We start from the raw sequence: 72,089 nt of genomic DNA, 5'->3' as shown, positions 1-72,089 counted from the left end.
CCGTATCTCTGTCGTCGGGCTTGTGCACAGAAATACTCGGCTGCGTCGCAGTTCAGAGCCTCAGCTCCGTTATCTTGGTATATCTGTTAAATGTAGAAGAGAATTGACCAACGATGTCTGTCTTCTTGTTTTCATTCTCACCGATCAGATTATTCTGGAGCTGTGGATGTTGCCCGGGCTGCTGACTATACCAGAACAAATGGTTATGGAGCAAAATTAAAAATAGCTGGAAAAACTCAGCAGGTCTGACAGCATCTGCGGAGAGGAATACAGTTAACGTTTCGAGTCCGTATGACTCTTTGTATGGTTATGGAGATTTGTTTTGAAGGTGCAGATCACGTGGTGTTAATGCCGTCTTCGGCATCATTTCAGCTTCGGCATCATTTCAGCAACCGACCCGATCACTGTGTCTGGATGGCTCCATCCTAACATAAAGTAGTTGGGTAGATGTCATCATTATCAGGAGCATCATCACCATTATTTCAAGTAGCTTCATCATCAGCAGCATCACCTTACAAATAATAACATGTGGGTTACAGCAGTCAGGGGGAGAACGGGTTTTTTCTGGGATGGAAATACTTACTAAGAAGTGATATAATGACGAGGACTGGGTGTGATGTAATTCCCCATGATACTCCCTGAGTCTGTAACTCTACAGTCCGCCAAATCCTCTGTCAGGGCAGAAGTGCAGATCCCCGACGCACTGTACTGTTGATCCAACCAACGTCAAACCAGGAACAGTGGAAAACAACTTTCCAAATCACAGGAAAGGCAAGGAAGGTCAGAACGAGAGAAACAAACATAACTACGGGGGAGGCGGCCGCAGGCACTGTTGTCATTCGTAAAATCTATCTATAATGAGCTGAATTCAAGACTAATGCGCTCAACAGAAATTATATAATTCTGCCGGTCTGTAAGGACTGCGTTACGTTCATAGTCATTTCAAATCTGGGGAAAACAGTCTGACGACAGGGATTAGGGAATTGTTGTATTATTCTGTAATTACAGATACCTTCATAGTTGAAATCAGTTAAAACAAGGGGCCGAATCTGTCGTGGCGAACAGAATAACTGGGCATCCCATCCCAATGTACTGGAGCTGGGCTGTTGATTAACATTGAACTAAAACTTCCCAATTATGGGTCTCTAAGGAAACGTCACACTAATGGGCATAAATACGAGATCAAACGCCATTTCTCCTCAAGTATTTTTAAGAAAGTATCTGTCAGGAGGTGGGAATCCACGGCCTGATGCGCCACCTGGTTGCCGAACTTAATTAATCTTATTTTCACTGATCTCACAAAACACGGGAACGGTGCGAGTTGCCCCGAGGCCTTTCTCACTGAGGGTCTCAGCACACAGTAATACACGGGGTTGTCAGCGACCTGAAGCGCAAACAAGGTGAAAGCAGCTATATTCTTGGGTATTTTTCGAATGACTGAAAAGCGACCATTAATGTTCTTTCCATGAGATTGTGCCCGAATTACGAAAGCTGGAGCCGGGTTCTGGTTTTGACGATGAAGCGGCAAAAAAATAATTCAAATCGGAAGTTGAATAGATGCAATTTATGCTCATCGAGATTCCTTCCAGTTATTGGGCTTCTGTTGACCACTGTCCGACTGAACCTCCAGAACTCACTCCTGCAGTAATTATTTCATGGTTAACCATGGAAACATAATGAACAACAGATAACGAATAGATGAATTAATAGATAGATAGATAGATAGATAGATAGATAGATAGATAGATAGATAGATAGATAGATAGATAGATAGATAGATAGATAGATAGATAGATAGATAGATAGATAGATAGATAGATAGATAGATAGATAGATAGATAGATAGATAGATAGATAGATAGATAGATAGATAGATAGATAGATAGATAGATAGATAGATAGATAGATAGATAGATAGATAGATAGATAGATAGATAGATAGATAGATAGATAGATAGATAGATAGATAGATAGATAGATAGATAGATAGATAGATAGATAGATAGATAGATAGATAGATAGATAGATAGATAGATAGATAGATAGATAGATAGATAGATAAACGGATGGAGGGATGGACAGGTGGAGTGATGGAAAGATGGGCAGATCGGGGGTTGGAAAGATGGATGGATGGGCGGATGTAAAAACAGAAAATGCTGGAAAAGCTCATCAGGTCTGACAGCATTTGTGGAGAGAGAACCAGTGTTAACGGTTTAGAGTCCGTATGACTCTTCTTCATTTGGATGGATGGATCGGTGGAGTGTGGGTGGATGTGCCTGAAAAATGCTGTTCCACATTTTAATCTTTACGATTGACTGCTCCATAACTTACAGCAGGCCCTTTATTCCATTTGTGTCTGTCTGGTGCTTTCAGTCCTTCCCGATTTTCTGGATCATTCCAATTCTTTGGCTGTTGACAACTGACGAGCTGAACGTCACCAAGTGCAACCTGGAGATATCCCTGCGGTGCTGATGATCCTATCCTGGTGATGCTGAATCTTCATCTCAAAGTTAGAAAGCGGTTTCATGACTGTGATGAGAAACGGGGATTATAACATATGGAACATGCGGCCTTTTCACGTACAACAAAGCACTCAGCATATCCTCAACCAAATTACTTCAATCGCAGCAGAAACATAGCAGATGGTTGAATACATACATTTTTTCACATTTCCCTGGTAATTTCTTGCTGCTCTGTGATTCTGGTGCAGTCACAACATTCTGAACACCACGGGAAAAACGTGCATGAACTATGACTTTCTTTATGGCAAAATATTGATTGAAAACCTATTGTCACAATGAAATATATCCGATGGGTATTACAGATTGTTGTCGCAAATTCAAAAGCCCTTAGCCCTTTAACCACACTCCCGAGAGGCTTTCCATTCAGTACATTCGTGCAGAGAATCAATTCTTCACGAGTTGGATGGGTGAGGTCATTACTCCAATGAGATGTGCTCAGGATCGCCGCGATGGAGATTCTGGTTAGATCGGACATGGTGCATGAACTGGACAGAACTGAGTCGGTGAAGTGGCTGAAGTGATTTGAATCACATTTTTGAACATGAATATAGGGTCAGTGCTCTATGGGACGATATGAATCCAAGCTCATGTTTTTCATACGGTTGCAGTTGCATTGTGAGACATTTTAGGATCGGAGGGAAATGGTATTGTGATATGAAGCCTCCAACGAGGAATCAATGTGGGAATATTCAGTAATTACCAGTCCACACAAATTTCTGCTCTGAATTTATACCTTTAAACCCCTTGCGAATGTTAAAAACTACGGCAAAATGAATTATTAACATTGTTATTAATATAGTCATTAATATTATGTTGGGGAAATATTTTTTAGGTAAATAGCACAGAGTTCCTTAATACACAATTGATTCTCCCTCATTGCAGAAGAGGATCTCTACCTTTAACGAGGATAACTACCTGCTCTGTGCACATTGCCATTCATGTTCAATGTCCCACTATCAGGAGTAACTGTCGCTGTGCCAACTAACAGAAACAGTGACAGGCGAATGGAGAGATAGTTCCAGATCCATGTGTTATGGCGTAGCAGATGATATGTGGCCAGGCGGACCAAATCCACAAGGGAAACATGGTCACGCCATCACAAAGGTTTTCAATTTGTAATTATTAAGAGAAGATGAGTGAACTGGCTTCAGAGGTGAAGAGTCCACTAAGGCTTTTAGAGATTTTAAAAATTAAATTATAATATATCTATTGACAAAATAAAAGATTTCAAAAACATACATAACACTGCTATTACACGATGCTGTAGCAAATCCTAAAATTCTGAATTAACCTGGCTCTCAGTTACACACCCCCTTTAAGGCAGTAGTCCAAAATCAGAGAATCACAGAATCTCAGAATCACACAGTGCAGAAGAGGCCCTTGGGTTTCAAAGAAAACCAGCAAGTTAACCCAGTACTCACTTGGCAGTGGAATTGCAAATGGTTTGCTCCAAATTCAGTTACTGGACAGAGCCGGCTTATGCACAAAAGGCTGGAGGCTTCTTGAAGGCTGTTTCACACACTGCTGTTAGATCTTACATGGCCCTCGCTTCACATAGCCTTTCATTCTCCTTTATATAATTTTATCTCTCCTTAATTTGTAAATTCTATTGTTCCATATGACTTTGGAGCGGTACCTTTCCCATAATAAAGAAAAAGTCATGTTCCAATATTATCAGTAACCTTCGGGAAAAATAAACACATTCCTTAGCCTTGCTTAGCTGGCTACTTGTGAACTTAAAATCCATACAATCCTTTCATTTATCTAAAAAGGCAAACTCCCATCCCACCTTGCATGCTAAGCCAACACCCATGTTTATCCATTAGCATTTCAAACACATTTCTACACCTAGCTTCTTTTGATGATTCCAAGCTTGCAGTCTATCTGACTCCAAATGTATTTTAATCTCACAGACAGAACCAACTATACTCACTCCCATAAACCTACTTTACTATAATCCAAAAAAATATTATGAAATTATTATACTTTCGTAACAATAGGTGTTCCCAGGCTGTCATATTGCAAAACAATTTATATTTCTTAGTATTTTTGCCATTGATCGTGTTTAATAAACATCAGCTGTGCCTCAATCTATTAATGGTTTGATCTATTGATAGTTCCAAACCTTCAACTTTCCCATACAATCGATGGCTTGCAACTGAATGATGTTTCTTGCTGTATCAATAATCCTCAACCATTTCAGCACTCCTAATCGATTGGTGTTTCACAATCTATTAATGATCTCCAAACCTGTAACGATTCATGACCCAATGAATATTATTTTGTTTAAGGAAATGAGCCAGTTGGTCCACAAATTATTTGAATTACCGTGAAGTTCTAGCTAACCTACAAACTGGTTGGATCTTAGAGCACAACTCACACAGTGAAGGAGCTATTCTGTTGTCAGGTTCAAGATCACACCTACAGTCAGTGCCTGTTCTACCAGCGGAACTCCACGATAGGGTTTGTGGTACCGTTGGGGCCAGGTTCAGTCTGATTTAACTATGTACCTATGTGTATAGTTGAGCCATTGGATGCCTGGATTTATATTTATTTATGTCATATTCATTCACAAGGGACTTTGGTTGTCAGCTGTGGCTCAGTTGGCAGCACTTTCCCCTCTGACATTAAACTGGGGGCTATCTGCCCCCTCAGGTCGATGTGAAAGAGCCCATGGTACTATTCCATCTGGAAGTGCAGGGGAGTTATCCCCGGTGCCTTAGCATTTATCAGTCAATAAACATTTTAAAATACGCAAAGGGGCAGATTACTTGGTCATTATCATATTGCGGTTTGTGGGAGCTTGATGTGCTCAAACAGGCTGCGGTGTTTCCTACATTACAACTGTGAATACACATCATAAGTGCATTTTTGGTTGTAAAACACTCGGAGACTTCCGGTGATCGTGAAAAGCGCTGTTATATATATATATATATATATATATATTCTTTATTTTCCTTTTCCTTTTTATGAAGTATAGGTGCAAAATGAAAAGTGTTGGATTGAGCCAATAAGTCATAGACTTCTAGAATGAACCCGTGCTCCCGGCTGGGAAGGAGGTCATTCAGTTCCTCAGGATTGTACCAGCATTTAAAAAAAAACTATCGAATTTATCTCATGCACTCGCACCAGCCCCACCACACATCCCGCAGCCCCACCCCCCCCACCCCGCCCTCGGAGGCTCTGTAGCACCTGAAGAATCGGAGAAAATCACCGCCACCACATTTCAGGTGGTTCCATGAAGAAAAAATCTCTCCCCATTTCACACCGGTTGAGTTGGTCATTAAAGTTCCCATCATTCCCACAATGCGCGCCTTGGTCAGCTGTGGCTCAGTTCATAGCACCCTCGCCTTTGAATCAGAGGGTTGTGGGTTCATGTCTCACTCCCGGAAACCAAGAACTGTGATTGTACTCGAAAAGAGTTGCAATCTGTGACTATTGATAACTCGAAAGAGTTTCATGTATGGAGGTGTCAGCTGTGGCTCAGTTCATAGCACCCTCGCCTTTGAATCAGAGGGTTGTGGGTTCATGTCCCACTCCCGGAAACTACGAACTGTGATTGTACTTGAAAGAGTTGCAATCTGTGACTGTTGATAACTCGAAAGAGTTTCTTCGGTTGAAACAAGATCGTCAAGAATTAATCAATATGAATTGAGACACTTTGCTCTTCTCGTGACCTTTAAATGCGCAAATCAGCCACGTTATTCTGCCACAGTTGCACCATAAGTATTAGGAGTTCGCACAGGAGGTCATGAGCCGATACATCAGTAGAAGTGGTTTCTTGATACATTAAGCCAGCGTGGATCTGTTAAGGGAAAATCATATTTAACAACTTGCTTGAGTTTTTTGATGACAGAGCAGCGATGGTTGATGAGGGTAATTTTTTTGGTTTACATGGTCTCCGAAAGACATTTGATGAAATGTCGCACAACAGACTTGTGAGCAAAGTTGGAGCTCACTGGAATAAAATGGACGGAAACATCATGGATTGGGAACTGGCTGAGTGCCAGGAAACAAAGAGTAGTTTTGAACGTTTGTTTTTCGGACTCGGGGAAGGGTTATAATGAAGTTCCCCAACGGTCAGTGCTACAACGCCTACTTTTCATAATATTTATTCATAAACTGGGCCTTGGTGGACAGGGCACAATGTCAAAATATACGGACGATGCGAAATGTGGAAGCATTGCGGGCCATGAGGAGCATAGTTTAGAACTTCAAACAGACATCGAGAGGTTGGTGGAAAGGGCGGACAAGTCACAGATGAAATTTAACGCAGAAAAGGCGAGAAGTGGTTCAGTTTGGTCGGAAGAACGCAGAGAGACAATATAAAAGAAAGGGTACGATTCCAAAGGGGCTGCAGGAGCCGAGTGACCTGGATGTTTATGTGTATAAATTATTGAAGGTGTTAGGACAAGTCGAAGGAGCGCGGTGAATAAAGCATGCAACATCCTGAGCTTTATTAATAGAGGAAAAGCGTATAAAAGCAAAGAGGTTATGTTAAACGTGTGTGACACACTGGTTAGGCCTCAACTGGAGAATTGCATCCAATTGCGGGCACCACACTTTAGGAAGAATTTGAAGGCATGAGAGAGAGGACACAGGAAAGATTCATGGAAATTCTTCCAGGGATGACGAACTCCAGTTATAAATAAAGAGTGGAGCAGTTGGCTTTAATCTAGTTTGAGGAGAAAAAGTTTAGAGGAGATTTGATCGGGATATTAAAAACCATGAAGGGTCTGGGCAGAGTAGATAGGGAGAAATTGTTCTCATTGGTGGAAGGATTGAGAACCAGGCAGCTCATGTTTAAAGTAACCTGGAGAAGAAGCAATGGAGATAAGAGGAAAAACTTTACACGAATTGAGTGGTTAGCATCTGGAATGCACTGCCTGACAGTGTGGTGGATTGAGAGACAATTGATGCTTTCAAAACGAAATTGGACCCTTATCTGAAAAGAAAAAAAATGCTGGACTACGGAGGAAGCAGTGGCACTAGGTCAATTACTCCTTCAGAGGGTTAGCACGGACAGGACTGGCTGAATGGCATCCTCCTGAGCTGTAAGAATTCGATGATTCTATCGTTAATGTCGGAAGCAGCAACAAAAAGCGACATTTTCACAACATCTGCATTAGTAGAGTCCGTCCAGTAGATGGCAGTGAATCAGTGAATACTGACACAAGCACTGTCTCAATCATTTCGACACTGAACCCTTTCCCTGTTCATATTAAACTTGACCTTTGTCTGTATATATTACGCTAAGTGATGTCTCTGATCATATTACAACAGGTTGTGTCTCAGTTGTTTCTATAATAGCTCAATCTCAGTCAATGTACTGACAAAGGCCATATTACACTATACATTCTCTCAGCTATCACTAAACTAAACCATGTCTTGGCTAATATGATAATAGTCCATGTCTCAGTTGTTACTGCACTAGTGCTTGTCTCTGCTTATACGAAACCAGAATACGTTCCTGTTTACATGACACGAGGCTCTCATATTGCACGACTAGACTTTGTCACGTTTATACTAAACTAGGGGATGCCTTGGCTAATGTTGCACCAGTCTATGTCTCTGTTTATATCACACGATGCCCTGTCACTGTTATTATTGTATAATACCGTGCCTCTATCTTATTGCTGCACTTGCCCACATCTCTGTTTATATTAATCCAGTCCCTGTGTTGTAATTATTGCTCTGGCTCTTTCTCAGTTTATTTTAGACAAGGCCCTGTGTCAGGTGAAACTGCAGTAGACCCCGTGTCAGTTTCCTTTCACTAGATTCTGCCTCAGTTATTACTGAACTAGACCATGTCGGTGTTCATATTACACAAGACACTGTCTCAATCATTATTGCACTCGGCACTGCCTCACTTTTTACTCCACGACATCATGCCCCTGTTTATCTTACACTTGATCACGTTTTTGCTTATATTCTGTTAGATCCTATCTCAGTTTATACAAAACTACGCCCTGTCTCAGTTTATATTACATTAGACCCCGTCTCGGGTAATATTACACTGGAGCCCGTCTCAATTTATATTGCACGAGAACACGTCTATGTTTACATTACAATCGACCCTGTTTCAGTTTATACTAAATTAGATCCCGTCTCAGTTTATATCACACTAGACCCTGTCTCAGTTTATATTAAACTAGACTCTGTCTCAGTTTATATTACACTAGGCTCCGCCTCCGTTTATATTTCATTAGACTTTGCCTTTGTTTATATTAATATTGGCCCTGTCATTGTTATTTCTGTGTAGACCATGTCTCTGTTTATACTACACAAGGCCAAGTCTGTTATTACTGCACTAAATCCTGCCCAATAATTGCTGATACTAGGCACAGCCTTCGTTTGTATTACTGTAGATGCTGTATCAATAATTGGTGCCCTCGGCCCTGTCTCAGCATTCCTGCACCAGAGCCTGACTTTATTTATATTGAAATGGAGTATGTCTATGATAATATTACACCAGTTCCTGCCTCAGTTATTTCAGTGCTCGGCCTCGTCTCAGCTGTTCCTGAATTCGGCTGTGGCTCTGGTTGTATTACATGCCGAAATGTTTCAGTTATTACTGCTCTGGACCCAGTGTCTGTATATACAACGCTAAACCCTGTCTTAGTTGCTGATGCACGAGTCCATACATCTCCTTCTATTACACTCGCCCTGTCCCTGTCTTTATTCCAATAGATCATGTTTCTGTTTATCTTACATTGTAGGCAATCTGAGTTATTTCTGCACCAGGCCCTGTCTAGGATGTTATTAATCCATGTGCCGGATCAATCATTACTGTTCTAGCCCCGAGAGAGGATTAATATCAATTGACCCAGTGCTTAGTGCGCTAACCCTGCCTCAGTTATTTCTACGCTAGGCCATGTCTCTGTGATTCCTGCAGTGGTCTTTGTCTCCAACTGTCAGTTGGAGAGATACTATTTACCGCAAAGATGTTGAGGTGGGAATTGTTCCCTGGCGTTGGCCTAAAACGGGCGGTATTGAATGGCCCGTTCTTTGCAGTACCTGATAGTTATTTTCATTTAGCTTTAGTCAAAGAAATTATAGATCAGATATGGTCAGTTATTTGTGCCGTACAGAAAAAAAATCATGCCTCTTGCTTATACCGCCGTTTCTCAAAGATAAATGATGATCTTTACCACAATGTTTCAGTATTTAATTTTCTTTTACTCAACCTGTCACTGCGGACGATGTAACATTGTAAGCATTTATTGTTAACATGTTTCGTTCTGTACTTTTGCTTAGAAAGTGATGTCATACTGACCATTTAGTTACTAAGGCGAGCATGTCTATCACCAAATTCACTGAATATCTCTTCTCTCTCTGTCTGAGGCAGCATCTAACTCACTGAACCTCTTGTCTCTTTCTCTCCTCTCTCTCTCTCTCTCACCCTTTCTTTCTCTCTCTTTCTCTCTCTCGCTCTCTCTCCATCCACCATCTAACTCCCGCCCCCCACCACCCCCGCTCTCTCTCTCTGAGACAGTCCCCTTATTCATTTTGAATCTCCCATTATCTAATAACACTCTTTGGAGAATTTTTTGCTCGTAATTTCCCTTCATTCCTCCCAGTGACAACTTTCAGTCCACTCCTGCCTTCAGTGATTATGTTCAAATCCAAAACTATGCATTTATTTAAGTTGTAGATTGTTTAATACTGTAAGTATTTATTGATAACCAGTCTGTTGTGTGCATTTGTTTATAAAGTGATGTCAGACTGACGATTTCGTTTCTAAGGTGCTTTATCTGTCTCCGGTGATCAGTTGGAAAGCGGAGCAAATCACATCCAGAATAACCTGCAGTTTATTAACAATGATCACCTCAATATCTCACAGAAGCTCCTGATAATCTCGAATGTATGATGATTTGTGCAAGTGATGGCAAAAATCAAACTTTACCTACACCTGACATGAGACTAATACACCTGTAATTCCCCGATGTATTATTCCGGTTGATGGGAAGGATTGAAACTCCTGTTGCTCTCCAGAGACTTTCACTATTTCTATTTCCACTTTTTTAACTGTTATCTTCACAAATGCCACCACAACCACTCGAATAATGTTTGGACGGATTGGTTTAACTGCAGGTTGTATATACAATGTAATCTTAACGAAAATAAACTAGGGCCTATTCGAGCATAAACAGAGACCGAACTTGATGTATCATAAGCAGAGATATGGGTTACTGCATTAATAACAGAGACAGTATCTGGTTTAATATAAAAGGAGATATCGACTAATGAAATAATAACAGAGACAAGACCTGGTGTTATATAACCAAGGATATGGGCTCGTGCAGTAATATCAGACACCGGACCTGGTGTAACATAAGCAGAGATATGGACTACTGCATTAATAACAGAGACAGTATCTGGCTTAATATAAGAGGAGATATCGGCTAATGATGTAATAACAGAGACAAGACCTGGTGTTATATAACCAGGGATATGGGCTTGTGCAGTAATATCAGAGACAGGACCTGGTGTAATGTAAACATAGGTATCATCTAGTGTAAGTAATAACAGGCACAATACCTAGTATAATACAGACAGAGGCATGTGCTAGTGCGGTGATAACACAAATTGGCCCAAGGAGTCATATAAACAGGGAAATTGGCTAGTTCAGGAATAAGAGAGAGGGAGGACTTGGTATAACATTGAATGAACCGATATTTGTGTGATCATAATAACAAAAACACTTTGTATAAAACAACAACTGAAAGAGGTCATGGCGAAACACTAACAGAAACTGGGTCAACGTTAACAATATCAGAATCAGGTTACTATTGAAAACTGATCGGCACAAGGTTTTCAGAAATAATGAGGGAGGTTTGCATTAGAATTTGAATGACATGTAGGCTCTTCGTGCAACAATTACAGAGACAGCGTTTTATACAATGAGATTGGACATAGGGAACAGATTAAAAACGGTAAAGCTCTGTGTAGTTAGTGCAATGTTTGATGATAACAGAAGATAGCGGGTTGCAGTGAATCACTGAATACATCACTGGATCCAGTGTGATAACAACACAGTCAGCACCTGATCCACCCAAATCGAAGTTGGGTCTGATATAATGGTGTGTGTGAGACAGCGCCAATTGATACAATAGCAAATCTTTTGTCTAATGCCCAATAACAGAGTCAATCACCACTGCAATATGAATGGGATGGAGTTGGTGCAATAACACTGACACGGTCTAGTGTAATAGAAAATACAACATAACATTCTGGAATGACTCTGCAGGTCAGGCAGAATCTGTGGCGATAACCATAGTGAATGTTTCATGGCGATGACCCTTTGCAGAGCCGGGGTCATCGATTAGAAACATTGACGCTACTTCTCTCCACAGCCACTGCACTCCCGAGTGGTACAGTTGGTAGTCCTTCTGCTTTTGAGCTGTAAGATCTGTGTTCAAATCCCACTCCCGGCTCCGTTGACCACGGGAAGTGTGTTAGTGTGACAGACGCCGGTTTTTAATTAGCCTCCAAAATCCTCCCGCCTCTCCACACTTTCCCCAAGGCTGCAAAGAATATGACGATCCGGAAAACAAACAGGCTCGACACCTGCTGTCTGACCTGTTGAGGATTTCCAGCACATTCGGTTTTTATTTTAGATTTCTAGCATCTGTCATGTGTTGTCGTTGCACGAATGCAATGGGAACTGGGGATACATCATGTCAGCATTGACGAATTAGCATCACTCTTAACCCTGGGTCAAACGGTTGTGGGTTGAAGCCTCGATCCAGAGAGCTGACCATTTAATAACGCCCAGTGCTCACGGTGAGAGTTTATATGTTAGTCTTTCTGTTCTTTTATCCATTATTTTCTTACACTCAGGAGGAGGAATTAAAGACAGAGAAACTCAGGACAGTTTCTCCATCCAGAAAAGGACTGGTTCCTGGGATATTGTGGCTGCTTTGACCTTCCCGCCCTCTCCAAAAATACAAACAACATCTCCCTCCTTGGATTCGCAAAGGGAGTTCTGACTGCCGGGCCCGGGCCAGACTGGGGCCTGGTCCAATAATAATCACAGAGGCCGGCTCCAGTGTGTCAATAACAGAGGCTGCTGGTAATCTTACATAAAGAGAGGCAGGCGTTCTAATAAACATCTGACTGTAATAGGGTGTGAAAGTGTGAGGAAACAATGATGTTTAGGGCCTTAGCGCAGGCTTCGGTGTTATGGTGAGTGACCCAGGGATTTGTGTGGTAAAAACGGAGCGGAAACATCATGACAGAGGCCCGTGTGACTGACTCCACCTGACTGAGAGATGTTATACCCAAGGGGAGGACAATCATGGCGGACTCCACAGATTTCTGATATCTGCAGGGTCAATGCTGCATCTGTCAGAGGAACAGAAAATAATCTGCTCCCTCTCATTCTTACCGACAGTTCTCCATTTACACAGACACGCAAGGACCGGACCCGGCAGCTTGTCGAAACCAATGTTTAAATCTTCAGCTTGAGGCACATGGTGACTGAAAGGATTAAACACCAAAATCTCACCAGAGGAAAAATCAGAGCCGTAAATGTTAAAGATAATCGTGCTTTCTACTAAACAAACTCTATTCAGTGTTATTATTTTGTTCAAAGTAGTGGTTTGTAAACACTAGTGAACTTCTGAATGATTCCTGGCAATTATCGACACACACACACTCAAGCGCTGTCAAAAGACAGGATTAGCAGAAGACGAAAGCTGTATAATTATTGCATTTTATTTGGGCTCAATGAGGGACAGAGGTAGATTTAGGGAAGGTGCTGGGACAATGATATAGATGAGCCGTTCAGTTGGCCCCATTCCCTGTAATCCTTCAAATTTTAACCCCTTTAAGTATTTATCGAATTCATTTTACAAAGTTACTATTGATCTGATTCCATCAGCCTTTCAAGCTGTGCATTCCAGTTCAGAACAACTCGCCGTGTTAAAAAAATAAACAAATATCCTCCTGCCTTCCTGTTCAAAAATGTAAAATTGCGTCTGCTGGTTACCGACCCTCCTATCAGTTAAAATAGTCTCTCTTTATTCACACTATCCAAATTTTCATGATTTTGAACGCTTCTATTTAATAGGCACACCGAGAGGTTGAGAGATATATACTAGAGAGATAAACAGAGATAAAACTAGGAAAGGAGACTTCAAATGAAAAAGGGGGACGGAATGTTTCAGAGAAACAGAGGAAACAAGTTTCGAGGGAAAGTGTATGTGCAGGGAGTGTGTGCGCGTGGCGGGTGGCGGAGGGTGGTGGTGGGATGCGGTGTTGGTGGGGTGTGGAGGGGGAGTTAGAGTGGGGGCGGGCGTTGGAGCATGACAACGTCAAATGAAAGATAGCAAGATCTCATTTTCCCGTTTCAGGGACTTGAGAGCACAGTGACTGACCATTCGGTTAAATCCTGGAAATGGAAGCTCAAAACGGATCACACAGGCTCATTTGTAAATGTCACCGCAATGTGATCTGTGTGACTCTGCCCTGACTCTGTGGCCAGATATAGGCCGCCTTGACAGATGTTCTCACCAGATTGTGGCCCCTGGATTTATTTTCTGCTCAGAAGTGAGATGTGCGGTTTGGAACCGGCAGCAGAAAAACAGGAAGTTGTGTTACCTGAGAATGAAACAGCAGGCGTCAGTTTCATGTTATCACCGTGAACAGTCTTCCTGCCTGTGAGGGTGAACTCACTCTGACAGCATCAAGAACAACCACACAGATTGCTGCCGGTCTCAGTATTGCATTCACCTCCATTCCCAATTTAAACAATTAAATAAATGAGGTTATTTTGGTTATAACATATTAACCGAAGACGAGATGGACTGAAGGTTATCACTGGGAGAAAAGAGGGGAAATTAAAACAATAATACCGCTCACAGGGGATTATTCTGAAATGGAAAGTTTTAAGAGGGTTTGGTGCCACCTGAGAGAAAAAGAGGAGAGAGGTTAAGTGAGTGAGCTGGTGCCTTTATGGCACTGAATTTTCCTCTGATGAGGCTTTGGCGCTTAATCTTTTCAGTGATAATGTGCCTTCAGCAAAAGATTCAAACATTGGTTGCTCGTAGCTGCCAGATCCGGCCATTGTGAGTCTGTGTAAGTGAGTTAAGTGAAGTCTGAGAGAGGGAATAGAGGATAACTGATTTAGGTGTAGTCTGAGACAGAGGAAGAGAGGGAAGAAGTTCAGTGAGTCATTTGAAAGATGTATTTTCCTTGACAACGGAATGGCCAGCTTGGCATTACTTTCCAGAGCACGCAAGACAATGCATTACCGATAAATATTAATGACAGCATAGGCAGCATATAGATATATGCTCAATAAACTATCGTAACGTGCTAAAAAAAAAATTATGTCTTTTGCAAGCAATGAAGCATGATATGTTCTAGACGTAGCCGCATCCACAACCACAAATACAGCTGCACACATTCACACACAGCCACACACACAGACAAATGCACACACACAGACACGCAGACACACAAACAGTGACACAGACACACACACACAGACACACAGTGACACACACATATGCACACACACACCTTTCACACACAAGAACATTGGTTATTCGGAGCCTGCGGCCGCCCATTCGCCGGAGGTTGCGGCTTCAGACCCTATCTCTGACAATCAGTGTCCACGCCAAAAGCAAACAGCAATTCCTATTGGAAAAGTGAAAAGTATCTGGAAATTAACGAAAACTGTGAGCAATTGCCACTGATCAACTCAAGTATGAATTAGTCATCTCCAACACAATGCAGTTTGTGACTAAGTTGTGCAATGTGCAGTGCAACGTGGTTCACCTTTATTTCTATTCCTCAATCTCATTGATGAAGGGAATGTTACAAGATTCACCCCAACCTTTCAACACAAACATTACACACATCACACTAGAGAATTAGAAATTGCACATAACATCTCATAGTTAGTAACAAGACTAAATGTATTCTTCCAAAACCTTTTTACCGACAGGATGTTATTATTAATGTTACATTTTAAAAAGCAATATCCACCTATCCATCTGGCTCTCTCTCCAGCTCTATCCAGTTAGCAGAGACCTGTTATAGTGCAGTAATAACTGAGACTTGGTGTAGTGTATTAATAAATGGTATAGGATCTTTGCAATATAAGGTGAGACATAGAAGAGTGTAGTAATGAATAAAGCAGCCTAGTACAGTAATATCACAGGATCATAGAATCACAGAACTTTAACGGCACAGAAAGAGGCCATTCGACCCATCTTGTCTGCATCGGTTCTCCAAATGAGCATTCTGACCTAGTGCCATTGCCCTGGCTTTTCCCCGCACCCTTGCACTTTGTTTCTGTTCAAATAATCATTTAATGCCCTCTTGAATGCCTCAATTAAACCTGTCTCCCTCACACTTCCAAGCAGTGTATTCCAGACCTGAACCACTCGTTGTGTGAAAAAGTTTTTTTCTCACATCACATTTGCTTCTTTTGCAAATCACTTTAAACCTGTGCCCTCTCGTTCTTTATTCTTTTACGAGTGGGAACAGTTTCTTCCTCTCTACTCTGTCCAGCCCACTCACGATTTTGAAAGCTTCAATCAAATCTCCTCTCAGCCTTCTCGTCTCCATGGAACACAGTCCCAACTTCTCCAATCTATCCTCATAACTGAAGTTTCTCATCCCTGGGAACATTCTTGTAAACCTCTTCAGCACTCTCTCCAATATCTTCACATCCTTCCTATAATACGGTACCAAGGACGGTACACAATATTCCAGCTGAGGTCTAACGAGGGCCTTATATAAATTCCGCATAACCTCCCTGCTCTTGTACTCTATGCCCCTATTAATAGAGCCCAGGATATTATATGCTTTATTAACTGCTCTCTCCACCTGTCCAGCCACTTCGATGATCTATGCATATATACACCCAAGTCTTTCTGCTCCTGCACTCCTTTCAAAACTCCACCCCTTATTTTATATTGTCTGTCCATGTTCCTCCTCCCAAAATGCATCACCTCACACTTCCCCACATTGAACTTTATCTGCCACCTATCTGCCCACTCCACCAACTTGTCTGTGTCCTCTTGAAGTTCCACTCCGTTCTCCTAGCAGTTTACAACACTCCCAACCTTCGTATCATCCGCAAACTTTCAAATTGTCCCCTGCAGACCAAGGCTTAGATCGTTAATATATATCAGGAAAAGCAAGGGTCCAAATACCGACCCATGGGAAACTCCACAACAAACCTTCCTCCAGCCTGAAAAACATCCATTGACCGTTACTCCCTGCTTCCTTTTTTTTCAGCTAATTTTGTATCCACATTGCTTCTGTCCCTTTAATTCCATGAGCAATAACTTTTCTCACAAGTTAGTTGTCAGGTAAATCCTAATATAATACAAACGGAGACTTTGTGCAATGCAACAGCAGCTCAGAAATTGTCACTTGCAGTATATATAGGGGCACGGCTATGTGCATTAATAAATGAAGCATCATATAATGTAATAGAAGTAGAGACATAGTCTAGTGCAGTAATAACTGAGAAAGGGTCAATTGTAGTGTATATAGAGGCATGGTCCAGTGCATTAATAAGTTAAACTGCAGATAGCGTTATATACACAGATACAGTGCTGAGAGAAAGATAAAAGGAGAAATAGTAAGTAATTGGGAAAACTAAGAGAATTTTATCATTTATTACGAGGGGAATAGAATACAAATGTACGGAAGTTATGCTTCAGTTATACAGGGCACCAATGAGATCATGTTTGGTGTACTGTGTACAGTATTGTTCACCTTATTTAAGGAAGGATGTAAATGTGTTGTAAGAGGTTCAGAGAAGGTTTATTAGACTAATACTTGGAATGGGTGGGTTGTCTATTGAGGAATGGTTGGACAGGCTAGGTTTATATCTTCTGGGGTTTAGAATTGTAAGCGGCGACTTGACTGAAACATATAAGATCCTGAGGGGTGTTGATAGGGTGGATGTGGAGAGGATGTTTCCTCTTGTGGTAGAATCTAGAACTAGGGGTCACTGTTTAAAATAAGGGGTCGCCCATGTAAAACGGAGATGAGGCGAATTTTTTTTTCATTCTCAGGGTCGTGATTCTTTGGGATTCTCTTCCTAAAAAGACAGTGGAAGCAGAGCCTTTGAATATTATTAAGGCAGATGTGGATAGATTCTTGCTAAGCAAGGGGGCGATAGGTTATCAGGGGTCGGTGGGATGCAGATTTCATGTTACTATCAGATCAGCCATGATCTTATTAAATGGCAGAGCAGGCTCGAGGGCCTGAATGGCTTACTCCTGTTCCTTGTTCGTATGCTCGTATGTTCGTATGGCCCAGTACAGTCATCACTGAGACAAGGTCAACAGGTCACGGACAGTGATCACTGAAGCATAGTTCAGTGTAATATAACGAAACACAAGGTGCAGTGAAATATAAATTAAAACATGGTTGTACTACAGTGCAAACTGGAAAAGGGTTAATTGGAGTGTCCACAGAAGCATGGCCTAATGTAGTAGTAACTGGCGCAAGACCTAATGATATAAACAGGAGCAGGGTTAGGTGCAGTGATAACTGGGAAAGGACCAATTGCACCACATGTAGAGATATGGACGGCTGCAGTAATAAACAAGATAGGGCCCATTGTACTATTAACAGTGACGTTCACCCAGACAACAATAACTAAAGCAAAGTGTAATCTAGCATTTACAGTTACAAATGAGGGCGTGAAACAAATTGAACAGGGAATGTATAGGAATTATTAAAACAGGGCCTTGATTGACATAAACTGAGGCAGGGTCTACCGCAGTGATTCCTGATGCAGGGCCTGGATTATTATATGCTGAGACAGGACCTAGTGCAGTGATTATTGATACAGGGTTTAGATTGATATAAACTGAGACAGGGTCTCGTGAAGTGATTACTTATGCAGGGCCGAGATTAATGTCAATGGAGGCAGGGTCCAATGCAATAATTACTGATACAGGGTCTAGGCTGATATAGAAACAGAAAATGCTGGAAAGATGCCATCCCATCCTCTCAGTCCCCTCACCTCCTTCACATCTGTTCTGATGATGCCACTATCCAAAACGATGCGTCTGACATGCCTTCCTTCTTCCTTAACCAAGGTTTCCCACCCACTGTGGTTGACAGGGCCCTCAACCGTGTCCGACCCATCTCCCATGTCTCTGCTTTCACACATTCCTCTCCCTCCCAGAATCATGATAGGGTCCCTCTTCTGATCACATTTCACCCCGCCATCCCCGCATCCAAAGGATCATCCTCCGCCATTTCCGCTAACTCCAACATGATGCCACAACCAAACACATCTTCCCTTCAACACCCCACCCCCATCCACCCACCCCTGTCAGCATTCCACAGGGACCGTTCCCTCCGAGACACCCGAGTCCACTCCTCCATCACCCCCAACACCTCATCCCTTCCCATGCCACCTTCCCAAGCAATCAGAGAAGATGCCACTCCTGTCCCTTTCCCTCCTCCCTCCTCACCATCCAAGGGCCCAAATACTCCTTTCAGGTGAAGTACCGCTTCATTGCACCTCCTTCAATTTGGTCTACTGCATTCGCTGCTCCCAATGCAGTGTCCTCTAGATTGGGGACACCAAACACAGACTGGCAGACGGCTTTGTGGGACACCTTCAGTCTGTCTGCAAACATGACCTAGGCCTTCCTGTCCCTTACAATTTCAACACACCATCCTGCTCTGATACCCACATACCCCTCTTTGACCTGTTGCATTGTCCCAGTGAAGTCCAACGCAAACTGGAGGAACAGAAACTCATCTTCCGATTATGCACTTTTTCGCCTTAATCATTTATTCATTGTTTTATCCTCTTTTTTATCCCCTTTTTTATTCCCTTTTATATTGTTTTTCCCAAAACACTGCCCCTCCCCCTACCACACCCCCAAAAGAGCCATCAGTTACTTGTTCCATGTTGTTCTTTCACAGTGTGCTGATTCTGGCTCTACTGTTAACACATTCTGCTTTCTTACCTTTATGACTCTATTAGCACCTACTTTAGCTTTACCACTGCCATTGACACTCACTTTTTCCTTTTACCTATGATATGTTTGGCAGTGTCACCTTACCCCCACCTATTGCTTGCCTTCTATCCAGCCTGACCTGCTCCATCCTGCTTAAACAGCAAATGTCATCACATTTTGAATTCTCTTTAGCTCTGAGGAAGGTCATACGGTCTCAGAAAGTTAGTTCTGCTTCTCTCACCACAGGTGCTGTCAGACCTGCTGTGATTTTCCAGGATTTTATGCTTTTCTTTCAGATTTCCAGCATCCGCACTATTTCGCTTTTATCCAGATTGATATAAACTGAGACAGTGTCTAGTGCAGTGCTTACTAATGGAGGGTCTAGATTATCATGAACTGAGACAGGGCCTAGTGCAGTGCTTACTGATACAGGGTCTAGATTAATGTAAACTGAGACAGGCTCACGTGCAGTGATGACTGATACAGGATCTAGATTAATATGAACCGAGACAAGCTCGAGTGCGGTGATTACAGACACAGGATCTAGATTAATATAAACTAAGACAGGGTCTAGTCCAGTGTTTACTGATACAGGGTCTCGATCAATATAAATTCAGACAATGTCCAGTGCAGTGATTACTGATACAGGATCTAGGTTGATATACACTGAGGCAGGCCATAGTGCAGTGATTACTCATACAGGGCTGAGATAAAAATAAACTAGGACAGGGGCTAGTGCAATGATTACTGATACAGGGTGTAGATCAATATAAACAGAGGCAGTGTCCTTTGCACTGATTATGATATAGGGTCTAGATCAATATAAACTGAAGCAGTGTGCAGTGCAGTAATTACTGATACAGGGTCTAGATTAATAAAACTTGAGATGGGGCCAAGTGCAGTGATTACTGTTACCGGGTCTAGGTTGATATAAACTGATGCAGGGGCTAGTGCAGTGGTTACTCATCAAGGATCTAGACTAATATAAACTGAGACAGGACCAAGTGCAGCGATTAATGATACATGGTCTAGATCAATATAAACTGAGGCAGTGTCCAGTTGAGTGATTACTGATACAGGGTCTTGATTAATATGAACTGAGACAGGGTATAGTACTGTGATTACTGATACAGGCTCTAGCTTGATATAAACTGAGACAGGGTGTTGTGCAGTGATTATTGATACAGGGTCTAGATAAACATAAACTGGGACAGGGGCTAGTGCAATGATTACTGTTACAGTGTCTGGACTAAAATAAACTGAGTCATTCCCTAGTTCTGTCATTACTGATACAAGTTCTGGACCAATATAAATTGAGTTAAGGCCTAGTGCCTTACTGATACAGGATATAGATTGAGATAAACTGAGGCATGGCATAGTGCAGTGATTACTCATACAGGGCCTAGATCAATATAAACTGAGTTAGGGTCTAGTGCAGTGATTACTGATACAGGGTCTAGATTAATAGAACTTGAGACAGGCCAAGTACAGTGATTACTGCTATAGGGTTTAGATTGATATAAACTGATGCTGGGTCTAGTGCAGTGATTACTGACACAGGGTCTAGATCAATATAAACAGAGACAGGGGCGAGTGCAGTGATTACTGATCCAGGGTCTATATAAATATATACTGGGATGGGGGCCAGTTCAGTGATTACTGATACAGGGTCTGGACTCTTATAAACTGAGGCATTTTCTAGCTCTGTCATTATTCATACAGGGTGTGGACTAATATAAACTGAGACAGGGTCGAGCGAAGTGATTACTGATACAGGATCTGGATTGATATAAGCAGAGGCAGGCCATAGTGCAGTGATTACTGATATAGGGTCTAGATCAATATAAACTGAAACAGAACATAGTGCAACGATGACTGATACAAGGTCTAGATGATAAAGACTGAGGCAGGGCATAGTGCAGAGATTACTGATACAGGGTCTAGATTAATGTAGACTGAGACAGAGTCTAGTGCAGTGATTACTGCTACAGGGCCGAAGTGAATATAAAGTAGGACAGAGGATAGTGCAGTGGTTAATGATACAGGATCAGGATCAATTTAAACTGAGGCAGTGCCCATTGCAATGATTACTGAAACAGGGTCTAAATTAATATGAACTGAGGCAGGGCCTAGTGCAGTGATTACTGATTTAGGGACCAGATTAATAGGAACTGAGGCAGGCCATAGTGCAGTGATTACTGATACAGGGTGTAGATCAATATAAACTGAGACAGGGCCCAGTGCAGTGATTACTGATAGACAGTCTAGGTTGATATAAAGTGAGGCAGGGCCTATTGCAGTGATTACCGACACAGGGACTAGAGTAATATAAACTAGGTCAGGGGCTAGTGCAGTGATTAATGATACAGGATGAGGATCAATATAAACTGAGACAGTGTCCATTGAAGTGATTACGGTTACAGGGTGTACATCAGTATAAACTGGGATAAGGTCCAGTGCAGTGATTAACGATGCAGGGTCTGGATTAATATAACATGAGACAGTGTCTTGTGCAGTGATTACTGATCCAATGTCTTGAAACTTATAAAACTGTGATAGTGTCTAGTGCAGTGATTACTGATACATGGTCTAGATTAATATGAACTGAGGCATGGCCTAGTGCAGCGATTACTGATTTAGGGTCTAGATTGATATAAACTAAGACAGGGCATATCAATTGATTGCTGATACAGGGTCTAAATTAATATAGGCGGGGGCAGGGCATATTGAAGTGATTACTGATACAGGGTCTAGGTTAATAGAAACTGAGAGAGGGCAAAGTGCAGTGATTATAGATTCAGGGTGCAGATTATTATAACCAGAACAGGGACGAGTGCAGAGATTAATGAAACAGAGCCTTGATAAATATAAATTGAGACAGGCTCTTGTACAGAAATTACTGATACAGGGTCTGAACTAACATAAACTGAGACAGGGGCTAGTGCAGTGTTCATTGATATAGGGCCTAGATGCATATAACTGGGATAGGGGCTCGGGCAGTGATTACTGATACAGGGTCTAGGTTAATATATATTGAGACAGACCTAGTGCAGTGATAACTGAAACAGGGTCTAGATTCATAAAAAAAGCTGAGGCAGGGCATAGTGCAGGGATTACTGATACCGGGCCGAGATTAATATAAACTCAGAGAGGCTCAAGTGCTGTTATTACTGATATAGGGTCCAAATTGATATAAAATGGCATAGGGTCTAGTGCAGTGATTACTGATACAGTGCCTAGATTGATATAAACTGAGACAAGGCCCAGTGCCGTGGTTTGTGTTACAGGGTTGGATGCATATAAAATGGGACAGGGTCTAGTGCAGTGATTACAGATACAGGGTCCAGGTTAATTGAAACTGAGAAACAGTCCAGTGCAGTGCTTTTAGGTTCAGGGTGAAAATTATAATCACCAGAACAGGGTCAAGTGCAGTGATTACTGAAACAGGGTCTTGATTAATATAAACTGAGACAGGCTCTTGTGCAGTAATTACTGATACAGGGTCTGAACCAACATAAAATGTGACAGGCCCTGGTGAAGTGTTCACTGATACAGGGCCTAGATAAATATAACTGGGACAGGAGCTCTTGCAGTGATGACTGCTGCAGGGACTAAATTAATATAAACTGAGACTGGATCTAGTGCAGTGATTACTGATAGAGGGACTAGGCTAATATAAAGTGAGACAGAGTCTAGAGCAGAGATAACAGATGTGGGACCAAGATCAATATAAACTGAGACAGGGTCTAGATCAATATCGACTGAGACAGTTTCTACTGCAGTGAATACTGATACAGGGTCTTGATTAATAAAAACTGAGACAGGGCCTAGTGCAGCGATCCCTGATTTAGGGCCTAGGTTAATATGAACTGAGACAGGCCATATTGCAGTGATTACTGAACAAGGCTCTAGGCTAATATAAACTGAGACAGGACCTAGTGCAGTGATTACTGATACATGGCCTAGATCAATAGAAACTGAGGCAGTGTCCAGTATAGTGATTACTGATACAGGGTCTTGATTAATATAAACTGGGGCAGGGGCTAGTGCAGTGATTACTGTTACAGTGTCTGGACTAAAATAAGCAGAGGCATTCTCTAGTTCTGTCATTACTGATACAGGTTCTGGACTCATTTAAACTGAGATAAGGTCTAGTGCAGTGATTACTGCCATAGGGTTTAGATTGATATAAACTGATGCTGGGTCTAGTGCAGTGATTACTGGCACAGCGTACAGATCAATATAAACAGAGACAGGGGCTAGTGCAGTGGTCTGGACTCATATAAATGGAGACAGGGTCCAGCGAAGTTATTACTGATATAGGACCTGAATTGATATAAACTGAGGCAGACCATAGTGCAGTGACCAGTGATGCAGGGCCGAGATAAATAAAAGCGAGGACAGCGGTTAGTGCAGTGATTACTGATATGGGGTCTAGATCAATATAAAGTGAGGGTGTCCATTGCACTGATTATTATACAGGGTTTGATTTATATAAAATGAGACAGGCTCTAATGCCAGGATTACTGATGCAGGGTCTGGATCAATATAAAATGAGACAGTGTCCAGTGCGGTGATTACTGATACAGTGTCTAGATTAATATAAACTGAGACAGAGCCTAGTGCGATGATTACTAATACAGGGTCTAGATGATAAAAACTGAGAGAGAGCCTAGTGCAGTGATTACTGATTCAGGGCCAAAGGTAAATATAAAGTAGGACAGAGGTTGGTGCATTGATTAATGATACAGGATCAATATCAATATAAACTGAGACAGTGTCCATTGCACTGATTACTGATGCATGGCCTAAATTAATATGAACTGAGTCAGGGCCCAGTGCAGCGGTTGCTGATTTAGGGTCTGGATTAATATGAACTGAGGCAGGCCATATTGCAGTGATTACTGACACAAGGACTAGATTAACATAAACTAGGACAGTGGATAGTGCAGTGATTAATGATACAGGACCAGGATCAATATAAACTGAGACAGTGTCCGTTGAAGTGATTACAGTTACAGGGTGTACATCAATATAAAATGAGACAGTGTCTAGAGCAGTGATTACTGATCCTAGGTCTTGGTAAAAATAAAACTGAGATAGTGTTTAGTGCAGTGATTACTGATACGTGGTCTTGATTAATATGAACTGAGGCATGGCCTAGTGCAGCGATTACTGATTTAGGGTCTAGATTGATACAAACTAAAGTAGGGAAAATTGCAGTAATTGCTGATGCAGGGTCTAGATTGAAATAACCTGAGGCAGTACATATTGCAGTGATTACTGATACAGGGTCTAGGTTAATAGAACTGAGAGAGGGCCAAGTACAGTGATTATAGATTCAGGGTGCAGATTATTATAACCAAAACAGGGACAAATGCAGTGATTACTGAAACAGGGCCTTGATTAATAGAAACTGAGACAGACTCTTGTACAGTAATTACTGATACACGGTCTAAACTAACATAACCTGAGACAGGGCCTGGTGCACTGTTCAATGACACAGGGCCCAGATAAATATAACTGGGACAGGGACTCGGGCAGTGATTACTGCTGCTGGGACTAAATTAATGTAAACTGAGATAGGGCCTAGTGCAGTGATTACTGATACAGGGCCTAGATTGATAAACAAAATGATGCCTGGCATATTGCACAGATTCTAGCTTAATATAAACTGTGGCAGGGCCGAGTGCAGTGATTACTGACACATGGTCTCAATCAATATGAACTTAGACAATGTCCAGTGCAGCGATTACTGATGCAGAGCCTAGATTAATATAAATTGAGGCAGGGCCTCATGCAGTGATAATTGATACAGGGTCTAGATTAATAGAAACAGAGAGAGGGCCAAGTCCAGTGATTACTGATAGAGGGTCTAAATTGATATAAACTGAGGCAGGGCATATTGCAGTAGTTACTGATACACTGTCCCAATCAATATAAACTGAGATAGGTCCAAGTGCAGCATTTACTGATACAGGGTCTGGATTAATATAAAGTGAGACAGGGCCTCGTGCAGTCATTACTGGTACAGGATCTAGATTAATATAACCTGAGACGGGGCTTAATGCAATTATTACTGATAGATGGTCTGGACTAATATAAACTGAGGCAGGCCATAGTGCAGTGATGACTGATACAGGATCTAGATTAATATAAACTGAGACAGAGTCTAGCACAGTGTTTATTAATACAATATCTCAATCAACATAAACTCAGACAATGTTGAGTGCAGTGATTATTAATACAGGATCTAGGTTAATGTAAACTGAGGCATGCTCTAGTGCAGTGATTCCAGGCACAGGATCTAGCTTAATATAAACTGAGACAGGTTCATGTGCAGTAATTACTGATACAGGGTCTCAATGAATATAAACTCAGACAATGTCCAATGCTGTGATTACTGATACAGGGCCGAGATAAATATGAACTGAGGCAGGGCCTACTGCAGTGATTACTGATACAGGGTCTAGGTTAATAGAAACTGAGAGAGGGCCAAGTGCAGTGATTATAGATTCAGGGTGCAGATTATTATAACCAGAACAGGGACGAGTGCAGTGATTACTGAAAAAGGGGCTTTATTAATATAAACTGAGACAGGCTCTTGTACAATAATTACTGACACACGGTCTGAACTAACATAAACTGAGACAGGGCCTGGTGAAGTGTTCATTGATATAGGGCCTAGATAAATATAACTGGGACGAGGCTCGGGCAGTGATTACTGCTACAGGGTCTAGATTGACAAAAAAAAACCTGAGGCAGGACATAGTGCAGGGATTACTGATACCGGGTCGAGATTAATATAAACGGAGAGAGGCTCAAGTGCAGTGATTACTGATATAGGGTCCAAATTGATATAAAATGACATAGGGTCTAGTGCAGTGATTACTGATACAGGGTCTAGATTGATATAAACTGAGACAAGATCTCGTACCGTGATTTGTGTTGCAAGCTTGGATGCATATAAAATGAGACAGGGTCTAGTGCAGTGATTACAGGTACTCCAGTGCAGTGCTTTTAGGTTCAGGGTGCAAATTATTATTACCAGAACAGGGTCAAGTGGAGTGATTACTGAAATGGGGTCTTGATTAATATAAACTGAGACAGGCTCTTGTGTGGTAATATCTGATACAGGGTCTGAACCAACATAAACTGAGACAGGGCCTGGTGAAATGTTCACTGGTACAGGGCCTAGATAAATACAACTGGGACAGGAGTCTTGCAGTGATGACTGCTGCAGGGACTAAATTAATATAAAATGAGACTAGATCTAGTGCAGTGATTACTGATAAAGGGACTAGGCTAATATAAAGTGAGACAGAGTTTAGTGCAGAGATAACTGATGTGGGGTCAAGATCAATATAAACTGAGACAGGGTCTGTTGCAATGATCACTGATACAGGGTGTAGATCAAAGTCAACTGAGACAATGTCCATTGCAGTGATTACTGATCCAGGGTCTTGATTGATAAAAACTGAGACAGGGCCTAGTGCAGTAATTAATGTTACAGGGTCTAGATTAATATAAACTGAGAGAGCCTCAAGTACAGAGATTACAGATACAGGGTCTAGATTATTATATCCTGAGACAGATCTAGTGCGGAGACTACTGATACATGGTCTAGCTCAATATAAACTGCGGCAGGGCACAGTGCAGTGATTACTGATGCAGGCTCTAAAGTAATGTAAGCAAGACAAGGTCTAGTACGGTGATTACTTATACAGGGTCTAGATTGATAAAAACTGAGACAGGGCAGAATATAACTCTAAAATTGGCTTAGTTGTAGGAGACAGAGGGTGATGACAGAAGGACGCTTTAGTTACTGGAAGCCAGTGTCCAGTGGCGTACCAAAGGGATCTGTGCTGCGTCCCCCATTATTTGTTATTTATATAAACGATATAGATGACTACATGTGGGGCAGGATTAGTAAGTTTGCGGATGACACAAAGATTGGCCAGTTGGTTAACAGTGATGTTGAGTGTTTTGGGCTACAGGAAGATATAGATGGAAAGGTCAAATGGGCAGATAAGTGGCAGATGGAATTTAGCACTGAAAAGTGCGAGGTGATACACTTTGGAAGGAGTAATTTGATTGGAAGTATTCAATGAATGGGATGACATTAGGAAGTTCTGAGGAACAAAGGGACCTTGGCGTGTGTGTCCATTGATCTCTGAAGGTGGAGGGGCATGATAGTGGGGTGGTGAAAAAGGCATATGGGACACTTGCCTTTATCAATCGAGGCATAGGTTACAAAAGTAGGGAGGCCATGTTGGAGTTGTATAGAACCTTGGTGAGGTCACAGCTGGAGCACTGTATGCAGTTTTGGTCAACACATTATAGGAAGGATGTGATGCACTGGAGAGGGTGCAGAGGAGATTCACCGGGATGTTGTCTGGTATGAAACATTTAAGTTATGAAGAGAGGTTGGATAGACTTGGGTTGTTTTCATTGGAGCAGAGAAGATTGAGGGGAGACCTGATCGAGGTGTACAAGATTATGAGGGGCGTGGACAGGGTGGATAGGGAGCAGCTGTTCCCCTTAGTTGAAAGGTCAGTCACGAAGGGACATAAGTTCAAGGTGAGGGGCAGGAGGTTTAGGGGGCTTTTGAGGAAAAACTTTTTTACCCAGAGGGTGGTGATGGTCTGGAATGCGCTGCCTGGGAGGGTGGTGGATGTGGGTTGCCTTACATCTTTTAAAAAGTACCTGGATGAGTACTTGGAACGTCATAACATTCAAGGCTATGGGCCAAGTGCTGGTAAATGGGATTAGGTAGGTAGGTCAGGTGATTCTCACGTGTCGGTGCAGGCTCGATGGGCCGAAGCGCCTCTTCTGCACTGTGTGATTCTGTGATAATATAAACTGATTACTGATACAGGTCTAGATCAATGTCAAGTGAGACAGCATCTAGTGCAGTGATTACTGGCACAGAATTTAGATTAATATAAACTGTGACAGGGCCTAGTGCAGTGATTACTGACACAGGGACGAGATTATTATAAACTAGGACAGGGGCTAATGCAGTAATTAATGGTACAGGATCAGGATCAACATAAACTGAGACAGCGTCCTTTCCAATGATTACTGATAGAGGGTCTGGACTAATATAAACTGAATCAGGGCCTAGAGCAGTCATTACTAATACAGGGTCAAGATTAATAGAAACTGAGACAGGGTCCAGTGCAGTGTTTACTGATACATGGTCCTGATCAATATAAGCTCAGACAATGTCCAGTGCAGTCTTTACTAATACAGGGTCTAGATTAATAGAAACTGAGACAGGGCCTAGTGCAGTGATTACTGATACAGGGTCAGGATTAATAAAAACTGAGACAGGCCTAGTGCAGAGATGACTGACACAGGGTCTAGATTAATGTAAACTGAGACAGTGTCTACTGCAGTGATTAATGATACAGGGTCTAAATTAGTATAAACTGAGACAGTGTGTAGTGCAGTGATTCCTGATATATGGTCTGGACTAGAATAAACTGAGACAGGGCCAAGTACAAGAATTACTTCATCATTGACGCCCATATCCCAAGAACAAATTAAAACGCTGCAAAATACTGCGGATTCGGGAAATCTAAAGCAGGGCAAAAAATAGCCACTCAGCAGGTCAGTGGGCATCAATAGAGAGAGAAACAGGTCAAACGTTCAGGCCGATGACAGGTGCAAAATCTCCCTTGGCACCAATCTATAGAGCAGGACTGTTCTCCCCACTATCCTAGACCAGTATTCATTCTTCAACTAAAATCACATCTTATCTCGTCATTTTTCGCAGCTCTATTCATGGGAGCTTGCTGTGCACAAATCACCGGATGGAGTTCCAACATTTCAGCAGTAACTAAACTTCAACAAATGTACATCAATGAATTTCAAGGGCTTTAGGACGTCCTGGGGTCATAAGCAGCGTTCTATAAATGCAAATTCTTCCTAAATGTTAACATTTTAAAATGTTAGTTGTGATATGTTGAAAACTCTGAGATTAATATGATTATAGGTCGCTCCTCTGGCTGCTGTTTTAAATTGTCCATTTTTAATCGGTTAAATCTTCCAACAAATTGACATTCAGTGTAATCCCAGCCTGTTCAAATATTCATCATTGATTGTGACAGTAGAACTTTCAGAATTGAATTATTAATTTAAATGTATTTTTAATTATTTGAAATAAATAACATCTGTTCTAATGGACGTTGAAAAAGTTCCTATTAATTTTGTACCAACTGTCAATATTCTTAAAATAAACCCTTGTTTTGAGTTGAAACCAATCAATAAGTGTCTGTGTTTATCTGGCTTTGCTGCCATGAACACTTCATTGAAATCAGTGAGGCGTTTATGTAAATAAACACAGAAATAGAAGTCCCAGATTAGATTCTGGAGACACAAAAACACAACAAATATTTCCCCATCAACACAGCACAGAAATAGAGTCAAACATGCAAATACATCAACCGATTTCAGTAACAATTGTTTTTTGGGCATTTTTAAAATCAGTTATATGAGAATTATGTCAGGATGATATCTATGTTCAGAATTAAGAAAGATTCCCACTTATCATGAAATATAATGACACGGCAAATGTGTTTGTAAAGATTTCCTGTACCCTCTCTCTCTCTCTGTCTCTTTCTCCTCTCTGGTTCTGTGTCTTGTCTCTCCACCATGGGTCACTGTCTTTACTCCACAACATGACGTCAATGTCTAGCCAATGTATTCTCTCAGCCCGATTCATACACTTCAAACAAAATGGATCTAATGAAATGGGTTGGAATCCATAGAGGCAACTTTACTCTAAATCTGTTTTGAGCATTCACTGACCTGGGAGTGCTTGATGGGAAACTGCAGATGAAACTTTACTCTGTATCTAACCTGTGTTGCAGCCAGTCACGAAGATTTGATGTGGCCGTGCCGAAGGATCTTTCCCTGTATCTAACCCGTGCTGTTCCTGCCTTTGGAGTGTCTGATGGGACAGTGTAGAGGGAGCTTTACTTTGCACCTAACCTGCACTGTGACTGCCCTGGGAGTGTTTGATACGACTGTGTAGAGGGAGATTTACTCTATCTAAACTGTGGTATACCTGGCCTGGGAGTAATTGATAGGGCAGTTTAGAGGGAGCTTTACTCCGCATCTAAACCATGCTGTATTTGACATGGCTGTGTTTGATGAGACAGCGTAAAGGGAGATTTTCCCCGTATCTAAGCCCTGGGAATGCCTGATGTGACGGTGCAGAGGCAGCTTTCCTCTTAACCTGCCCCCAGTGTCGAGCTTCCTGGGAAATGTCTGATGAAGAGTGCAGAGGAAACTTTACACTGCATAGAACCCTTACCCTACATGCCTTAACTGTGTTTGAGCTGACAATGTAGAGGAAGTTTTACCCTGTATCTGAACGGTGTTGTACCTGCCCTGGGAATGTTTGATGGCGATAGTGAAGAGGGAGATTCACCCTGAATCTAACCCGTGCTTTGCCTGCCTTGGGAGTTTTTCATGTGGCAATGTAAAGGGAACTTTACATTATTAATGTAGCCCCATGCTACACTTGTCCTGGGGCTGTTTGATGGAGCCTTGTCTATGCATTACACTAGACTGTGTCTAACCATATCTAACCCGTGCTGTATCTGCCCTGGGAGTGTTTCATGGTGACAGTGTCGAGGGAGTTTCCCTCTCTCTAACCTGTGCTGCATCTTCCCTAGGAGTGTTCAATGTGACAATGTAGAGGTAGCTTTAAATTCTGTGCCTAGCCCCATGCTGCACCTGTCCTGGGAGTGTTTGATGGGACACTCGATATTGCGTTCGAACGTGACCCTGTCCCTGCTTATATTACACAGACCAGACCCTGTCTCTGTTTATATTACACTAGGCCCTGTCCCTGTTTATATTACACTTGACATGTCTCTGTTTATATTGCACTAGACGGTATCTCTGTTTATATTGCACTAGGCCTTCTCCCTGTTTATATGACACACAACATGTCTCTTTTTTATATTCGACATGTCTCTGTTTATATTGCATGAGACGCTGTCTCTGTTTATATTGCACTAGGCCCTGCCCTGGTTTATATTACACTAGACCCTGTTTCTGTTTATGTTACACTGATCCCTGTCTCGGTTTACATTACATTAGACCCTGTCTCTGTTTATATTATACTAGGCTCTGCCCCTGTTTGTATTACACTTGTTTTGTCACTGTTGATATTACACTCGGCATGTCTCTGTTAATATTATACTCGATATGTCTCTGTTTATTTTGCACTAGACGCTGTCTCTATTTATATTGCACTAGGCCCTGCACTTGTTTATATTAAACTTGGCCCTGTATGTTTATAATACACTAGACCCTGTCTCTATTTATATTACACTGGACCCTGTTTCTGTTTATATTACTCTAGACCCTGTCTTTGCTTCTATTAAACAAGGCCCTGTTTCTGTTTCTATTATAATTGACCTCTCTCTGTATATATTAATCTGTTTCTGTATTTCAGTAGATGCTGTCTCAGTTCTGTGCTAGATCATATCTGTATTTAAATTACATTAGACCCTGCCTCAGTTATTACTGCACTGCACAAGTGCAATAATGTGGAAATTGGCTGGGGTGGAAATAGTGAAGATAAGGCAGCAAGATGGTGGGAACAATTATCATGGGTGCCTATTTAGATGTTATTACTTGTCCTCCCTGCATCCCAGATTTGTGTTCATGATCCGCAGACCTCTCTTATCTTGCGGCTGTTTAAATTAAACCATTTAACTCCTATTTCCAGGGTCTAGTGCAATGAAGTAAGGGAATATACTAATGTAATATAAACAGAGGACAATTACATAAATAACTGAGACAGGACCTAATGTTACGGAAACAGAAACATGGACTAGAACAGTAGCAATAAGACAGGCCCAGTGTAATATGAACAGAGACCTGGTGGAGAGCAGCAATAACTGAGACAGGGTCCCGTGTAACAGAAACAGAAACATGGACTAGAGCAGTGACAATGAGACAAACTGAGTGAAATATGAACAGAGACATGGTGGAGAGCAGCAATAACTGAGACAGGGTCTAGTATTACAGAAACATGGACTAGAGCAGTAACAATGAGACAGGCCCAGTGTAGTATGAACAGAGGCATGGTGGAGAGCAGCAATAATGAGACAGGGTCTAGTATTACAGAAACATGGACTAGAGCAGTAACAATGAGACAGACCCAGTGTAGTATGAACAGAGACACAGTGGAGGGCAGCAATATTGACACCAGATGCCCTGAAGTCCCACAGAACCAGATAAGATATGGGTGTAGATACCTCCTGGTGATTACCACTTATTGCCCTTCCTCAACTGATGAATCTGTACTCCTTCATCTTTAGCACTGCGTGGAAGAAACACTGAGGGTAGCAAGGGCAACGGACGTGCTGTGAACTTTCAAAATCAATTAACATTTGACAAGACCACGAATGCTGGAGCTGGATGAGTCCTGAATGACGTATCTGCAAGAATGGACCTGCCACAGATGGTTAGAGAACCAACACGAGGGAAAACCTTACCTGATCTCCGGCCCACCACACTATCAATATAGGTGAGATTGACCCCTGCACTGTCCTTGTGGAAACCAAGGCCGGTATTCACACTGAGCACATTCTCCATTGTGTTGTGCGGCACTGCCACTGTACTAAACGGGATACATTCAGAACAGGTCTAGCAGCTCAAAACTTAGCATCAACGAGACACTGTTGGTCATTAACAGCAGGATAGTTGCATTCAATCACACCCTGTAATCTCATGGAGCAGAATATCTCTCACTCAAACATTAGTGTGCCTATCCACAGATTCTTGAAGGTAGTAGAGCAGGTAGATGAGGTGGTTAAGAAGGCATATGGGTTACTTGCCTTTATTAGCTGAGGCATAAAACACAAGAGCAGGGAGGTTATGCTGGAACTGTATAAAACATTGGTTAGGCCACAACTGGAGCACTGCGTGTAGTTCTGGTCACCACATTTCTAGGAAGTATGTGACTGCACTGGAGAGAGTGCAGAGGAGATCTACCAGGATGCTGTCTGGGCTGGAGGGTCTGAGCTATGAGGAAAGATTGGTAATGCTGAGGCTGTTTTCCTCGGAGCAACGATGGTTGAGGGGGTGCTGAGGGGCATAGGTAGGGTGGATAGGAAGGCACCTTTTCCATTCGTAGAGGAGTCAAAAACCAGAGAGCAGAGATTTTAGATAAGAGGTAGAAGTCTAAGAGGGGAGTTGAGGAGAATCTTTTTCACCCAGAGGGTGGTAGGAATTTAGAACTCACTGCCCGAAAGGGTTGTTGAGTCAGAAACTCTAGTAACATTTAAGAAGGATTTAAATGTTCACTTCAGCTGCCATAGCCTCCAGGGCTATGGACCAAGCGTGGGAAAATGTGATTAGTGTAGTCAGATCTTTGTTTACCGGGGCGGAAACGATGGGCCGGAAACTATGGGCCGAATGGCCTCCATCTGTGCTGTAAACGTCTATGAGTCTAACATCCAGCCTGGGAATAATGAGGAATGTAGGCCAGCAAGTCAGAAGCAAGACCAGGCATACCTGAAAATGATGAACCATAGCGTGAAGCTAGAACACTGTACGTAATGGACAACAGATCAGGTCTGTCCCCTTGCAGCTCAATCAGTCTACTCTCAATCACCAGTAAAGTGACTGAAAGTGTCGCCGACCTGCTCACCAAAGCTCAGATTGGATCCACCAGGGTCAGCCAGCATCAAACCTCATTGTAAACTTGGTCTGAACATGGACAAGAGAGCGAACTTCCAGACATGATGTATGAGTGCTTCAGTATTTGATGTCAAAGTAGCTATTAACTGAGTGTGGCATCAGGAAGCCTTGGAAAGTGTCAGGTCAACGGGAATCAAGGGCAAGTCTCTCCACTGGCTGGAGTCACACCTAGCGCATCTGAAGATGTTGTGTTGTTGGAGGCCAATCATCTCAGCACCAGGACATCGTTCCAGGAGTCTGTCAGAGAAGTGTCCTTGGTCCAACCATCTTCAGCTGCTTCATCAGTGACCTTCCCTTCATCACTGGGTCAGGAGTCGGGATGTTCGCTCATATTTACATAGTGTTCAGTTCCATTTATGACCTCTCAGATAATGAAACCGTCCTTACTTATTGCATCTCGAACTTGTCAAGTTTGCACTGATAAGTTGCAAGTGATATAAGCGGCACACAAGTGCCAGGTAATGACCAACTCCAACAATAAAGAAACCAAACATCTCCACATGACGTTCAAAAGGCATTACCATTGTTGAAACCCACCATCAACGTTGTGCAGGTGTCGTTGAACAGAAACTGAACTGGACCAGCCATATAAATACTGTGGCTACAAGAGTAGGTCAGAGGCTGGGAATCCTGTGGTGAATAACTCAGCTCCGGATTCCCACAAGCCTTTCCACCATCTGCAAATCTGCAAGTCAGATGCCTGTTGGAAATTATTTACTTTCCCTGACGAATGTAACTGCAGCAACACTCAAGAACCTCCACAACAACCAGGGGAAATCAACCCCTTGATAGGCTCCTCATCCAGGAGTTAAACATTCACTCCCTTCGCCACCGACACACAGTGGCTGCAGTGTGTGTCATCCACAAGATGCACTGCAGCAACTCGCCAAGGCCTCTTCAACAGCACCTTCCATACCTGTGACCTCCACCTTCCAGAATAACAAGGGCAACAAGCACATGGGAACACAATGCCCTGCATCCTCCTACACATACCACTCTATAGGTGGGAAATTGGTCCTTGGCGCAGGGAAAGAAGGGATATCTGAAATCTAATTCTGCTGACTGCACTGAAAATGAATATCAAGTGCTGCGTAGCATATACGGCCGATCCGAAACCGTCCTTTCAGATACCCATTTCTAGCCTAACGTCTTTATTTATAATATTATCTCTCCATCTCACAGAAACATGGAGTAATGCAGCTCTAATTTAAACAGAGGCATAGATAAAAGCAAAATGCTGCAAATGCTGGAAATCTGAAATAAAGGCAGAAAATGCTGGACAAACTCAGCAGGTTGGACAGCATCTGTGGAGAGAGAAACAGAGTTAAATGTTTCGAGTCCATATGACTCTTCTTCAGAAACATAGCCGAGTGCCGTAGTTACAATGACCACTATAATGTAGACATAGTCAAGATTTAATATAACATAAACAGAGACAGGGCCTAGTGTAATATAAACAGAGAAAGAATCCAGTGCAATAGAAACTGAGATGGCTTCCAGTGGAACATTAATGAGATAGGGTCTATTTTAATACAAACAGAGGCCTGATCCAGCACAATAGAAATAAAGTAGTTCCCAGGGAAGTAATAATCAAACCAGGATCCTGTATAACATGGGAGGGACGATCGTGCAGTGGGAACTTCACTGGATCAGTAACCCAGAGATCCAGGCCTTTTCCGAGTGGATAGGGGTTTGAATCCCGTTATGGCAGCATGTGGAATCCAAATTCAATTAATAAATCTGGAATTGAAAGCTCATCTCAATAATGGTGACCATGAAACGATATTCGATTATATTTAACATCCAACTGGTTCACCGATGCCCTTTAGGGAAGGAAACCTACCGTCCTTACCCAGTCTGGCCTACATTTTTTTTTGTTCCTTCATGAGAATGGGGGCGGCACTGGCTAGGCCAGCATTTATTGCCCGTCCCTAATTGCCCCCTTGAGAACAGTGTGGCTTGTTAGGCCAGGTTTTTACGACAATGGTTTCATGGTCATCATTAGATTTTTCGATTCAAATTTCACCACCTGCCGTGGTGGGATTCAAACCCAGACTCCCAGCGATTTACTAGCCCAGTGAGAATACCAGCACATCACCACCTCCCATACATGTAACTCCAGACCCACAGCTTTGTGGAGCCCCATTCTCCTGTTATTTGTTTACTTGTCTGCCACCATTTGCGACTGGATGTGACAGGACTACAGAGGTAAATCCGATCCGGTTTGAATTGGGAACTTCCAGACTGTGTGATATAAATATTGGTGTTGACTGATTCAGTATTAATTGAAACAGGGTACTTTGAAATATAAAGAGAGACAGTGTTTGGTCTAACACAAAAATAGATGGAGTCCAATTTAAAAAGACAGAGAGGGGGTCCAGTGCAGTATTAATTGAGAGAATGCCTGCTTCATAGAATGTGTCCATCAAGATTTCACATCCATCTGCTGGCCACACTTTGCAATTGCAGCTCCTGTGAAAATGTCGCTGTCAGGTTAGGTCTTTGACATTATTGTATCAAGAATCCACTTCCCCAGGTGTCACACCACATCGCCTTCTGTGGGAGGTGGTGTCAAAATTTAACAAAATTCAACTAATTGCAGATGAACATGGTTGATTAGCGCACGTTAAAGTCAGCACCAGAGGAAAGCGGCCCAATTCCTGGTGATGTAACTTTGTTCATCTTGATTAAAGGGAGGGATGCTGACCAGGGCACTGTACAGAGACCATGGGAGCATTAATATCTGGCTCAACAAACATAGTGTTGGGTAGAGTTTATTGGTTCGTGATACCACCTGAAAGACAGTTAGGGTCATTTTATTCAATAGCTAAGGGCTACGGAGCCTCCCAAGAAGCCCAGGTGCGATCTTAAGTTGAAGCACAAGATGCCATCTTGGTCTGTGTGTGTGTGTGTCTGAAGGAGATTGGGAGGGAGAGAAAGAGAGGGAGAAGTAAATCACATTGTTTGCAACTAAATTTCATGAAGAACCTGGACAACCTTCCATCTATGAAAGGTCACAGACACACAATGGAAACAAAGCCATTTCCGATGTGCTAATTTCTCAGGAGGCCAATTATTGTGAGGCAGGTTCTGCCACAAGTGCTGCACATGAAGCTAGAAAATGTCGTTGTGGCTTCTTTTATTTCCCGGTGTTAGCCTGGATTACCAAGCCACGGTAGCCACTGGTCAACGTGGTGGTTCACACCAAACCACAGGAGGTGTCGCCATTTTCCTCAGTCGTCAGTTAGTTACACTCAGTTGTGATAATCGGTATTTAGGGCCTTGACTTCAAGCATCCTTGAAGCGAAGCTTTGGGCGTCCCACTGGTTGTCTGCCTCAGGCTCCCTCACCTTACAGAAAGTCCTTGTTTATGTGACCATCTTCCATCCTGTGAACGTTCCCAAGACACAAAAACCGCTTCTGTTTGATGAGTTCTGCAGTTTTGGGAGCTCTGCCTTTGACAGTACCACTGCATTCGTGACTTTATCCTGCCAGTACATACCCAAAATGCGCAGCAGGCAGTGAAGATGGAAATTGTGGAGCTTCTTTTCTTGATAACTGTAATTCGTCCATGATTCACAGCCATAGATAAAGGTAATGAGAACGCAGGCCTTATAAACCATCAGCTTGGTCCTAAGGGCCAGTTTGATGTTAGTCCAGGGGCGTTTCATGAGTCAGCCAAAGGTGGCAGCTGCTTTCCCCATACGGGTATCAAGTTCTGCAGCAAGGAACAGGCTGCCTATCGCCATGGAACCTAGGGAGCAGAATTTACTTCCATCGGTTTGTTATTTAGTATGATCAATGACGGAAATGCAACACCTTATCCCATGACCACGGTTTTCTCCCTGCTTATTGTTAGGGAGAACAAATTACAGGCATGGGAGAGACAGTCCATCAATCTTTGTGGATGAGTTTCCGTTTTGATGACAGATTTATCAGCGTGGAGGAATTCTCTGATCAAGATTCAATGTGTTTATGTCTTCGCTTTCAGTCTTATAGATTTTGGAGCTTGTGGTCTGATCGAGTGCAAGTCGACTCCGTCCATATTTACAGGGAAGACAAAGATCAGCAGCATGGAGAAGGTGCCCAACAGAGTGGGGATTGGACACAGGCCTGTTTCACTCCATTCTTCACTCTGAATCTGTCGGAAGTGGAATCACCAATCTGTACAGTGCAGTGCATGTTGTCATGGAAGGAGTGAATGAGACTGAGGCGCTTTGGTGAACAGCCAATTTTCCCAAAAATCTTCTCGAGTGGTGCTCTGCTGACGGTGTCCAGCGTGTGGAGCAAATCATGTCCAGAATATAGCTTCCGATAAGAACATCACATTGTGCTTCAGCCTGCAACCAGATGAAGTCTTTAAAGCATGGCCCGAGCAAAGGCCTTCCCCGTAACTCCATGAGTGAGATATCCCTGTAGTTGTTGCAGCCTCACCTGTCGGCTTTGTTTTCAGATAATGTGGTGATTTTTGCATCATTCACCTCCTGTGGAACGGATCTTATCTTTCAGCAGAGAAGAATAAGGTCGTTAAGGCTGAGAAAGATAAATAATTATCAACAGCAATTATTATCAACTCACGAAGGTAAATAATTGTCTTTAAGAATTATCATCAATTCACAAAGATAAATAAGTATATTCACCAATTGGCATCAATTCACAAAGATAAATAATGATATTCACCAACTATCATCAATTCACAAAGATAAATAATTATATTCACCAATTATCATCAACCCACAAAGATAAATAATTATATTCACCAATTACCATCAATTCACAAGACAAATAATTATAATCAGCAATTATCATCCATTCACAAAGATTAAGAATTGCATGAGCCAAGCATTTTCATCATTTTCTTCCATACAAAGTGTATTTGCAATTCATTTATTATCATTAACATTGATTGAGATCACATTGACCATTCTGTCAGCAAGGAATCACATCTGTCCCAGAATTCAGTGGCAAATGGAATAAATTCAGACCGAGGATAATGAGCAGCTACCCAGCAGCCTCCGCGCTTTATTGACAAGTAATCACTCATCATCACACAGAAACTCCTGATATATAACTGGAGTGCGTGAGGATTTGTAAAGTGATGGTATAAATAAAACTACCCGGACCTGACTGTAAATTAATGCGGCTCTCCAGTGAGTAATGTCTGTTACCTTCGCTAATTTGGGTGAGGATATGTTGAATGCTTTGTTTTACATGAAAGGACCACATGTTCCAAATATTACAATCCTCCATCCTAAACCGAATTATGTACCCTATTCTGTCTGAAAGATGATGATTCCCCATCAGCAGAGACGAATCATCAGTACCGCAGGGACATTTCCAGCCTTCTCTTGGTGACGTTCAGCTAGATACCCTGGGGATGGAATACATCCAGAAAATCTGGAGGGACTGAAGGTATTAGACTGACACAAATGAAATACTGGACCTGCTTCAAGGTTTGAAATAGTCAAGCACCAAGAAGAGAAGGTAAAACAGCATCATCCAGACGCGCCTATCGATACATCGATCAATTCATTCACTGATCCCTTCATCAAAATGTTCAGGCATCCAACTATCATTCATTCCTGCATCACTGCAGCCATCCCTCCATTCTTTGGCAGACGGTGGTGTTGTATTAATGCCACTGGACAAGTAATCCAGAGACCCAAGCTATTCTACTGGGGACACGAATTCAAATCCCGCCATGGCAGCTGGTGGAATTTAAATTCAACAATAAACCTGGGATTGAAAACTGGTCTCAGTGAAGGGAACCGTGAAACTATCATCGATTGTGGAAAAAACTAATCTGGTTCACTAATGTCCTTTAGGAAAGGGAATCTGCCACTGGACCTAGTCTGGCCGACATGTGACTCCAGATCCACAGCAATAAGGTGGACTCTAACTGCCCTCTGAAATGGCCCAGCAAGGCACTCAGTTCAAAGGCAATTAGGGAGAAGCAACAAATGATGGCCTTGCCAGTGACTCCCACATCCCGTGAAAGAGTAAAGGGGCAAAGAAATCACACATGTTTGACTGTAACAAAATGTACCCTCTCTATGAGTCATCTCTGATAATCTGCCTATAATTATTTCCATATATCCATCCATCACAATATTATGATGTGTTGGAGAGATCCTCCAATGAGCCATTGATGCTGACAGGGTGTCAGAGAAGCTGGATAACTTATCTTTCCTGAGAGCTGGGCACAGTCCACATAAGTTCACAATTTAAAAAATAAAGCTGACTCCAGTGTTGTTGCTGGGTAGATTTGTTATAAATAGGCCTTGTTGACAATGTTAAGGGTTTGAAGTTGGCTGGCAGCCAAGCGGTCAGTACTGAGGAAACAGATCTTTCATTTACTGCACAAACCCGCAGATGCTTCCTGTAAATAACATTGGACATTCGAGCGTCCCTGACTGCAGCCGGCTGGCTTGCTGCCAAATACTGTGTGGGGCAGATTAGCCTGGATATGAATGAAGAAAATGGGATTTAGCCATTCAAACAATAAATGTTTCTGTCGCACACGAAAGGCACATTTTAAATGGCATTTCATCTAAGGAAATATTTTAATGAATGCCGTGTTCGCTGAGGTTAAACACGATCAGGAAATTGGCCGTATACTATTTAATTTATATTATTTCTAAGTAAAGGACATTCCAGTTATTAAAGCCGGTTTATTAAGAACTTCATGAAGTGCGAGAGAGCGATGTTGATGGTACCAATCCCCCTGTCTAATGATTTGAGTAGAATGGCAAAAAAAAAGTAAAAGAAATTAAATTAAAAGAAAATCATAGAATTGTCTTGAACCCGCAGGAATTCCTTGAATATTATCCGAGTTGTGCACCTCATTTAATCTGAGGGATCTCTTATACCTGATTAGCACCGTGAACTGTACAGTTTAATTTGTGCTGATTTCGATTATTGAACAGTCCCTCTCATAGCTGCCAATGAGTGGAGAAATGATCAGTTCATGACCCGCTTCAGTGGAAGATAAAACATTTATTCTTGTGATATTGTGTAATATGCCGCAAAGTCCTGATATCCTGTGTTCCCAATGCCAGTGAATGGTAGACAGCCGGTGGCCATTAAAATTAGCTGCAGTGATTTGGATGCTGAAGGATAACTGTGCTGATCTCCGTGTCCGTTCTGATTCATTAACTTCTCTTGTCAAAAGTCGATGTAAATTTTACGTTTCTGTGTAAACTTACTGTTTAATTATCAGGCAGGCGGGCTTCTTTTACCGCTAATTTTCAAAGGGCTGTCAGAGGGTCAGGGGCAGTTCGAGAAATGCAATGAGAGACATTATATAATGTGAGGAGATTTTTCTTATCTCCGGACCCAAATTGTACAGCGATAGCCACCCACACTGTAAATAGAATCACTTTGTTCATCCCCCGCATTTAGTTACATAAATCAATAATAATTCCTGTGACTGATGACACTTTATTGTGGTAATGAATAGAGACCCGGAGTTGCTGCAAAACAGACTGACAGTCCCTTTATTCCCTGATAATATAATTTAATTTTTTTGGTTCAACGCCTTGTGAAGTGGAGTAGAAATAAATGGGCTTAATTTTCAATGGATTTATATTTTTATTAACAGATGCTCAACTGTAATTTCACCATTAGAACCACTGGAGACATTACTATGAATCCATTCAGCCAAATATCCCGATACAGGTAAAATGTCCACTTTTAACAATAACCTATTGTAAATATCTGAGTCCATTCTGTTGGGGATGTGGAAGGTGGGGCGTGGATCCAGTCGCCGCCTCCACCAGGGAATCAACAGGCGGCGCCTGGAAACCCGCCCCCTTCTGCCGGGTATTTAAATGCCGCTCACTGGGGCCGGAATCCAACAGTCCGGGAGCTGGTTTGTTCACTGAGTTCTGGACAGAACAGTTTTCCCCAAATGACCAGAAGGATGAGGTCGGCGATTTCTCTCAGTTTGTTGCTGACTTTCTTATCCCGTGAGTAGTTTTTATTGTCCAAGTCTCTCACTGTTACTGTCTCAGTGTTAGTCTCTCTCTGGAATGTTACAGAGTCAGGAATCATTTCACCAGGATTAATCCTCTGGGTTTTTGATATATTTTTACAGGTGTCCAGTCGGAGGTTGTGTTGACTCAGCCAGAGGCAGAGACCGGGCGTCCCGGAGGCTCCCTGAGACTGACCTGTAAAACCAGCGGCTTCGATCTTGGCAGCTACTACATGTCCTGGGTCCGACAGGTTCCCGGACAGGGGCTGGAGTGGCTGGTTAGCTACTATAGTTCATCGTACGAATACTACGCCGCAGGAATTAAGGGTCGATTTACTGCGTCCAAAGACACTTCAAGGAGCATCTTCTCCTTGGACATGACGAGCCTGAAGACTGAGGACACCGCCATCTATTACTGTGCAGGAGTCCACAGCGAGAGGAACCAGGGCTGGACCCGAACAAGAAACGATCTAGAGGGACTCAACAACTTCCATCATAACCTGACGGTCAGTACTTGTTTTAAATGTAATATTAACTGTAATGATCAGGACCAGACAACAAGGCGCTCCTGACATAAGTAGCACAGCAAATTTAACAGTAAAACTAGCAAACCAGTCGATGTAATGAGCTGAGCTTTTGGTTGTGTTTATATTTGCTGTTAACAGTTTCCGCAATTACAGACCTGGATATAATGTTCATTTTAATATATCTGATACTTGGAGGGAGTCTCTTTTCGTTCAATTTTGTAAACTGCTGCATGAATTCCACTTCTAGATCAGAAGTAAACGTCTATTTGAAGTGAATATTGAGAGCCAGCACTGAACAGAGAGTGGGTGCAGTTTTTGTGCGGGTGTATTTCACTGTGATACTACAGCAGTGGGTCACAGTGCTGTGCACAGCGACATCCTCATACAAAAACCTCAGAGAAGGAGTTTGTTCAAATTCGCGATCACTAACACAGCAGGAACGCCAAAGAAAATCAAATTTAAATAAAATAATGGGTAGAGGTAATATTGGTTTGTGAAAAGATATAACAGTCTTCCGTTTTATGAGTGTTGACGGACACGCTAAATCTGCAAAGAGGTTTTGAAAGAATTCCATTCACATTGATAAGTATAATGACCAGTACAAGCTGAAATGTCTCACTGATTCACTTTTAGGCGTGTCGGAATCAGGTTTTTGAGAACGCAGTGAAATTAAATTTCTGTATTTACAGAGAACAGTCTGCCGCAGTATTTGACATGGTGTGTCTCACTGTGATAGCTGGGATGGCACAGCAGTTACTGTCAATACAAAAACCCCTCAGCACTAATTGAGTCTGCCTGGGTCAGTGCTCGCTTTTACAATCCTGCTATATTTACAGTGAAGTATTATTTATGCCCAGAACTGCCCAAAAAACGTGGTTTAAAATTGAAAAACTGTGATAATTATCCGTTCATCAGTTGGTGATTTCAGTAACATGTTCATGTGTTACTCTGAATTATAAAAGATGAGGATCATTGATGAATAGCTAAAGATATCTACACGCAAATATAATTTCGTGAAGATTCATCGTGATCTTACTTTGCCTCTGACTTATGAATATTTAAAATAATGGTGGATTTCTGTCTTTTTCGTGCAGGGACAGTTATTGTATGGCACAGCCCAGGGAGTGTAACACTGTGACGCTATGGGCTACTGGGCACAAGGGACCATGGTGACGGTGACTGCAGGTAAGAACCACACATTTATTTAGTGATTGTTTTACTTGAGTCTTTGCTTTATATTCTTGTCTATTTTAATAATTCATTCGTTCATTGAAACGTGGGTTTGCTGAATTCTGTATGCAGATTCTTTTACAATGTTTCATGTGATTCTGCTTAAATTGAGTTATATAATTCCACTGTGTCTTGACAAATGGTGCTGTTGAGGGATTCGGTCCCTGGTTGTTGTGATTTGGTGTATATCTGCTGAGGATAATGTGTGGCCGGGCGACTTGAAATATCTAACGTTTGTTAAAACAATTTGACGTTTCTGCAATGTTTAATCTCGGTGACATCGAACGCCTGCGGGTTTTACCGTCTGTTGCACAAGTGTTTAAATAGGTTTGAAATCAAACCCAATATTAACAAAATATGCTTAAGTTTCAGTATTAATTTATTGAACATGTTCCGCCTACTCACAATGCTGTTGACATTATTCCATATTTCCGTTTAGTTTAATTATTCATTTATTTAGTGACGAGCGTGTTGCCTGGATTCGATATTGAGATTTTCTTGCAATGTTACATTGGATTCTGTTGGAAGTGTTTGTACAATTGAGCTGGTTCTCCATGAAACGGGTTTCAGCCCCTCAGTGATGTGATTTGGTGTTTTTCTCCCGAGAATATTGTGTGTCTGGATGGCTTTGAATTAGTAGAATTTGTGAAACGGCTTGGCGGTTCTGCATTGCCTCTGCATTGTTTAAATTCGGTGACATTGAGCGGTTACACGTTTTGTGATTGAATGAAAACAGCCTACGCGTTTGTATCTGCTTGAAGCGCGATTGTAGGCAGAAAACAAACAGGTTTCAGAAATGGGAAAAAAGCGTTTAAAGATGTGTTAGAACATTTTGTCTTTATTTTAAGTGATAATTGCAGATTAAACTAAACCATGGATTATGACGCTCATTCAGAACATAATTCGTTACTGCAATCAGAAACTATATAATTAACAAGTTTTCAAGTTGTAGAGTAAAATTATTACAATTCAAACAATTATAATGTGGTAATATTTCTCCATATTGGCTGAACAGCTTTCATATTATCATAATTGATCATTAATCGCCTTTCATAATTTTGTTGTGCACTGCGCACAATTAACATGATTGGGAAAGTTTTTAGGCTGGAAACATTTTGTGATTATGCATGAAATAATTTCAATAAGAATATACTGATTCTACAGATTTGGTCAATTTCACAAGGGAATTTGAATTATTTTTTATATCCCTGATAACGTTTGCATTGACTTAAAGAGGAGTTTGACATTTCAGCTTGGCAATATGTCTATCCGGTTATTATATTCTTTCTGTGCAGTCATAACCATATTATTCCTTCAATGTTATTGGGATTTGGATAACGAGACAATTGTCACTAATCTAATCTTAAACAGTTTTCTGGGGGGGGCGTGGGGGGGGTGGGGGGGGGGTAGAATTCGTTGGCAGTAAATGAATTGTTCTTACATTTTTTTTGAACTGTAGGAAGGTGCAGGCTGCATATGAATAGAGATTGACAAGGAAAAGCTTGAAATTAGAACAGATTAATTTAATTACAAACATTAATGTTAGTTTTGAATTTAATAACAACATCCTGTCTACCATAGCTGTGCTGTACACAGGATAGGATTATAGGAGAAGAACAGATTATATCTGAGATTCATGCTTAATTCTTATTAAATATTAAATTGAAGAACAAAATCTCGATTCAATTTGCTGATTATATTTCAGTATCGCAGATGATCTGAATGAATTGTTCTCATCAAGTTTTATATTGATCAATTTGGATCTTCTTTCAATGAACAATATATGTAACAATTAAAGAATAGGGATTGTTATCTAGGGAACAATTTTATTGATAATAAGTAACTGCCAGGAACATTTTTTTACATATAGTTTGGAGTTAAGACAAGCTTCCTTTAGCAAACAGATGATGTTGCAGCTCATAGACACTTAATGCGATGTGACCCCGGCCAGATTTGAAAGTATTTCAAATATTCTACTGATAAATTCGCCCTGTGAATTACTCGATGAGAATAGATGGAATTTATGATTTCTCAATGCGTTCAGAAACACGCATAGCTTACAATATTGTTGGTTAAAACAGTGCAGTAGAAGTAGAAGTAAAATAGTAAATCGTGCTTAGATTTAAGTAAAATTGATACACTTGCCTGAATGTTAACATCTAGCAATTTGAAGTTTATTGTTTAACATTGTTTCAGTGTCAGGTTGATTTAAATAAACCCCAATTATTTCACAAAGTACCAGGGAGAAACAGGTTTTCAATTTTTGAAAACCATTTTTAATATTATAGAGTAAAAATCAGCTGACAAGAAAATGAATTGACAATAACAAGATAATTAGCTTACAATATAATATTAGTGATAATTAATTCAACATAAATGTGCTCCAACAATTAAATAGTATACTGGTCATTATGGTGAATGCAAAATCTCAGTGGAGAGAATTTTTAATTGTATCCAAAATTAATTTAGAAAAGAGTACTTTTCTTACTCAGCTGTGCTCAGCTCGATAAGGTGTTTCGCCTCGATGATTTTATTGGTTCTATTCATACCTAAAATCAAATCAAATCAGCGGGTAATCGGTTTTCAATGTGAATGTTTCCTGATTTGTTTAATTCTTACCCTGTCACTGAGTCTCTGTTACGGACACCAAACTATCTTGAACCTGTAATTTTTGCTATGCTCATTTTCAGGGTAACTTAAATCCTATATTATTTGGAGATTTGAGACAGATCAGGGAGAATTAGATGGACTTAAAAGGGAATTTTGAAATGAAAATCAGATTAATTTCAAAGAAGTTGTGGAATAATTGTAGTAAATTGACCGTTGATCAATTGGAATTAAACAGCTTGAATGAAATGGACAGATTGAACAGATCTATCTGCTGGGAACTCACTTGTTGCATCATTTGTGTCTGTTCTGTTTCTGTGCGCGTGGTCACTGTGTTGGAACCAGGAATCTTCCTGGCTGGTTGTAATCCTTCTGGTTCACTCTCTTGGATTTCAAGAAATGCAATTTGATTTATTTCTTCAAAAAACTTGTATCTGTGAGAAATGTGAAAAGTTTGACTTTTTGACCAGGCGCCTCAGAAATGAGATACCCAACCCATTGTGACAGTCAGAAAGGACAATTCAGAAACGACAGACAGACTGTCGAAGGAGATTTGGTCGATTTTAAGCCAGTGATGCATGTATCTTGGGAGTGTTCGGTTAGGCAATGCAGAGAGGAGTTTTATCCTATTTTAATCCGTGCTGTAGCAGTCCTTGACCTATTTAGTTGGACAGTGTGGAGTAAGAAATTAGCCTGTATCTTATTTTTAATCCTGTCATAGGATGTTGAGGTCGCTGGCAAGGCCAGCATTTGTTGTCCATCCCTAATTACACCTTGAGGTGTTGAAATGCCGACTCCTTGAATACTACAGGTACACTCACAGTGCTGTTAGGAAAGGAGCTCCAGGATTTTGACGTATTCACAGTGAAGGCACAGCGATATCGTTCCAAGTCAGGATGGTGGGTGCCTTGGAGGGGAGCGTACAGGTGGCGGTGTTCCCAAGCACCTGCTGCCCTTGTCCTTCTAGTTGGGAGAAGTTGCGGGTTTTGAAGGTGCTGCTGAAGGAGCCTTAGCGAGTTGCTGCAGTGCATCCTATATATGGTACACACTGCAGTCGCTGTGCGTCTGTGGGGGAGGGTGTAATTGTTTCAGGTAGTGGATGGGGTACCAATTCTGTGGGCTGCTTTGTCCCGGATAGTATCGAGTTTCTTGGGGTTTTTTGAAGTTTCACTCATTGAGGTAAGTGAAATCTATTCCATCCCAGTCCTGACTTGTGCCTTGTATATGGTGAGTTGTCTTTGGGCAATAGGAGTTGAATTACTCGCCAGAGAATTCCCAGCCTCTGACCGCCTCTTGCAGCCACAGCATTTATATCAAAACCGGATTGAACTCTCTCCTGGGCATATTTGATAGGACAATGTGGAGGGAGTTTTATTTTATATCAAACCAGTGCTGTACCTGACCCGGTGTGTTTGACAGTTGAGTGGAGAGTTGGCTTTCTGTTGACCCCCACCCTTGCAGCTGATGACAGGAGTGTACTGGGGGAGGAGTGGGGGCTTTAATCCATATCTTAACTTGTCCTGTTACTGACCTGAGAGTCTTCTCCCTGCAGAGGTCAAACAAACTGAATCAGCATCGAACTAACTGGCTGTGAGTTCTTGAGCCAGATCTGTGAAAATAAATTGTTCCATTGCTCGGTTGAAATGACGAACGTTAATTGTTTTTAACAATATTTCTGGAGAGAACATGTATAAATTTTAATGAATTAATTATGTTTCAGCATTTTGAGTATCAGAAAATCATTGAACGTGAGTGAGCTGAACTTGAGCACAATTTCAGAACAAACAGAATCAGGGAGTGACAGTGAGGCTCCAGAGAGCGGCGCCTGTTCTGATCTGATCAGAGGCTGCGAGTTATTTAAACGATTGAAATGGACAATGACCAGGCTCCCGCTCCAAACAACCAGCCGCGGGGGATTTGGGGAAAAGGAGCCGCCATCAAAAATTGAGTCATTCGATTGCCGTCTGCAGGGCATGAATGACAGAAATGAGAGAATGAGAGGATATCGGCCCTTCGATCCTGCCCTCCATTCAGTAAGATCATGGCTGATCTACCTCGACACACTCAGTCTCTTTACCACACACCCTCACTCGCTCACTCTCTCTGTCATGCACACTCACTTTGTCACACTCACACACACTGTCACATTCTCCCTCTCACACTCAAATTCTCTTTAACATGCACACACTCTGTCTCTCACACATTTCCTCTCTCTTTCACACACACTCTCACACAGACACTCACATTCTCTCATACACATACTCTCTCAACTATACACACTCACACGCGTGCACACTATCTCTCACACACACATGCACTCTTTCTTTCTCACACATGCACTCTCTCTCACACACACGCACACTCCTCTTTTACGCACAACCACTCTCTCACATACATGTACCCTCTCTCCCACACACATACACACTCACACACATGCACACACTCTCCATTCTCTCTGTCACACACACAGAAACACAAACACATTCCATCTCACACACACACTTGTTCTCTCACACATGTACTCTCTCTTATTCTCTCTCTCTCTGACACAAACACTGGCTCTCTCTTTCACGCACTCTTTCTCTCCCACACACACGTTCGCTCCCTCACGAACTTTCTCTCACATATTTATACTACCAATCACTCACACCCCTATACACTCTCTTTCTCTCTCTCTCTAACTCTCACACGCACACAGTCGCTCTCTCTCTCACACACACACAGCAGCTCTCTCTCACACACACATACTCTCTCTCCCACACACATTTCTCTATCTCAGACACTCTCACACTTATACTCCCTATGACACGCACAGAAAAACACACTCTCCCCCTCTCACACACTCTCTCTTTCTCTCTCTCTCTCTCTCTCTCTCTCCCACACTCACAGGCACACGCAGTCTTTCTCTCCCACACACACATTCTCCATTTCACACACTCTCACACTTAAACTCCCTATCTCACACGTACACACTCTCCGTCTCTCTCTGTCTCTGTCTCTCTCTCTCTCAAAAACACACATACACTTGCATGCACTCTCTCTCTCTCTCTCACACACACACATTCTCACACACAGAAGTGGGCTGAAAATGCTAACTGCAGAATGAAAATCCGTGAAGTTGCAGGCATGATCATTGTTCCATTTCTGATGCCTTTTTGTGTAAAATGAAATTACACAGGTGACATCACTATATATGTGGAGAATTTCCAAGTGTTGAACCAAACACAAAGAAACAAAAAAAAGGGAGAGATGTGGCGGAGACCATGGCCGCCTGGATCCACAATACTGGTGCACACTTGGTGCAAGAAGCCTGCACGGCCCATCCTGGTTTTGCTGTAACCGTCCCCTCCAGCCCCCTCAGTCTGCCTATTCACGCACTGACACGGGTTTCTTAAAGAAAGGCATCGGAATTAAAGCAGCTGGCCAGCGATCTACACTGCTGCCTGACTTTACACAGCCGGTGTTACTGAAAGCTGATCAACATGGAGAATCGGGACAGGATCGATGGAGAGGAAGAGGAGGAGGTGGAGGTGGTGGAGCCGAATGGAGGAGCCCCCAGCTCGGCTGTGGACAACAGGCAATGGAAAGCTGAGCTGGAGCAGAAAATCATCCAGAGAAACATCGCTTTGATGAGCCTGCAGCACCTGGGCACCCTCACTGCCCACAATCACTCACCCTCACTACCCACAATCACTCACCCTCACTCACCATCGCTCACTCACTCACACTCACTCACCCTCACTCACTCAACCTCACTCACTCACTCACCCTCACTCACTCACCCTCACTCACACACCCTCGCTCCCTCACCATCATTTCTTCACCCTCACTCACTGGCCCTCACTCACTGGCCCTCACTCACTGGCCCTCGCTCACCTACAGTCACTCACTCACCCTCACTCCCTCACCCTCACTCCCTCGCCCTTACTCACTCGCACTCCTCACTCACCCACCCTCACACACCCTCATTCATCCACCCTCACCCACCTTCACACACCCTCATTGACTCACCATCAATTACTCACTCACCCACCCTCACTCACCCTCACTGACCCTTACCCACCCAGCTTCATTCACACTCATCCACCCGCCCTCACATACCCACTCACCGTCACTCACATACCCACCCTCACAGACCCACCAGCCCTCACTCACCCGCTCATCTACCCTCATTCAAACACCCACCCTCATTCACTCATCCATCCTCACTCACCCACATTCAGACACCCACCCTTGCTCACTCACCACCCACCCTCACTCACTCCTTGACTCACCCACGCACCCTCACGCAATCAGCCACCCACCCTCACTCTGTCACTCAGCCACCCTCACTGTCAATCATGCACACGCTCACTTACTAGACCACTTTTCCTAAATCGGTGTGTGGGAGGGCGGGAACTGCGGGGAAGAGAGAACTGGAAGCGAGGCCTGAGTCCTCACAGTGTCAGAAAGTGGAGCATGGTCGAAGGGAGCGACAAGCGTCGGTGGAAATGTCAGAGAGCCTGGCGAAAGCGCAGGGACCCGTGGAGTAAGTGCAGAGAGCTGGGGGGAAAGGGCAAAGAGGCGGGGGGGATAGGGCAGAGAGAGGGGGTGGAGGGCATGGCAGGGAAGCCGAGTAGGAAGGGCAGAGAGCCGGGGAAAGGTCAGTGAGCCATGGAGTAAGTGCAGAGAGCCATGGAGTAAGGGGCAGAGAGGCGGGAGGGGGAAAGGGCAGAGAGAGGGGAGGGGGAAAGGGCAGAGAGGCGGGAGGGGGAAAGGGCAGAGAGGCGATGGGAAGGGCAGAGAGCCATGGGAAAGATCATAAAGCCAGTGGAAAAGGTCAGACAGCAGAGCAAAAGCGCAGTGAGCCGTGGAGTAAGTGCAGAGAACTGGGGGAAAAGGGCATAGAGGCGGGAGGGGGAAGGGAAGGGAGGTAGAAGGGAGAAGGGCAGAGAGGCGGTAGGGAGGAGGGCAGAGAGGCGGGAGGGAGGAGCGCAGAGGGGGAAAGGGCAGGGGGAAAGGGCAGAGAGGCGGGATGGGTAAGGGCAGAGGGGCAGAGGTGGGAAGGGCAGAGAGGCGGTAGGGAGGAGGGCAGAGAGGCGGGAGGGAGGAGCGCAGAGGGGGAAAGGGCAGGGGGAAAGGGCAGAGAGGCGGGAGGGGGAAAGGGCAGAGAGCCGGGAGGGGGAAAGGGCAGAGAGACTGGGCGTGGAAAGGGCAGAGAGGCGGGAGGGGGAAAGGGCAGAGAGGCGGGAGGGGGAAAGGGCAGAGAGGCGGGAGGGGGAAAGGGCAGAGAGGCGGGAGGGGGAAAGGGAAGGGAGGTAGAGGGAGAAAGGGCAGAGAGGCGGGGGGGGAAGGGCAGAGAGGCGGGAGGGGGAAAGGGCAGAGAGGCGGGGGGGGAAGGGCAGAGAGGCGGGAGGGGGAAAGGAAAGGGAGATGGAGGGGGAATGGCAAAGAGGTGGGGGGAGGGCAGAGAGGCAGAGGGGGAAAGGGCAGTGGGGAAAGGGCAGAGGCGGGAGGGTTAAGGGCAGAGAGGCGGGAGGGGGAAAGGGCAGGTTGGCAGAGGGGGAAAGGGCAGAGAGGCGGGAGGGTCAAGGACAGGGAGGCGGGAGGGGGAAAAGGCAGAAAGGCGGGAGGGGGGGAGAGCAGAAGGGGAAAGGGCGAGGGGCAGAGGGGGAAAGGGCGGTGGGAGGGAAAGGGCAGAGAGGTGTGGAGGGGAAGGACAGAGAGGCAGAGGTGGGAAGGGCAGAGAGGCGGGAGGGTCAAGGACAGGGAGGCGGAGAGGGTGGAAAGGGCAGAGAGGCCGGTGGGTGGGGGCAAGGGCAGAGTGCCGTGGAATAAGTGCAGAGAGCTGGGGAGAAATGGCAGACAGGCGAGGGGGAGAGGGCAGAGATGCTGGGGCAGAAAGGGCAGAGAGACCGGAGGGGAACGGGCAGAGAGCCAGGGGTTTAAGGGCATAGAGGCGGAGGGTGGGGGAAGGGCAGAGATCCGGGCGATAGCAGTTGCGAGCCGAGGCCCCAGGCGCCCTGGGCCCCACTCTCTCTAACTCTCTCTCTCTCTCTCTCTCTCTCCCTCATTGTCTCTCCTCCTCCTGAAATCCTTTCCATTCCAGGGGAAAGGCACTCAGTGCCTAGGATAGAAGGGAGACAATGTCTCTGTGCGCTTCTCCCCGGCTCCCTGCGCCTTTTTCAGCGGTTGTTCGCTGCACCTCCAATCACAACCTGTTTGTCTCCCACTTTTACTGCTGATAGGCCCACTAGTTAGCCTATCAGCAGCTAACGGGTAGAAGATCCGCCTGTGATTGGAGGAGCAGCTCCTTACAGAAATCTTCAACCCCACTTACCCGTCTTACCAGCATTGAGAACAACGGCTCCAGGGTCCATATAGAGGGGCTTCGGGGGCCACAGTCCAGCCGCGGGACACGGATTGGATAATAAAGGAAAATAAGGAAATGGGCAGAGAAGTTGGCCAAATATTTTGGCCTTAACGAGGTGGTTGCTAAAATAGCAGAGGCATTGGTTTTAATTTTCCAAACTCCCCTAGATTGTGGAAAGGTCTCATCAGATTGGAAAATGGAAAATGAGGCTTTTATATCAAATAAAGGAGGTAAAGGGAAAGCAAGAATCGACAGGCCAGTTAGTTTAACATCTGTCCGAGCGAAAATGCTGGAATCTATTATTAAGGATCCTATCACGGGTCACTAAGAAAATCCAAATGCAATTACGTAGATCCATCATGGTTTTGTGACAAGTGCAGTGCCACAGGGATCAATGCTGCTGCCTCAACTATTTACAATTTATATCAACGACTTGAATGAAAGGACTGAATGATTTTGCGAAATTTGCTGATGACACAAAGATAGAGAGGAAAGTAAGTGGTGAAGAGGGGATAAGGGTCAGCAAAGGGAAATAAATAGGTTACAGGAGTGGGCAAAAAATGACAGATGCCGTATAATGTGGGAAAATATAAACTTATCCAGTTTGGCAGGAAGAATACAAAAGCAGCATATTATTGAAAAGGAGAGAGATTGCAGAACCCTGAGGTACAGAGGGATGTGGATCCCTTGGTGCATGAATCACAAAATGTTACAATGCAGGAACAGCAAGTGATGAGGAAGGCAAAGGGAGTGTTGTCATTTATTACAAGGGGAATAGAATATAAAAGTAAACATGTTTTGCTATAGTTTAACAGGGCGTCGATGAGACCTCGTCTGAATTACCGTTTACAGATTTAGTCTCCTTTAAGAAAGGATATAAAAGCATTAGAAGCTGTTCAGAGAATATTCATTCAAATGATACTGGGAGGTGTTGTCGGTTAACTTATGAGGAAAGTTTGGGTAGGCTGGGTCTGTATCTATTGGAGTTTAGAAGAATGAGAGCTGATTTTATTGAAACATATAAGATCCTGGGGAAAATTGACAGGGTGGATGCTGAAAGGATGTTTCCCCTTGTGGGAGAGACTAACGATAGGGAACACAGTTGAAAAATAAGAGGTCTCCCAATCTGGCAGAAATGAGGAGATTTTATTTTTCTCTCAAAGGGTAGTGAAAGTTTGGAACTCTCTTCACCAGAGTGCGACGGAGGAGAAGTCATTAATATTTCAAGGCAGAGGTAGAGAGATTCTTCATTGACAAGGGAGTCAAAGGTTAGCGGAGAGTAGGCGGGAATGTGGAGTTAACGCCACAATAAATCAGCTATGATCGGAGTGAATGGTGGAGGAGGATCGAGAGGCAGAATGGCCTACTCCTGCTACTGATCCGCATGTTCACATGTACATACGATTGGAAAATGTCGTACTTACTGTAACTGGTATTCAGTTTAGAGTTCTATGGCCATTATATAGGTACCATTACAAAGGTACTTTCGAAGGGTCTTTGCTATTCTTTGTTTTGGGGGGACATGGAGAGGGGAGGGAGCATCAGCGAATTTGAACTGAGCCAATTTCCAAACTGCAATGATATGAATGACGAGACAATTTCTCTATCACCAAGTGCTGTTGATTGAGAAATAAATGGTGGCGAAATAATGGGGGAAATCCTCTGCTCTTCCATTTTAATCCACTGAAAGGTACGTCATTCAGATAACATCAAAATGTTCTATTTTAGTCATGGGATAGAGGCGGAAAAAGAGGTGTGGGTTTCTAAAGAGGGAATCGACAGATGAGGATCACCAAATGATGGAAATAATAAATGATCAAATGTGGATGTGGGTTTTAGTTGGAATATATTAGGATATGTTTAGAGTTATAGTCAAATTTTGAGTTGTTTGGTTACTTAATGATCACAAATCACAGAGTCTAACTTGTTCAATCGGCCATTCTTTCCCAGCGACACCGTCTTCGCCCACTCTCTACAGCCTGGTCTCCTCTTGTCAGCAACACAACCCCGAAGGCTCCGTCACCTACGGCTGTTTAGCGATGGACTACTCCCCAGAAATCACCAGCCTGACCTGGAATAAAGATGGGCAGCAGATCACCACTGGATTTAAGACTTACCCGTCAGTGAGAAACCAGAAGGGAACCTACACCCTGAGCAGCCAGTTAACCATCACCGAGTCAGAGGGGGAATGCAGAAAAATCAAGTGTGAGGTTCGATACAGCGGCTCAGACAAGAGCATTGGAATGCCATGTAAGTGTTGGGGAACCTGTGAGAAACAGAAAGGCTGTGATTGACCAGTATAGGGCCTTGGTTATAACGCATTTATAGTACTCTGCACAGTTTTGATCCCTGGAAATTCCAGGTTAGTGTCCATTGACCGCAAAGAGCCTGTTAAAATATAAGAACTCATTGTATCTGTTATCAATTTCTTCTGCAAGAAATGGCTAACCTGTGTTTTTTGAAGGCCTTGCTCCTGGCTTACCTCCAACTGTTCTCCTCACCGTGAGTTCCCGGGAAGAAATCACAACCAATAAATTTGCCACCGCCGTCTGTTCAATCGTCGATTTCCGTCCAAAGTCAATGACCGTGAAGTGGCTGAAGAATGGACAACCCATGGATTCAGGAATTGTCACCTCTCCCGCCTTTGAAGTGAACGGGAGCTTCTCGGCGACCAGTCGGCTGAAAGTCTCCGCTGGGGAATGGTTCACCGACGCGGTCTATACCTGTCAGGTCACTCACCAAGGGGTCACCCAAAGTCGAAACGCCACCAAGTGTGAGGGTAAGAAATACAAACCGAGGAAGCAATAGATCATTCTGCTCTCCGATGTTAATCAAATCAAGAATTTATTGGAGTTAGTAGACGGAACAATTTCTAATTTACTATCATGTAGTTATTGTTTAATTCCGATGTAAGGGCTGCATTCGGATTGTTCACCATTCGGGATTTTATCACGTCACGTCTCTACATTGACGTCACAGAGTGAGTGGGGTGGACTTGACATTAGCTTTACCCTGAGTCAGCTGATCATATTTGGAGAGGCAGAAGGTGTCTGGAACCCTTCACTGGTAACAGCTTCGGGATAGAGTGTTTGAAAGTGCATCCACCCTATTTATAAAACGGCTTTCAGTACTGCATTCCAGGGCCCAGGAATGGTACATTTGTAATGGGACTGGGGCAACATAGATTCATGAGAATGTTACCGGGGCTGAAGAACTTAAATTATGAGAACGATTTACACAGACCAAGCTGGTTTTCCATTGTGTAAAGAAGATTAAAGACGATAGTTAGAGGTTGATATGTCCAAGGTGATTTATTCTCCTTCAGGGAGTGAAGGCTGAATACTGCTGTCCTGCTTCTGAAGGTGAAACTTTGGTTGATTTTCATTTCTGTCTCACAGGTGATCACGACTGCCGCAATGATCCCACAATTACTCTACTGCCACCGCCAATAGAACAGGTCTTACTGGAGGCGACCGTGACATTAACCTGCATCGTTTCTAATGCTCCTTATGGAGTCCTCGTGTCCTGGACACAAGAGAAGAAGCCTTTGAAATCAGAGATCGCCGTCCAACCGGGAGCGGATCCTGACAGCGTGGTCAGCAACGTAAACATCTCGACACAAGCCTGGCTGAGTGGGGCTGAGTTCTACTGCGTGGTGAGCCATCAGGATCTGCCGACTCCTTTAAGAAGTTCCATCCACAAGGAACAAGGTGAGCGGTGAGATTGAAGCAATAAGTGAGCCATTGTGTCTATTTCCAGGCTAAGTGCTAGGGTCAACATTTAGAATCCAGTGTATTAATGGTCTCATATGATTGGCAATTTCACTAATTAAACGTTCTGGGCCTGTAGACTTTAAGGGGAAAATTGATAAGTAAATGTAGGAACAATGAATTGAAGGCTGTGCTATTGGATTTAGATGAAGAAAGGTGGAAGGAGCTTGGTGTGGAGCTTAAACACCTGCACAGACCAGGTGGACCGAATGACCTGTTTCTGTGCTGTAAACTTTAAGCAGCTTTCCAATCCAACTCCTTAAGTTCTCAGATAAAAGGATTGTATCTGTAAGATGTTGGATTCGGGGGCCAAAATCCCGAAAAGGACAGTCAGCTGGTCATCAGGAAATTTAAGATTTTTTAAAAGTTTATTAGGAAACAACAGTTTAGGCTGATGCAGGAATTCATTGGACCGGAAAAGTATACGACGGGTGACAGCTGACAGCAGTTTACTCGTCCCAGGCGGCGGACAAATGGTTGGCACAAAGTGAATTGATCTCACCTTCCTCCTCCTCCTTGGCCGTTTTGAGGAAGGCAGCTGCCACCGGGCACTGCAGCCTCACCACGGCACCTCACCAGCATATGACCCCACCAGGACCTAGGCCCTTTGCCTGAGCACTTGTTAATATAACCTTTCTCTGGGGGCTATTAACTTATCCAGTGTCAATTACCAATGCAAACTCTTCTCACCAAAGGTTACAGGACATATACCCAAACTGCCAGGGTGGCTACCACATCCCCAACTTCCTGTTCGCCCCCCTGCTCGAGGTCAGATTTTAAGTTTACATCATGCTGATGCTCACATCCTGGTCCTTTCTAAACATTTGCATAGATGAGGGGGTGCACAAGACTACAGCCTCCCAACTCAGGAGTGTCAACATGGCAGCCTGAACTGAGACTGTTTAGAGGTCAAAGTGTTTAGAAATCCTGTTTCCAGAGAGAATCCATACTATTTAGCAACCCTTTAAAGGTTCATTATTATCCAGAAAATAGCAGCTTTTGAAGAGCCCAATTTCTTAGACATCCAACCCAGCTCCGAGCTGGAAAGCCAGATAGATCCCAAAATGGAAAATGGAAACTTTTAAGATTCAATACAAATCGCATTTCTCTCACATCTAAGCAGCGTTTTTTTTGGCTCTGAAATTGTCCAGTTTATTAACAGTTATTGTAATTTTTATGCAGGTTTTCTGCGAGAACCGTCCGTGTCTGTCCTGCTGCCCTCGGCAGAAGATGTCTCCGCTCAGAGATTCGTCTCCCTCAGCTGCTTAGTGAGAGGTTTCTCCCCACGAGAGATTTTCGTCAAGTGGACCGTCAATGACAAGCCGGTGAATCCCGGGAACTACAAGAACACCGGGGTGGTGGCGGAGAACGGCAATAGCTCCTTCTTCATGTACAGCCTGTTATCCATTGCAGCGGAGGAGTGGGCCAGCGGCGCTTCTTACTCCTGTGTGGTGGGACATGAAGCGATCCCCTTGAAGATCATCAACAGAACGGTTGATAAATCCAGCGGTAAACCGAGTTTTGTGAATATTTCCCTTGCACTGATGGACACCGTTAATTCATGTCAATGAGAATCTCTCGGTTACATTTCAAACTTCAATAAAAAAAATAATAAAGTCCTTTTCTCCAATCGTGATTTAAATGCACAGTCGCTTAATTAATTTTGTTTTCCACTTTTGCTAATGTTAGAGCTGTTTAGTTCAAATCGGATATTTCCAGGGCTCAGAAATAAGTCTTGTACACCCAGTGCTCCCAGCTCAGATGCATCCTGGGTTAGAGACAGAGTAAAGCTCATTCATAACGGGATTCTGCAAAATAACATCACCAGCTCTCCTCCCACTGAGGAGAAATCTGACAATTTCCCATTTCCGGCAAACAAACTCAGCACATTTAGATCTCGGTGTTGCTGCTTCTCTTATTGTCCAATCCTTTAAAATGGATATCAGCTTTAAGTTGCTGCATCGCACCCACTGGGAATTGAAGTGAGGGTCACACAGAAACATGTCCCAACAATGCCCCATCAGAGAGAGGGGGAAGAAAAATTGTTAACCCACTGTACCCCCCACTTCCCCAACAGAGGGAGGGGGAGGGGAAATTGTTAACCCACTGTACCCCCACTTCCCCAACAGAGAGCGGGGGAAGGGAAATTGTTAACCCACTGTACCCCCATTTCCCCGACAGAGAGAGGGGGAATGGAAATTGTTAACCCACTATACCCCCACTTCACTAACAGAAAGAGGGGGAGGGAAATTGTTAACCCACTGTACCCCCACTTCACTAACAGAGAGAGGGGGAAGGGAAATTGTTAACCCGCTATACCTCTACTTCCCCAACAGAGAGAGGGGGAAGGGAAATTATTAACCCCCTGTACCTCCGCTTCCCCAACAGAGAAAACTGAAAGGAAAATTTTTAGCCAATTTTACCTCCACTTGCTAAACAGAAAGACGAGGAAGGCCATTAGTTAACCCGGTGTGTCTCCACCTTCTCAGCAGAGAGAACCGAAAGGGAAATAGCTTAGCCAAGCAGACGGAGCAAAACTGTTAACTCACTGGACTCTCAGTCCCCGAGCAGAGAATCTGGAAGGGAACGGGCCTCTACTGTCAGGACCCAGTTACCAACAGCAGAAGTCGGATTCTAGCTTACTGGCCACAGGTTTTAAAGTCCCATCATGCTTAAAATGTTGTGAAATATATATTTATGCAACATAATTTTAAGAAGTTTTCACACTCTTGTTCCTGTTAATCTTATGCTAAGATTGATTTCCCATCATCCGAATCTAAACTGATTATTAAATCCTCCCTGGGTTGTTCACGGTTCTGCCCCTGAATTTTATGAGGCAGATGGTTGATTGTTTGCATTCGTTCACCTGATATCACCTTGCATCTCACAGAAAACACGTTTATACAGAATATTAAAAATATTCACCAAAATTTTCACTATCAGGGTCAGACTCGATCATTGGGACCTGGTGAAACTCTGAAAAATAGTAAAAATGCACACAAGGGACACAAGTGGACGCACACAAACATACATACATACACACATAGGCACAGACACGCAGACACAAACACACACAGTACAGGCAGACACACACATACATACATAGGCACACACACACACAGGCACAGACACACACACAAACACACACACATAGACAAATACACATATGCGCACACACAAACACAGGCACAGACGCACAGACAGACACACACACACGCACACACAATCACACATAAACACAAATACACACACAAATGCAGGCACAGGAACACATATATACACAATCACACACACACACAAATACACACGTGCACACACACATACACACACTAACACACATATACACAATCTAACACACACAGACAAATAAAACCAGACAAGCAGACTCATACATGGACACAAATATGCATCATCACACATTCACAATAACAGAAATACAGACAAAAAGGCACACACTATCATATACATTAAAACAAGTACATGGATACACATGAACACATGCACACACATGAGTAGACGACACCCAGACAGTCAAACACATAGAGGAACAGACTAACACATTCACAGGCACACATGTAGACACAAACATGAAACACGCATATACACACGAGAACACAAAAAACACACGTTAGTACGTATGAAAACATAAACACACATTGATACATAGTTTTAAATATCCATCAAGACACAAATGCACACATTAAAAACTCTCTCTCTCTCACACACACACACACACACACACACACACACACGCTGTGACACAGACATTAATATGCTGACACATACGTGGAACACAAAAAGAAACATTAACACATATTAGCAGACAAGAACGCAAAAACACACATTAACACAGATAGTGATAAATAAACATAGATATCAATACATAAACACACACAATAACACACTCATACATACACATTGGCAAAAAAACAAAATATACATGCAGACACAGACACGGAAATGCACAAGACAGCACTCATTGGCAAATGAACACACCTCAATACTCATACACACATATGGACACAGAAACAAAGGGTGATTCAAGGCACAACATACTCATGCACACATATATAAAAGCTAAAGCATGACACAAACGCCAGGCTATTGTAGAAGGTAGAATTCAAATGCACTTTTTTAACCGATGTATTCTCCGGCAATTGTCCCTATTACATAATGATCCGAAAAGCACACTGAAACAATGTTCTTACTGAGAATCTGATTTAAGTTAATGACGCACCAAACATTCCCATCACAAATAGACAACCAAGATGGGAACTCACATCCGAGATTTTAAAAAGCAACGTTCATAGTTTCCAAATAAGTTGCTCAGTGAATCTCTCTCGATATCCATCATAATATTCTCCAATAATAGATCGTACGAAATTGTTCGAAAATAAACTGATATTGGAGATAATTTTCTATATTTTCCGACTCGGACTATACGAGGATTGTAAAGGAAGAACAGCTGTGGAGATAGTTACAGAGATAGGTTGCTGAAATTCACGAGCTTAACAGTAGATATATATTGAACATTCAATTAGAGAATACATTAATAACTTAGGAAAGAGTAAAGAGTATATTTTTTAAAAGATATCCAAGATTAATAAACAACCTAATTATATTTCCTCGGTTACATCCTCGCAGATTCCACAGATAGCACCTGGATTGAAGACTCTGAGGATGATAACGGCAACATCTGGACAACCGCTTCCACATTCATCATCCTGTTCTTCCTGAGCATTTTCTACAGCACTGCCGTCACTCTGGTGAAGGTCAGAAGATTCAATCCACTCACACTTCAAACTGACAGAAGCGGTTTGAAAAATCTCTCAATGTTTCATTGATTAAAACACTAACATACATGTCCCACATTCTAAACATCTGCTTCATTATTTTATCCTCTTTTGCAGATCAAGTGACCAGTTGAATTTTGGACACCATAGATTTTCCTCAGCCGTTTATTGAGATCTCTGTATTACGAATTTAAAATATGTCCTCTCGGTGAATCTAAAAATGAAATACCTTCAGTTCATGTTTCCGAATTTGTAACTAAGACAGTCATGGACGGTATTTCCGCTTCTCTGTTTGAAATGTGCGAGATAATTATGGCTGTGTTGTAATTGTAGCTTATAATTCCCCAGTAGTTTGAATTCCATGTGTAAATAAGTAGCTTTTCTCATTACTCATTCACAATTATTCCCTTCCCTTTATGTTGAGCACCGGTTTACTCTTTCTGGTCTCTGTCACAGCTGTACATACAGTTGGCAGCTCAGAGCGAATGTGTTCTGTTCTCAGTGTGACTCAGTCATCATATTCAGTCCAGTTGACTTTAAAATAAACTTTTCTGTAAAATGTTCTCCGAAATTGTTAATAAATCATGAATGTGAAACGAACTGACTTTGCTGAACTCCTTTCCCCCAGGCCCATCGACACCGCTCCATTTCCCCTATTACACTGTTTCCTCCCCTTTCCCAGATTTTTTTTAACCATTCCTGTTTGGGATGTGAATCAAAAACAGAAAATGCTGGAAAAACTCAGCAGGCCCAACAGCATCTGTGGAGAATAAAAAGAGTTAACGTTTCGAGTCCTCATGACTCTTCTTCAGAGTCCAAGGTCCTTCAGTAAAAGAGTCACTGCGCCATCCAGCGACCATTCGGTGTTAATACACCTTTACCGCTACCTTTTTATGGCAAACTTCAGAGCCAGGATGATTGCACAGCGAGGGGAACCTCGGTGATTTCACTCATACTCAGGCCTGTCACAGTCACATGTCAGGTAATTGTAAACAGCAGGTATCTGCTTCATCAGAGGCCCATACAGGACAGTATATGGAGGACGAAAGTTTCCTTTACACTGACCCATCAAACACTCCCAGGGTCGGTGCAGCAGGGGTTAGATAGGGAGTAAACGTTTTTTTATCTCTTTACCCTTTCATGAGGTGTGGGTGTCGCTGGCAAGGCCGCCCAGAACAGCCCGGCTTCCGAGGCCATTTCAGAGGGCAGTTAAGTGTCAGTCAGGTTGCTGTCGACCTGGAATCACATGTCGACCAGGCTGGGTAAGGATGGCAGATTTCCTTCACTAAAGGACATTAGTGCAGCAGATGGATTTTTACGACAATCGGTGATAGTTGTCATGGTCACCATTACTGAGGCTAGTTTTCAATCCCAGGTTTTAATAATTGAATTCACATTCCAGCAGCTGCCATGTTGGGATTTGAACCCATGCGCCCAGAGCATTCGCCTGGACTCTCTCCACCTTGTCCAATTAAACACTCACAAGGCAGAGACGTCACAATCCACCTTCTCAATGCAATTAGGGATGGGCAATAAATGCTGGCCCAGAGAGCCACGCCCACATCGCATAACAAAAAATACACAAATACCGCAGACTGAACCGTTGACACAAACCATGGGAGATTCCTAGAGACTAGGGCCGATCTGACACAAACACATTATCGAGCAGTAATCCTGCAAATTATTACCACAGTTTGGGGCTTATTAGGAACACCAGGGAGCACAAATCGTGGAAATGCCCAGGCCCTGCGGCCTGCCAGGCACAACAGCAAATGAATTCACGGAATATCACCCCAGGGATCCTCTCTCCCTGCTCCATTTCCTCTCATACCTTTCTTCTGAACTCACTGAACATCAACCTAGGGATACTCTCTCCCTTCTCCATTCACTCTGAAACCATCCTGCTGAACTCACTGAAGATCACCCCAGGGATCCTGTCTCCCTACTCCATTCCCTCTGATACCATCCTCCTGAACTGACTGAACATCACTCCAGGGATCTTCTTTCTCTGCTCCATTTCCAGGCCTGCTTTTATCCAGTAACCTCCCACACAAATGGTTTTCCAATATTTATTCTTGTAAATGGGATAAATTATATCAAACATGTGCATAACATCCAGCCCATTAGAAATATTGGGTTCAAAACAACAAATAGAAATTGATTCTATGATTGCACTTATAGAACTGGAACACACCATCGCACCGAGTGAATCCACTGTCAGTTCACATGTTGCTCAGTGAAAATTTCAATCCTCCTTGACTTTTTGGCATTTGAGCACTGAGCCGGGAAGCAGTCTGGACTCAAAGTACATGTGAACATATGAACTCGGAGCAGGAGTAGGCCACTCGGCCCTTCAAGCCTTCTCCGCCATTCAATAAGATCACGGCTGATCTGATTGAAACCTGCTGCTTACACCGATCACCTTTCACCCCCTTGTTGATCAAGAATCAATCTAGCTGTGCCTTAAAAATATTCAAAGACTCTGCTTCCACTGCCTTTTGAGGGAGAGAGTTACAAGTACTCACGACCCTCTGAGGAAAAAACTTCTCTCATCTCTGTCTTAAATGAGCGATCCCTTATTTTTAAACAGTGACCCCTAGTTCTAAATTCTCCCACAAGACGAAAGATCCTCCCCACATCCACCCTGTCAAGACCCCTCAGGATCTGAAAGATTTCAATCAAGTCGCCTCTTAGCCTTCTAAACTCCAGCGGATGCAGGCCTAGCCTGCCACCTTTCCTCATAAGACAAGCCGCCCATTCTTGGTATTAGTTCAATAAGCCTTCTCTGAACTGCTTCTAACGCATTTACATTTTCCTTAAATAAGGAGGCCAATACTCTACACTGTACTCCTGATATCACTGTCCTGTACAACTGAAGTATAACCTTCTTACTTCAATTCCCCCTCACAGCAAATGATAACGTTCTATTAGCTTTCCTAATTACTTGTTGTACCTAAATGGTTCAGAATTTTTTCAATTTCTGTCAGACCTTCTTAATAGCTTTGCACATCTGGAAAGTATTCTCCCATGTTCTATCCTTGTTACCCTGACGTGTCTAAATCTCTTCACAGCCGAGATACTCCTCCCCACAGTTTACATTTCCACCGCTTCCATCAGCTAAACTTTATCCATAGGCACCAGCAGGGATCGAACTCACAGCATCTGGTTTGATAAGTCCACTATTTTAACCACGAGTTACGCCAACAGCGCCAGAAAGGTTAAGGCCCTCTTCCAACTTTTAAACCTACTGTTATTCTCTGTGCCATTTACTATGAAGATGCACAACGAAAGTGAGTAAAGTTTATGATGGTAAAAATGCATTCATCCCCCTCGGGGAACTGAATCACATTGACACACGCAGAGGAACACACACAGACATAGACACCGATAGAGACAGCGGCCTAAGGAGAGACAAACATCCAGAAAGCAAGGATGTCACCAAATTGGCTCCGTTTTTGTTCCATTTCCAACTGCAAATTTGGTGTATGCCAACAGATGAACGTAAATGAAAAATACCGGGAAGCGTTTGAAAGGTATTTTAGTCCATTTAATAGATAATCAGTTCTGTAACTCATTCTTAAAACAGGAACAGTGAGAAATGTAAACTACTAAATGTAGATTGCAGGTTCAAAATGTCGGATTTTCACCTGTATCAGGAAACTCTAAAGCGTTTCAAACCCATTACATAAGCAAGTCAGTTCCGTACATCGTCGCCACGTACCTTTTAATGTTTTGTACATAAAACGACAGAGGGTTTACAGAAGGGAATGAAGAAATGCAGCCCCATCTATTCCTGGCTGTCCTGCAATTTCTGCTGCCTCTCCTCGATCTTTCCGCCAGAATGGAGCACTGCACACCGAACACACACAGGGGGGACATGATTGAGGTGCATAAAATTATGAGGGGCATAATAGGGCACACAGGAATGAACTTTTCCCCTTGGTGGACGGATTTTAAGGTAAAGGGTAGGAAGTTTAGAGGGGATGCGAGGATGAATTTTCTCACCCAGAGGGTGGTGGGAATCTGGAACTCACTGCCTGAAAGGGTGGTAGAGGCAGAAACCCTCATAACATTTAAGAAGTATTTGGATGTGCACTTGCGATGCCATGGTATACAAGGCTATGGGCCTAGTGCTGGAAAATGGGATTAGAATAGTTAGGTATTTGTTTGACCGGCGCAGACTCGATGGGCAGAAGGGCCTTTCTCTGTGCTGCAGCCCTTTCCAACTCAATGACTGAAGGGTATGGCAAAATTGATTGAAAATACGGACAGTCTGAAACTCTGGCAGCGATGGGGTTTCAAGCCATGCCTCCATAGAGTCTGAAACTTAAATCCAGCGCCTTAGACCGCTCGGCCACGTGACCACTGTGACGTCTAAAATTGTCATTGCCTTGACTGGAAATTTCAATCGCCGTCCACTTTGTAACGCTCAGTAACTGAACGGCCTCCAATGTAAAAACATCTCGAAAGAAACAACCTCCTCTTGCATCTTCCCAACCTGCTTTTTCTCCCTGAACCTTTTTAATGTGAAGCTACACAACTAATGTGAATGAAGTTTGCGATGGTAAAAATGCGTCCACCCCCTCGTGGAACTGAACCGAATTGATATATTCCACATCCGAACCACTCACTGTGCAACACAGAAGCCCCTTTAAAATTGTAACCTGAATTTTCTGTTTCCTCTCCTCTCCGACCAAAATGAATCACTTCACACTTCCAGACATTAAATTTCAGCCACTTGTCCGTCCAAATGGATTTGTTGAAGAGCCCGAAAGGAGAACCGACTCAAACTGGGGATGAAAGAGTGAGAATGAAGGAAGAGAAGTGACGGGTTTTGTAGATCCCGGGGGAAAGAGACTCCGGGATCAGTTCATTGCGACAGTTCACACAGCAACAAGAAAACAACATTCCCTGATGAGGGCCAAACCCGGGCGGCAGGAGTGGGAGCGCCGAATAGCAGCGTTTAGTTAAAACACAGAAGACTTGTTCAGCCAATAACAGCATCGAGTGTGTTCGACATGAACATGACGTGAACAGTGAGGGGAAATTGTGCCACAAGCTGCGGATGGACAACTTTCAATTTCCAAACCCACCAACAGAATCAATGCGGCTCCTCTGAAACTTTCAAGGCAAATATTGATCCTTTATAAGGTGCCGTTCCCAGAATTATCCACAGTCCTCCAGGTGTGATCTAACCAGGGCTTTGTGTAGCTGCAGCAAACCTTTCCATCTTTTCTATAACAGTCTCTGTAACAGTTTGTACAGCAAGAGGAATTAGATTGCATAGGGCGACTGAGAAAAACGAGGACATGCTTGATCTGAATCAATCTCTTTGGAAAGTTCGGTATGAAATCAGCTGCATAAAAACATTCATGGTTCAAAAACTATATCGGAATCTAAAGTCCAACTCTTGATGTCATTGGGTCAGGGAAATTTTGTTAATGATCACACTGTGTGCTGGGCACTGTAGAAACTCCTGCATCTCTTCCAATATTGTTCCATATCTTTCAAAAGCTCCATGAAATCTCTGTTTAACCTCCTTTGCTCGAAAGGGAACAATCGCGGTCTCTATAATCTCTCCACAAAACTGAATTTCCTCATCTATGGACTTGATGTAAGGTGGAAAGTTGCAATGAGATTTTAGAAAATATTGCCAGCTGGCATTTGGGAAGATGGAAAAGGAACCAAAGCAGAAAACCCAGTCTCCGGCTTTGCGAATCTTTCGAAACTCTTTGGGAACCGGGATCAGAGGAGAATGAAGTGTGAACTGTCCGACTGACCGTTCAAGGTACCGTTCCCTGCTTTAAGACACTGGAACATTGACTCTGATGTTATCATTGAAATTAACTGATCTGAGACATTGAAAGGATTCTCCTCACTACACATCAGCAATTTAAACCGAATATTGGTTTCGGGACAATCAGAACACTTGCTGACAGACAAGGCACCAAAAGGCTCGAAGGGAGACTGTAGGAGAGCTGGTTCCGGGTGACATGTATGTGCCTGCAGTGGGTGGGATCAGGCTGTTTCCCTGTATCCAAATCAATGTCTCACCCTTTATTTTGGAAAAGTAAAACTCGTAGAGAACAATGATCATTCTGATAGCGGCAATCTGAAGCTTTAAGTACATATCTTGCGACTTTTTCTGTGGCGCAATTGGTCAGTGTGTCCGGCTGTTAACCGGAAGGTTGGTGATTCGAGACCACCCGGGGACGAAGCTTTCACTGTTTGTCAGCAAATCACATTCATCTCCCCACAGCTCTGGGCTGTCAAGGTGCATATTGGCTTCAAGCAAATAATCCACAATCGAGGCTCGTGCTTCTGTTATTCAGTGATACCACACAAACAGTTGCTTTCTTATGAATATTTCAAATGTAAAGAGAAAATGATCTGACCTGCTATGTACCAATATCTAACCCATTGGAAAGATATGAAGTTATGAGATTCAAACAAACCCATCAGTGATTCTCTCTTCCTCGGCTCCACAGTGAGTGGGACAGGGAAGAGTGGAGAAACAGCAATATTCCGGCCCCACACTCTCCAATCACCCGCTGCCAGCAGAAAGCAGCGACAGCAGCTTCAATCAGCGGGTTACTGTCCATCCCTGGGATGCAAGATACGCCTACACGGGCTAAACCTCCCTTTGCACCGAGCACAGGCTCAGGAAAACACAGGTAGATTATATCCCGGTCACTAAACCTCCGAGCAGCATTCACAGAATACCCGAGTGAGGGAGTCACAAATAAAAACAACAACAACTTTCTAAATCTTTTTACTGTGAAATTCCATCTTTTTATTTAAAAGTTGACTGTTGTGAATCTGAAAATGAGCACCATGGGATTCATGTTACCGACTGACTTTTTTTCCATTGTTTGTCTGTCAGGTTTGCAACTCAATTTGTGTCGGATATTGAAGCGAATCTGGTCTGAAAATGAGGTCACAAAGCAGGTAAATATTAAATCCAGGAACAAATCCTGAGGAAAATGGATCACAATGTTTGGAAGGAGGTGCAGCTAAGAAGTGGAATCTGTGAATGATGTTATTGATGATTGATGGGAAAGCATTGGACCCTTGGGCTTCTGGTAGTCAATTCCCTTCTCTCCCATTGTATTCAGACAGTTAACTCGCTGTGATGTTTTCCCTTCCCACACTCGGAGCAGGTTAGTTGCCTCTTCCCAGTGTGAACTTGCTGGTGTCTCAGCCGATGGATGTATGAGTGAATTACTTCCCACACATGGAGCAGGTTAATAACTTCCCACCAGTGTGACTGCTTTGGTGAATTTCCAGCTCAGATGGGTGACTCAATCCTTCCTCACATTCCCAACATTTCCACAGATTCTCGTCAGTATGACCATGCTTGTATTTCAACAGGCCAGATGATCCCTTGAATCCTCATCCACACACAGAACACGTGTACGGTTTCTCCCCACTGTGAACGGTGCTTTTTCCTTCCATGTTCAAACTCTGATGATATTCAGGCTACGATAAATTGGGCGACTCAGTCAGATCCTAGTGTGATGTTTGGTTTGAGTTTCCTGACTGCAAATTTTCCCCTCCTAATACCCTGTGAAAATGATTTAAAACAGAAAAAAGGGAGTGAGGGAGAACCCACAAAAACACAAAGGCAGGTTGTGAAATTGAACTGAAAGTTTGGAAATTTGTGGGACAGACACTAGGGAAAATGACATTCAAAGCTGCTGGATTGTCAAAACAATTCAACTGGTTCACTAATGTTCATCAGGGAAGGGAACCTACCACCCAGTCTGGGCCTACACAAGGCCTCTATAGGAGGAGGGAGGGGGAGATAAAGATGGAGAAAGACAGAGAAAATGAGGGAGATATGCAAAAGGAGAGACAGAGAGTGACGTGAGAGGGTAAGGTTCAGAGAGAGAGAGAGAGGGAGAGAGAGATAGAGAGAGAGAGACAGAGAGAGAGAGAGAGGTGAGAGTGGCAGGGATGAAAGAGAGGGATTTCATATCAACTCGACCAGAACTTTGACAGAACGTCCCGAACCCTGAATCTACACCATCTAGAAGGAGCAGGGTAACAGGTGTATGCGAACGCACAGACCATCCTGACTTGTCTGGCATCCAGTGCTGCATCAACAGAAATGTCCTCCAATTAAATATTGGAAAAATTAAAGCCATTGTCTTTAGTCCCCCCTACAAACGTCACTCCTTAGCCACTGGCTCCTTCCGTCTCCCCGGCAATTGTCTGAGCCTGAACCAGATTCTTCTCAAACTTGATGTCATGCTTCAAACATATCTGCATCATCACCAAGACCGCCGATTCCCACCTCAGTAACATCACCGAACCCTGTCCTAGTCTCAGCTCACCCAATTCTGAAACTCTCATCCATTCCTTTATTATCCCTAGACTTAAACTACCCTAACACACCCCAGGCCAGCATCCCTCATTCACCTCCCAGTAAACTTGAGGTGATGCAACACACTGCTACCCATGTGTTTGTTTGCAGTAAGTCTTGTTCACACATCACCTCTGTGCTCGCTGACGTAAGAAGGCTCACGTTTAAGAAGCACCAAAATTTTTTAATTCTCATCCTTGTTTTCAAATCCCTCTGTGGCTGCAATCACCCCTTTCTCTGTGATCTCCTCCAGGCCCACAACCCTTCAGGATCTCTGCGCTGATCTAATCCTGATCTCTCGATCATTCTCAATTAATCACTCCACCACTGGTTGCCGTTCTTTAAGTTTCTGAGGCCCCAAGCTCTGAAATTTCCTGCCTAAACCTCCTCACATCTCTATTCACTTTCTTCCTTTAAGATACTCCTCAGCCTTACTCTTTCACAAAGCTTTTGGTCACCTGCCCTAATATCTCCTTATGTGGCTCGGTGTCATATGTTGCTTTGTAATATTTCTACAAAATGCTTTGGAACATTCAATGACATGAAAGATGCTATATAAATACAAATTATTGTTGGTTTGGATATATATTACTGTTCCTTCATCACCACAGGGTGAAAATTTCTGTAACTCCCTATCTAACAACATTGTGGGAGCACCTTCACACGGGTTGCAGAGGTTCAAGAAGGTCAAACATTATCTTCCCCACAGGTAACTGGGGATGGGCAATATCCGCTGCAGGTCTTGTTAGTGGCACTGAAATCCCAAGGAGCGCCTGTGTCAGATGGGGCGGTCCTTCCTTTAAACTCCATCTGAGAGGAAAGTGACTGCTCCCGAGAGCTGGATGAGAGAAGGCAGCTCAAAGTCAGATGCTGAACACACTGGAGCCCACACGGACATCACAAACTGCCCCCTTTCTTGGGTACTCATTGCTGGAGGCGTAGCAACCAGCACATAGGAACAGGAGCAGGCCATTCAGCCCCTCAAACCTGCTCCACAATTCTATTCGATTAATGCTGATCTGTACCACAACTCCCTTTTCCCATCTTTGATCAAATTACTTTTATATCTTTGCTTAACAAAATTCAATCTATTCATGTCTTGAAAAATTCAATTGACCCCCAGCATTCACAGCTTTTTGGGGAGGTTTGTCCTGATTCCCACAACCCTTGTCTGAACACGTTGTTCCTGATTTCACTCCAGGTTCTACTGTTTTGATTCTGCCCCCTTGTTCTCGATTCCCCAGCAGAGCAAATGTTTTTTCTGTATCTACCCTCACAAACACATTGATCATTTTTAAAAACCAGCATCATATCACCCCTGAAACTTCAATATTTCATTAAATACAAACCAATTTTCTGCAGCCTGTTCACCTTGAAGTGCAGCAGCTTTGACTTTAATGACCTGGAGGAGCTTTCTACCAACCATTCAGAATGGCGACAACTTACCCTTCAAGCTGCATCACACTTTGAGTCACAGTGTCTTCATGATGAGGCACAGCAGCAGCAGAGAAGTGGAATCAAATGCTGCGCTCCAGGTCCCAATACTTCATGGATGCCCCATGAGTCCAATTATCTGCAGGTCAAGAATCAGTCTGTTCAGTCAAAAGAAGACCCATGGCAGAAACTCATCACCCTGAGTAGATGTCATCCTCGAATCGAGAGGCTGCTGACGAAGTATTAAACAACAACTAACACAGGCACTTGGGCACTGAGAGAATACACGCAGACGAACAGGTTGTTTAACAGAATTCTGACCACAGAAAGTTCATTCCAGTGAAGCCAGACTGAACATGAAGATGAGGCAGAAATAGAGGCAGACATGATAGCCCGAGATTAAACATAATGCAAACTGAATTAGAATCACCATTGGAGCAGCTTTATTAGATTCACAATAACTAAGCATAATAAACAGAGGCCTTTCATTGTAGGATAATGAAAATACTGGACAAAGATAGGAATAGTTTGATTCTGAGGGGTTGAGGAGGGGCTTGGTAGAGGATAGACAAAGGGTGTGGCTTCTGCAGCTACTGTAGTTCTGCACTCTCACAAGGAAGGAGGTGGTTAGATTATGTAAGTGTCACCATTAAGCTGCAAACATAAAATCAAGGCTTTATTTAAGCAATGAAATGGATATAGGAATGAAGAGGCCCTGTCAGTTCAATGGAACTTGAGGGATTTAGGGTTATTAATAAAAATGAAACATTCCCGCCTCTGAGCCAGAAACTCCTCTGCAGACAGTCCTGGTGAGTGAAGACAGCTCTCCAGC

At 43.1% G+C, this 72,089-nt stretch overlaps 1 gene segment (V, D, J or C); it reads left to right on the top strand.

Moving 5' to 3' along the window:
* The first annotated feature begins 43,809 nt into the window (after positions 1–43,809).
* Positions 43,810–62,056, top strand: LOC144673600 (Ig heavy chain C region, membrane-bound form-like). The segment is given in 7 exon segments: positions 43,810–43,891; positions 54,846–55,145; positions 55,360–55,674; positions 56,294–56,605; positions 57,848–58,174; positions 61,310–61,437; positions 61,576–62,056. Coding segments are annotated over 7 exon segments (1,434 nt in total).
* Positions 62,057–72,089: the final 10,033 nt, after the last annotated feature.

This window comes from Cetorhinus maximus, unplaced genomic scaffold (genome assembly GCF_964194155.1).
Source record: "Cetorhinus maximus unplaced genomic scaffold, sCetMax3.hap1.1 HAP1_SCAFFOLD_392, whole genome shotgun sequence".
NCBI classification, from domain to species: domain Eukaryota; kingdom Metazoa; phylum Chordata; class Chondrichthyes; order Lamniformes; family Cetorhinidae; genus Cetorhinus; species Cetorhinus maximus.
Note: the sequence above shows the minus strand (reverse complement) of the source record. Positions and strands in the feature narration are given on the sequence as shown.